We start from the raw sequence: 72089 nt of genomic DNA on the forward strand, positions 1-72089 counted from the left end.
TTCAAAATATCGCGCGTTTCACTACCGGCTCCTGGTGATGACGTGTAACGAGCTCAATGGTTGCCCTCACAAGCACGTGATTTGTGCGTATTAACGCCGGTCCGAATCACTTGGAAATACTTTCGTAAGGTTAGAAACAGACTGAAAAAAGCATTGGTTTTGACAGTGATGGTAGCTGTGTATTTTGACATTGAAAAGGCATATATCAGGATCTATTCAACCAAATATGAAAAATGGCACTCCTCAAGGACGCCTTATTAGACCTCTTGCTTGTTTTTAATATAATAAGTTATTTGTATAGCAAATGAAAAGTTCTTTTGTACCAAAACGTGTAATGAATAAACCTGAAAGAAGAGTAAATTCATATCTGTACAGTAGAATGCAGGAGAAAGTTTCAGCACTCTTCGGCATAAAAAAGAAGAAGTACAATTGTTAGCTTATCTAAAGTAATTGTTGCTTATTAGTATGATTGAACTAAACAGACGCAGCAAACACATTGGTTAATAAAATGGGATTAGATACATTTGTGTTATTTAACATATTATTGCAGGTTTGTGTAATATTCTGAGTTTGAATTTCATTTTGATGAATAATAAATCTTTTTTTTTTTTTTTTTTTTTTTTTTTACGTGAGAAGAACTAATGCATGTTGACATTTAGTCCACAACTACAGTACAATCATGTTCACAGCACACACAATGCCTCCGGAGACTTGTCAGTAAATAAATGGCGTTGCTTTTTTGAAAAAGTATCTCTGATATTTTCCTGTAAATTAAAAAGTAATGCATTACTTTACTAGTTCCCTGAAAAAAAAGTTGTAATGCTTGTAATGCGTTACTCCTAACACTGTATTTAAGGACCTGCTTACAACACCAGAAGCAGCAGCAATGCAGGTGTAGTTTGCAGAAATGCGTATTCTGCGTGAAATTATCTATGGCATACTGGGTAAATTTAAATGGACATAATAAGAATCGTCTGGTTCAAAAAAGTATTAGACACTATAGAAACTAAAACTTTTAAGGGGACAAGTTTTGCATGGAAAGCACAGGAATGAGCAAGAGAAATGAACCATTACAGTAGTAATATCTCCAATACCGCCTTGGTTTTTTGTGAGCCAGAAATTGATTTGACAATACATAACAGAATACAGAAAGGAGAAATTGAAGTTGAAATTAAATATGAAACATTAGAAGACATTAATAATGTCCATTTTTACAGGTATATACAGATGGATCCAAAAACCCAGAGACAGGACGAATAGGTGCAGCATTTTATGTACCAAAATATAATGGTGGAAACAAAGTAAGCATAAATCAGTATATACGGCTGAATTACTCACCATTCAGATGCAACTTAAATGGTATGAAGAGGGGATGGATAACTCAAAAAGGAGTTTTAATATATTCTGATTCAAAGGCATCGATTTTTACGTTTGAAACTTACTAATGGAAATATGTATTATTTTATTAAGAATCAACCAGCTGAGTAGTGTAGTGTAGTTTTATGGGTACCAGCGCAAGTAGGGATACGAGAATATTAATAATATTAATGTAGCAGTCTCTTTAAGATGGGATTAAGGGAAGTCAATGATTAAAACAAGCTTGTATGAGTAAATGGGAAAAAAAAGTTTAGAATGCAATCCAGGGTTTTACGTAAGTAATGATAGACAATTTTTGTATTTTATTGATCTGGTCCTGTTTTTGTTTAGTAATTTCACCCAGGTGAAAATGTCTTGTTTAAAGATGCAAACCGTTTAATGTCTTTTGTGTGTATTATAGCTATTTAATGTTATTACAGCTATTTTTATTGAATTATGGTTATTTTTTATTTATGAACTTCTATTACTCAAACAATTACAAATCACTTTATTGTTTGAAATAGAAAATATTGCTATAGTTCGGAAAAAAAAAACCCTCAATGGTACTAAAAACAATACCAATAATACATACCAAGAAATAAACTATATAAAACACAATACAATAAATTAGAATAAAAATAAACATTCAACAATACATACATTTCCAGATCAGATTTTCCTTCTTTTTCAGGTGTATTACAGTTTTTGTCCCCTAAGCTCAAAGAATGTAAAACAGCTGCAAAGCATTTGTTGAATTAAAAATAAATTAATTTATAAGATGGAGCTGAAACGTTGCCAGAACTTTGAGTCCATTTTAATGGCACATGTTTTATGGTTTCTATTAATTGTTCTGAGCTTTGGCATTTGGCTGAGTTTAAAATGAAAGAGAATAGCTCCCGGCTTTATTCATCTTATTCACTTATAAAATGTTTCAGCACGACCCACTCATTTTTCTCCATCCTCAGTACAGTTTTTTAATACACATGTAAAAGCACGGCCATGACATTACTCCCCTTTAATGGAGCAAAAACGTATTTTTAAGACATTATTACGTAAGTGATTCATTTATCTGTGCTTAAGATCTTTCTTAACTGATAAATTGTGATGCAAAACGACTTAGCTGTTAAAAAACAATGCGGTTTCAGTAATTGAAAACTTATTCTTAAGTGTTTATTGCATGTATATATATTTTACTCTAACCTCAGAATGCCACTAAAACAACAATTTGTAAGCGTGGGAGTTTCCTACAGAATAACAAGGAATTGAGTAACACTTCAAAGGACTGATTAGTGGTAGTTCTTATTCTGGTATTTCATGTGGGTTTCATTTACAGAATCTTTTGTATCAAGACATTTTAACAACCAAATATACAATCAGATAGATTTAGCTGCAGGGATCTTGTAATTACATGGATAAGTGCATAAGTAATTTCACCCAGAACTCACAAATCATGAATATCTAACTGAATGCTTGCCATATTTTAATACGAGAGCATTGGTTCGCACTGGCTAGAGACCAGTTAACCTATAAACTATTGTTTCAGGAAGAGAAAAAAATATATACCACAATAAAGATATAATTGTTTTTATGCTTATCATTACACTAAAGGGGATTTTTTTTTTTTACACAAAAGAAGATATTTTGAAGAATGTGGGTAACCAAGCAGTTTGACGGTATCCACTGACTTGAGAAAATTTAGGGAGCTATCCCTTTAAGCATCTCATCAGCATTCTACAGCATATTTTTCCACTTCCTGTTTTGATGGAATCTCCCCCAAAGCTTCATACATCATTTACTCGAGAGCACTGCCATTTGCAGCTATTGAAAATAAAGCTTTATCACACTCATCTTCACACACGGCTACTAAGACCGCCATTCGCATATCTTACTCCACCAGGCCCAACCATCCCATTTCCTACATTCATCTTGCGAAGCTGAGGCTCATTCACAGATGTGAACAGCACAGTTATGGATGTGTCGAGTTCTCATTCAGCTTCCTCCTCCACATTGCAGCCTTTGTAAGGTAAGAGTATGGACCAGACACATGTTTCAATGGCTGACAGACGTAATGCTACACAAACGCAGACTGTCACCGGTGAAATACTTCAGTTTTAGATGTGTTCTGTACTCAATCCAAACCACTTAAGAAGCCACAGATTTATAACATTATATGGATGTCACCATTTTGGTACATCAAGCAATAAGGACGGACAGATCAAGAGGTCTAAGAAGGGCTCGTATATTAGGTGAATTAGTGAATTACCTTGTCCAAACATTGTCAGAACATGCATCCAATTGATTAGATCCTCAGTCAGTGATATGAACATGCTGACAATGAAATGAAGGTGCATCTGTATTGCACTCTGTTCAGCATTAAACACAGAAGATCAACAGAACAAGTAATGGTGGTCATTAAATAGTTTTATCATAGCTGATAAATGTGTTTTAAAAAAGTCCTACCGAATCCAATGTTTGAAGTTTTGCCACAATGGCTACAGAAGGGGTAATTTAAACCAGAGTAAATGGATTATAAATCTTCAGAGAGCCTTTAAGTACTTTGTTGCAAGACTTTGATAAAGAACAAGCTTTTTAAGACAGGTGGTCTACAGATATTACTTTCAGATAACATGTGATGCTGTACAGATACTCCTCTAAATATGCATATAAACATCCTAATATCTACCATTCGATGCTTTTCCATTAAAACAGAACAAAATATTTCCAGAATCATGAAAAAATAGGCCTAATGCATGAAAAACAAAGGTAGTACTTAATGGTGCAATGAGGTGTTTGGTCAAATTTGGTTGAAATAAGTAAAAATCCAGATTGCAATCAACTATTGTGGTGTGGAGACTCCAAATATACATTTTTATGGACAAACTGTGGAAAACAAAGAGTTGGGACCTCCAACATTGACTTGCAACTTAAAACAGGTGAACAAATGCTGCAGTACGTCACACGCGTTTGCAGAAGAAACGTGTTAAGAGTTTTCTCAGCTCCTGCTGAATGTCATAACACCTTGGAAAATATGCTTCACATATGGATTTGCGCACAGGTGCAAAGTAAGCATTGCAATATGTCCTCACTATGCCCAAAAATGTATGCCAAATCATTTAACATTTGAATTTGCATTTCAATAAATATTTCATTGTAAATATTTAATATTTGTTCATTTGGCAGACGCTTTTATAAAAAGCGACTAAGCTATATATTTGATCAGTATACTATGGAAGCTTGTTTCTGTCAAAAACAACAACAGAAAACAATAATAAATAATACAAATTGGGATTTTTGGTTTTTTGCGGGGGTTTTATTGTTTTTTTGTTAATTGTAAAATATACAATCTACTGACACTTCAAAATAGTTCTCTTTACAATATTTTAAAATATAGAAATAACTTTTGCGTCTGCTTGTCCTGTAAGATCAAAGGAACATTGTCCTCTCGCTTCTTCATGGAAGATGATGCGAATAATAACCTTGACCACATGGTTGTAGGCAACTGAAAACTCATTCCATATGATTATAGAAAATCACATGTTGGCACGTTTATATGTGGCTCTGGTGGAGATAACTCTGAAGATGCTACCATGGAAAATCTTAGTATTGGCTCACACATTTCCTGCAGCATCATGGGAGTCTTTGATTCCTAGCTGTATTAGATCATGTTCGTATGTCTTTTTTACAGGAACTGCGTTTATGGTGGTTTTCTCCACAGGAGGTCTGTGAAGGTATTTCCAGATTCGTTTTTTTTTTGCAGAGATGGTCAGTCAGTCATGGATCCATGAACTCTGGATTTCTAAGTATAAAATTCCTAAATTTCTGGATATGAGTTCATATTTCATGGGGGGAAGGAGCTGGGGAGAAATGCATTTAATCAGATTCATAATCTAAAATATGTGTTCTGCAACACGAATACATGTAACATATAGATAGATAGATAGATAGATAGATAGATAGATGGATAGATATACCATGCTATTCTCTCCATGTGGACTATATTTCTTTTCTTCTCAGACCATTGTGCTCATTCAGCACGAGTCTCATCCCTGCAGAAGAAAACAAAGTTTCAAAACAGTTTCATAACTCTTGCAGAAACATTTTTTTCTCCCTGGCTTCCTGTCTGTCTTAAAATAATGAACCGGTGAAGTATTTCAACACATCAGCATTATAAATCTGATTTTAATGTTGTTGGGTGTGTGGAAAATATATGCTATATAGGTGTAGCATGGGAATAAAGAGTGTTATCATTTCACTGGTATTTTTAGCCAATCACCCGAGTGGGAAATGCTACAGCTGCAGGGTAATGTCATGGCAATACTGATTGTGACGCTTTGGTACATATACTGCATGCTTCATATCTATGTCTTCTCCTACACCTCTGTTATGCCATAAAAATCACTAAACAGCCTAATTGCATCCTCAGTCCATCAAGTCTGTGCTTATTTAAACGGCACTGTCATGCCTCTGATCCGAGGAGTTCACGAGAGCACTGTCTGAGAGGCCTTTTGAAATGCAATCACTTGTGGAAGTGAGATTTCGAGAGTGAGTCTAAGCAAAAGCGGAAATAGTAAAGAGAGTGGGGAGTTTGTTTGCATTCCCACTTTATGTTTATATCCACTGTGGTGTGGTGCCTGACGGCAGGCCCGACTGAAGCCGTGTGAACGGGACACACTGGAACTCCCTGCATTTACCATGACAAATAACAACACGATCATCAATTAAACAGGGCAGTAAACTGGTTCTGACTGAACAAAAACAAAGAGATGTTTGGAAAATGGACCAGTTGTTATGGGAATGAAACAGAAGTTATGTCAAAGAATGCTGGCAACCATTGTACAGGGTGAATATATTCTATTTCATCCATAAAAAGATTAATATTACGATAACACTTTATTTTAATAGTCCATTTTAGAGGTCAAATAGCAGTCATTAGAATATTAGTAGATTTTGATGGGATATTCTACTAACCCTAAACCTACCCCAAACACTATACTCTGAGAGTTAGTAGACATGTAGTTGCAAATTAATGAGAATTAGTTCACATGTAGTTACAAAGTTACTAAAATGTCTAAAGTGGACTACCAAAATAAAGCAACCCGGTCTAATAAAAACACGTACCTTTGTGCAACACGTTTTTACGTACCCTATGGCATGTTTCGGTGCAGTTTAAAAAAGAAATGTCCACTGAGTAGAGCTAAAACACAGGTAAAACACATAATACGTGTCCATAGACTTTTGCTTAAAGTTAATGTTCTGTCATTTTGGAAATGTGCCCATCACCAAATCCAACCCTAAACCTACTTGATAGTGTTAACAAATGCAAAGCTAATATAAAAAGGCATTTGGATGGAACTGTGTCGTTTCAACTTAATTTTACACAGATTTGAACAGTTTTGTTGAGCCATAGATACACGGGATTAGAACCAGAGCTCCTCGCCTCTCAAGTAAGTATGAAAAGAGCCTATGTACATTTGTGTGAAAAGGAATAAAGGTGTTTTTAATGCACTTGTGGTGTAATTGTTGGTACTTATTTCGTGTCTTGCTAAAAAGTGCACCCAAGTGCACGTATATGCTATGAGACCAGGTAGCAACAAAGTGTAACCAATGTTACTGATTCCAATATGCATATTATAAACACTCTAATTTCTAACATCCAAAGCTTTTTAAAATGGATGTTAGTACACAATTAAACCTGCACACAAATGTTTCAATATTTTCTCTTTAGAAATCCCCATAAACAGATGAATATGCATATGAACACCCTAATATTCGATGTCCAAAACTTTTCCACAGAAATGGATGTTGGAGCACTACACCAGACAATTTCACATTTTTAAAACATCAATGTTTTTTCTCGACTTCTTTTTTTATCATGTTCAGGGACAAAACAATTCCCACTAATTGTAGAATCTCCCATAAGCATAGCAACATTGTTCTTTCTGGGAATACAAGTCAGACGTGCTAGTGAACAAGAGTGTTTCCCCCCACATGACCACATCTATGCTTCTACTGACCATTCATCCATCCTCTATCACTCATTCTTTTTCTCTTCCTCCTGGGGCTGTGTATCTTCGGAGTGACTTACGCTCCTGTCTCACTTCATATGGTTATCTGATGACATTCCTAGGTGTCAGAGACACAGTGGATATTCCAACTAGCTTATCAGAACATCACAAGCTCCCAGCGCTGTCTTCCAGCACTGCATGACTGCAGTGTTTCATCATATAGTGCTAGGCCTTATCCACTTTAGAAACATTCAAATACAGTTTTTTTTTTCTTGTGCATTGTCTGTCCTTGTTCACATACCCTTGTGTCATTCCAATCCTATATTTTTTCCTCTATTCCTGGATAAGGACAGAAGGAGTGATGAAATACTCCTTTAATTCTGACTAGAGAAATGCATTCACCACCCTAAAGTATTTTGCAGGGAGAAAGTATATGTATTAAAAAATGAAAACATGAACAGGCCTAACTGTTCAAGTAAACCCGAAGCAGCACAATATCTGTCAAGCCAAGGAGGTCAAAGGTCAAAAGAGGTGTGATCAGAGCAAACAGCAAATAAAATTGATTTACGGCACCTTTTCAGAGTGTACTCTACTATATAAAACTGTCTAAACTTGAGTTACCACCCCTGTGCAATGAACACCCACAAACATCAACAAATACACATTTTCTCACTGTTCTCCCTTCTATGGTCCTCTCTAAGCTCAGGAGCAAATTTTTATGAGCAGCAGGCTAGAAAACTGATTTTCCATTCACATACACACACACACACACACATATATATATATATATATATATATATACACATGTGTATGTGCACACACACACTATATATAGTGTGTGTGTGTGACTTGGCAACAACAGTCCAGTAGTAGAACGAATGTTATCTGTGTTTAAAAAAATATGGGTTAATTAATAAAATTTGGGTTAAATTTGAATTGATTTAATGAATAAAACACTGTTTATTATAACAAAATAACTAATATGTAACAGAGTTAGTCTTGTCCCGATATATTATGTGGGAACCAAACCCGGACCCATGTGGCAATGAGTTTTATATATATATATATATATATATATATATATATATATGTGTGTGTGTGTGTGTGTATATATAATTCAGAGAACTTTGGTAATAAAAATAAATATTTACATGGTCACCTAATTAGCATATAATAATGATTTCCAAAGTTTTAATGCCTAACAAGCAAATAAGAATGTTCTGCGTGGTGTGTGTGAATCCGGCCGGCTGTGCCATGCTCCAGAGTCTTGTGTAAGAGCGCTTCTCGCTGTGCTGAGGGGGCAGTGCTCAGGGAGTGCAAAGCTTATGTTATCAGACTGATGCTGCGTCGAGACCCTCAGATAACAATGCAGCCGCACTCTTCCCTCCCATCAACAAGCCCTGTCTGAATCCAATTAACCACGGGGCACCAGGGTGATGGGGCATGAAGGGTGCGAGCACACAAGCTGACAAACACAAACACACATAGAGCGAAGCATTCAAACTAGGAATAGCCATTTCAGTTATTTTTTCCTACTCGAGTACTCACCAAATAAATCATTTAAGTAATCATTTAAGTTGTTGTTAGATTAATGTATAATGCATAAATCTTTGCATTTTGGTTGACCTTGGTAAACCATGCTGTAAAAAGTTAAACAAAGAAAGAATTAACTGTAGTACCTTTTCAAGTATTCTTCGCAAGTAATTACATCTCACTATTTTGACAATTTTTGCTTTCTAACACAAATTACACAACCTACAAATCACAAATTATGCTTTCTAACCAGTCTAATATGCACATTTTTGCATTCTGCTTGACTTTGGTAAACCATGCTATAAAATTAAATAAAGAAATCAATTTCTTACCTATTCAAGTACTCTTTGTGAGTAATCACATCTCGCCATTTTTTAATATATCGTTGGGAGGCTATGTTTGCGAACACATGTGCCCACTCCATGCTTTACCATGCTGTAAAAAAAGATAAATAAACAATAATCGTCTTATTGTATCCAATTACTCTTTGTAAATAATCACACCTTGCTGTTTAAAAAAACCCACTTTTCTTCGAGACTCTCTAACCAGTCTAATATGCACATCTTTGCACATTTTTCTTTATTTTGCACATATTTCACATACTCTTTATTATGCTGTAAATAAAAAAAGAATAGTCTTATTATTACCTATTCAAATACTGATAAGTTATCGCAGCTCATAAACCACGATGTAAAAAATGAATAAATAAATGGAAAATCATCTTTTTAACATCTTTATATCAATCTTTTTTTTTAGATTTTGTTTGTGGCAAACACACATTAAGCACAGACTAATGTGAAAATCCTTGCGCTCTTCTCAACTTTAGTAAACAATGTTGTAAAAAAAAAATGCATCCCAGTCTGGCTCTATGAGCCATGAGATCTCCCACTGACAAGAATGCATGTGCAGTGATGCATGGCGCCCTCTGTTAGCTTAACGGTTTGTTTTACTCTCAGGTTCACTGACCTCAGCCTGTGAACATATGAGTGTACAGAGCTAAGATGCCTCTCATGCCTGGAGTCCCCCCACTCTCTTTCTCTTTTACTGGTGCCTTAGCGTATTTCCTCATCCGACATGTTTCCATTGTGCTAGATCTTATCTTAACTGACAATCGGACACCAGAGGTTGTGGCATCTGGCTTGCATGTTCTTTCTACGAAGGCTTCTCACAAACCAACCATACGCAAAACAGCGCGATCGGCCATGGCTTTAAATCTGCGTGGTTAATAAATCCTCCCTCTCTGTAATTCATTCTCTGACTTGCCACAAGGGAAGTGAAATTAAGCAGATGCAAGTAGTTTTTCATGGTTAGAGAGCTACTGATTCTGACACCACTCTTCTCTGGAGTGAGTGCTATATCTGGATGAGCCCTTGTCAGCTATGGAGGGCAAAATTCTTTAAAATACCAAGCGAGAAACATCCATTCGATACAGGAACTGAATTAGAACGGCATCAAAACCTTTTCGGCTTTCATCTTACATGTAGCAAAAGGTACAAATATTTTTTTGGACACAGATCGATCGATTGATTGGATATGCAGAGTAATAATTTCATGGTTTCCATTATGTGTCAAGCTAATATCATGGTATATTAATATAGAAATAATTAAGCCCCATACCAAATGGTGAATCTTTATTATTTTTTATTATTAATCAATTTGTTTTATTATTTTATTTATTTTTTAACATTTTTTTTTTTTGCAGTCTAACATTATGTTGGATAAATAAAATAAATAAATGAATGAATAAATACTTAAATAAATAAATATTTTGTGTTATTTCTATAGGAAATATCTGAATCTTAAAACAAAAAATGGTTGGGGGTAGTATTTTTTGTTTTGTTTTGAGGAAAAAAATAAAAGAATAACCCAATTTTTCTGTTCAGCTAGGATGCATTAAATTAATTATATGTGATTTTACATTCTTATGAAATAATTCTATTTTTCTGTACATCAAACAATCCTAAAAAAAAGTAGCATAGTTTCCACAAAAGTATTAAGCAGCATAAGTGCTTTCAATACTGTCAGTAATAACAATATATTAGCATATCGGAACAATTTCTGAAGGATAATGTGGCTCTGAATACTGGAGTAAAATATGCTGATGATTCAAAATGACTGATGCAAACTTTTGGACTGTAGTGTATATATACTTCAAAAACGATGTCCTCCACAGATCTTGTGTGATTTGATTATATGCGTATGTAACATTTACATCTAAATTTTACATTTTGTCACAAGACAAAGACAGCAATATATTTTAATAGATGATAGACAGATGATATTTTTTAATGCATCATATCCGTACATAAGTGAGAATGAGATTTGAGAAATGTAAATATTCCTTAAACAAAGCTTTCACATAGCTTCAGGTAAGTAAACGATGACAGAATTTCCACTTCTGGGTGAACACCTGCCTGTTTCAAATTTCATTAAATGGGGCTTTATTATGTACTAATAAAGATGTATGTTTCATGTATGACGCCGTGTGGTTCTGTACCCAGATTAATAGAGGAGATCCCTGGTGCTCCGTCCCACTGATCCACACTTGTGTCCCCGTGGGGGAAAGGTGATCCCGGGGATTAGGCTGGTGTTGGTTCAGGCTGGTCCGGGAGAGACAGACAGGGGCTGTCACCCTGCCAGAGCCTCGAGTCATTCAGAGGTGAATGCTGCTGGAAAAGAGGATGAGGAGGAGAAAAGGACAGACGTAAGAGGAGGTGAGGGTCACAGAGGTCACAGCAGGGAATTATGGGTGATGAGTAACAGAGAGACCAGATTAATGTGGTCATTAATTCCAGATGGAAATAGGATAGTGACTGTGAGGAGACAGAATAAAATGTTATCACTTCACGCAGTTCGGTAGATTAAATGGGTGACAAGTTACCCCACTCTACCTCTAAATAATGCGCATGCATGCTTGTCTGGGGATATAGATCATGTTTAGTTTCAGCACTTGCCATAAATATACATTACAATTTACATTTTGCCCACATTTTTTAAAAATAGTCTTTCATCATTGGAACTTTTCAGTAGTTAATGGAAGTATGGTAATTCTAGCATTTAAAGTAATTTAAAGATATACGTTACAAAATATATATTATTAAATATTAAAATATTAAGTATGCATGATAGACACTTTTTGTTTTTTTAATGCATTAACTGTTTAAATTAGGTTAAATATTAGTTTTGTTAAGATATTTACAGGCATATAAAAGTTTGTCTATAAAAGTTCAAGTTATACTTAAAATAAATAATAATTTAATCAAAATGTTATTTAAAAATAAATAAAAAATCAAAGAACAATATTAAAGGAGTGCTGATATATGCACTGTTAAATAATAATAAAAAGAAATAACTGGACTGGTAATTTTCTGTTAGGACGTGATCCAGTACTTTGACAGAAACGTTCATAAACCCTACAACACAATAAAATGAAGATCACAATTCAAAAAAACAATTTCAAATATGAAAGGATGAAAGGTTTTTAAAAATCGTTAAAAAAAAAGATTCAGTGTCTTTAAACCTTTGACTGGTAGTGTAAATACAGATCAATATTTGATGATGTTGGCTCTTTGTCAGGTGCATGGCCTATTTTGTTTCAGAAAAGGGCCCCTGTGACCCTACCAGAGGGGGACAGAAGCCATCAGCACTTCTCTGCACTAACAAAGAGCTCCCTTTGCCAAGCCAAATAGGTGTGTGTGGTTGATGTGGTATTACCTCATGCAGAGTCACTTATCTGTCTTCTGCACGATGACCTTGTTCTGACCTACAGAAGTATCTTTTTCACCTGTCTGCACACAAACCGTTGCCATTGGCTATAGTTGCTTTGATTCACGGTTGCTCTTCTGGTCCCGCTGTAGAGCATCCTACAACGAGAGAACCCGTTAGTACAGCAATATTTAGAGACAGACCTGTTTATGATAACAACGCTGGAAAATGTTCTTGACCCTCCGACTCCCTCCTGTGGCCATGTCAGGGTGAAAGATGACTGTCTAATCGGAAAACGTGTTTTTTTTTTTCTCCCCCTCTAAAACACTTTTAAACAGAACACTGAAAATTAGGTTACACTTTAATTTAAGGTGCCCTTGTTACAGTGCAAATATATTTAAGCACAGAGTAATATTGATTAACTACATGGACTTCATATTAGCTTAGGGTTTAGCTTAGTATTACTTGCATGCAATTATGCATAATTTATTGTTATTAAATGTAGTATTAATGCGGTTACTGTTTATAATAGTAAGTTTATGTGATATATGCAACAGCAACACCTTAAAATAAAGTCTTCATTTATTAATGTTACTAAGAGCATATAGGGCAAATAAGAATGAGAAAAAACACACACACACACACACACACACACACACACACACACACACATAAACAATGTATGTATGTATGTATACATGATCATAAAGAGCTTTGAGTGCTATTTAAATGCTTTAGTCATCCAGTTATGCATTCATTTATGTTTATAATTTTAATTATTATAATTATTTTTTGTTAACTATTATTGTTTTTTATTTATTCAGTGTATGACCTTTTGAGAACCAAATGATAACACTAGCTCTAAATTATAACACTAGAGGTGCATAAATCACACACTTAAGCTTCAATTAATTACTATTTAGCAAGAATAGCAAACCTGAGCACATTTCCAACAGCTGCAAGTCCATACCTACAGCAAGTCTTGAGAAGCAACAGTATTTTACAGAGGAAAGGCCATGGTACGTCGTGAGAAAGCATCTTGGAAAGAGAATATGGCTGGAGAATTGGTCAGCGCAGGAGGTCACCCTCAAGGTTCACTGACATACAGAAGCTGAGCGATTGATGCTGATCGGGCCACGGAGCAGGTTGACACCGCTCTCATCCCGAACAAGAGCCGCTGTAACCAGAGTGCTGAGAAACACACGGCCACAAAGACTTGGGGAGTAGTTTGACTAGTGCACTCAAAACAAGAAAGAAAGAAAAAGGGCCCATAAACGTCTGTGGATCCTCTGATGGAGATGTCCTAGGCATGCTTGGATCTTCAAAGGGTGCAGGTGAGAGAGTCATTGTGCTCCCTGACGTCTCACATTACCCTTTTAGCTCCCAGAGGGGGGCAGAACATCAAAGAGGAGGCTTAAAAAGCCTGTCATTGCTCACCTCCACATACCTGCAGTCCGTGGCCAACAGCTGCAACTCAGAGGAAGAGCTCTTAACTGTACTCTGTCAAATCAAACAATGGGGCTCTTCCAAAGGGCTCACCCCTCAGCTGATTGACTGGCATGTATAAGGATGTGAAGGGATCATTTCATTTGGCTGTGACAAATGGATACAGATGCTCCGGGGACGAGCGCAGAGAAGTGGAGCTCATTCAGGGCAGTAACACATTTGCTGGAACACAAACAACTCTATTATTTATCATAAAATCGCAAATATATAGCATTTAATTTGCAATACAGTCAGTAGGTTGAAACACTCATATACTTGAATTAATCATTTAAAAATGTATGTATACACAGTTTTAAAAAAACTTTTATTTTAATATACAGTGTTTATTTATTTCTGCAGTGGCAAAGCTGAATAATTTTTTTTTACATATTCAATGATCCTCAGTTACTTGAATATTTTAGGCAAGCATCAGAAATGTAAACTTTGGGCTGTCAATCGATTAACATTTTTAATCTAATTAATTACATGATGTTTTGATTCATTCATTTAATTCATCACTAAATAAAACTGACTGAGAAAATTTTTGTGTTAAATGAGAAAGGATACAATTTATTACACATAAACATTTAGGGTACAACAGCCTAACATAAACTATGGGACATGAAAGAAGATCTGAGATAAAATCATTACCAACGATCTTGTTCCGCTAAAGAAAGCAAGTCATTCAGGTTTTCTTTTCATTACAAAGAAAGTAAATGATGACAGAAGACATTTTTGGGGTGAAATATGCTTTTAATATGTTGTGTTGTTTATTTATTTATTTATTTCAATTAAACGATCTCTAAATAACTAAATAAATCTGCCAGCAGGTGGCGGCAAATGTCTTTATGAGTCAATCATTCGAACGGTTGATTCATTCAGGAATTAAGTAAACGGCTCTTTTTATGAATGGGTTTTTGAATCATCGGTTCGCACGATTCGTTCAAAAAGCAGATTCATTCAGAAACTAAACACCGCTGTGTTTCTCGGAAACCTGCAAGAGTTCTCCTGTTGTAAGGTAAATTGAAAAACTTTCTCTGGCTGCTCGTGTGATATCGCTTATATGGTATAAATATGAGACATAGAGGGGCATTTGTAACCCAATGTCGTGAAATGTAGTTGTTGTTGAACATCCGACTGCATGAAATGTAAGGTGATGTACTGGTTTGGGGGCTGGGCCAGTGCGTTAACTACGTTGAAAAAATGTGCATTATTTGTTTATAACTAGGCTAATTAATCAAGTTAACGCTAGACCAGCCCTATTAAAATTATTTTAAATAAAATATATTTGTATAAATCTTTTTATATAATGTTTATCTTTTGTTAAACATTGCAAATATATATATAAATGTCCTTATATCGTACAGTAGTGTATTATGGTATTACAAATATTAATCAGGAAAAAAAGTTATCAACAGTGCTATATTTTTTTCCGGCAAATATATATTTAATATTAATATAATAAAAAATAAAAATGTGAAATTAGTTTTTTTCATTCATTATTTTTCTGCAACTGCAAAGTGATCAAAACTTTTTAAAAATAAAAAAAAAGAATTAATAAAATGCAAATACAAATATTGGGAATAAACTGGTACACACTATTAACGTCAAAATTTAATCAGACATGTGCATCGAAATGAGCAAAATCAATCAGTTGGGTTTTGCTTATAATTTTTTGGAAAGAGGTTTTGAAATTTGAAGAAAAAAAAAATGATGGTGTTTTGCACATTGGCTGCTTTTGTGCACTTTGCTACTTTGGAGCAATCTGCCATTTTTTCCAGAAACTTCTGCTCACCAAACCAGTGGCAAAGCTACAAGCACTTTCAGATGTGGCCCACCCAATCAGACGTTGGTAATTTTCCAAATAAATGCAATTTATCAAACAACCATAATAATAAATTACTTATTGCGCTATAGCTTTATATATTTATTTAAAAAACATATTCATCGCTTGTTTTCATGTTCAGTTACTGCATTTCTCTATTTTTCCCTCTTCCTATAGGTGCAAATCACAAGCTTGTCGAATTGATGATAGTCATGAGATGCAATAAAACTTTAACCGCACCCATAACAACAAAAGAAAATACTTTATTGAATACTTTTCTAGTAAGAATTGTGCAAACTCAAGCATTTTTGACGATCGTTTCTGTCCAGTCTGCCCATTTTATAGTGTTTTACCACAGCTTTCGTCAGTTTTTTGTCAGGCAGTAACATCGGGTATACGATCATATTTCTAAATTCAGGCTCTATTACATCGATTCTGGGACCCAACATCACAAGATGATGATATTTTAAGCTGCTTATGTAGCCGAATCTGCATTGTTTTGAAAGAGCCGCCTCAGTCTTCCCTTTGTTTTGCATCCAGCTTGGTGGTTACTTTATAAAACAAAAACTTATATTTAACAAAAAAAAACAAAAAACGCTACAAACGCTTAGGACAGGGGCTGGGCTAGGTCCTAAATTTAAAGCCTGTGCAGGGCTCTGGTGTAAACTTCATTCAGCAAATGTTAGTTAATGCATTTGAAAGTGAGCAATATATTATTTATGTTTGTTACACCTGCAATATTCTTTCTGCAGCATCAAGATTCCCCTAAAACTTAATTTCTGCAGAAACTAAATCTCATATTGAACCCTGTCGTTAAAAATGTCAGATTTCATACCTTTGACGTTTTATGGACTATAGTATAATGTCCAAAATAATAATTGCCACTTTTCTTTATACTCGGTCCAGTAAGCCAAAGCTCGTCCAGCACTCTGAAGTTCAAACCAGAGCTCGAAGATCTCTACTAACAAGCGGAACATCTGTCGATTCGCATTTGGAGCTTTAAAAAAAGACCAACAAGTCAAAGGTGATAAAACGCTTGGAGATGGGTTCGAGCTTAGCGCAGGTGATTAATGTTTTCAATTATGACTCACCGACATTGATAAATAATCATATTTTTGCAAGCTTTAATGGTCCCGTGCTCACACGTCATCTGAAGTAGGTGCTGAAAACGATGCTGAAGTTTCTGCCATGTTTTCAAACTCCTGACATCATTGAGCATTCAACACCCTGCGTTTGATCCTTAGATAGTGTGTGACCGCATTCTTGACCCATTCAGTATAATGCATGATGTACAGTGATTTCAACAGCCCCAATCATACTGTACAGTGCATTGTTTGCAGATTCAGTCATGTGTTCCAGCATTACGTAGTGCTGGGTATTTGCAATTCTGCTGCATTCAAGGTTAATTCATCTGTTCATATTTCAGTCTTGTTAACGGCATCAAGGGAAGTGTATAGTAACCAGACACAGCGCCTGCTTCTTATTACAGGCTAGTCATATTTTCCTTTCCATATCAGCCACACTGTTGTTCTTTGGACATTAAATATTGCTGATATTGCTTTGGAAACAAGAACATAGAACATTTACAAGAACATAAGCTACTTAATGGGAAAGTTTGGTTCTGATAATGGTTCTTATATGTGCATTCTTCTTTGAGAATACCAAATTGAAACACAGAATTTCTGGAAAAAAAAAATCAATTTCTGCGATTTAAATAACTCTTTTGAACCAATTATTTTAAGTGAATCACACGCTTACCAGTGTAGTCAGATTCTAAGGAATCATTTCTTTTTTGTGGATTAAACACATGCAGCTTTTATCTAAATGTGAAACTCTAATAGAAACAGAAAGGGTAATAACTTAACCTCTTTTATTTATTTATTTTTTTTTCCAATCAATGCTATTACTTAATGGGAACAAATTGCAGAACCTGTTAATAGAACCTTTTAATTGAATCAAAAGCATACTGCGCAACCAATGTAGTCAGATTCCCAAATGAATGAGTCTTGTGAACCAGCTCACTTTATTGAATCAAACACATACAGATCACAGAAAATCGGTAACACTTTACACTTTACTTCGCAGAACGAAGTAGATATGTATGTCGACCACAAAACTCTGTTGAAAAAAACCTGCACATGCTGGTTAGGTATGTTTCGAATGCTGGTTTGAACTGGTTTAAGCTGTTTTTTTTGCTGGTTTATGCTGATTCTTTGCTGGTCGGACCATCTTAGGACCAGCACACGACCAGCTAAAGCCCATCTTAAACCAGCAAAGGACTTTTTTGCACAGCCTGTAAAGAGCGTGTGTGATAGGTAAACATGATTTGTATTAATTTCCCTTATGAAAATTAACCATCATATAGTATATATAGCACACACAGTTTTACATGGTTTAAGTGTAGTATCCAATCAACCAAAAAAGGTTGTATTTATAGTAAAGCCATGGCTAATTTTCACAAGAGTTATATCAAATGACGTGCACACTTTTTTGAAGGCCTGTGTGTATAAGTGCTGATGAACGGCTAAAAACGGCCCCTGGACTTCAATGGAAAAGAAACACGTTACTGTAGATACATTATATAACGCTATTAGTTACTTTAACTAGAAGTAATTAAAAAGTGATGCTCCTCACTGCAGTATAGTCTGGTGTGGTGAACAGAAGGCTGTAACCTGTTGTGTAAATATCAGCGCCGTTCCAAGTGTGGCGGGAAAAGCTCTAGATCTTTACAGCTGCATCTGGGGAAGTATGATGAGGTGCTAAGTGTGTCATAAAGGCAGATCAACACTCTCTAAATCAGGTGAGGGCTCTTTCATTCTTTAGCTTTCAAAAACCTTGAGCTAACTGCGGCATAAATAATTATATCGCGTGCACTGATGTTTAACTGCATCGTCAGAGCCAGAGGTGCTGATAAAAATGATTTGCCATTTTTCGCTTCGTGAATTTCTTCTTTCTTCATACGCCAAAGAATAAAGCGAGAGAGAAAAAGCGTGCTACTGCAAAGCTTTTACTGCTCCAAGCGATGCTGTCATAATTACTGATTATTTTCAGTAAATCTAAAAATAATCATCGAACATGATCTTGATATCCTAATGATTTTTGGCCATTTTAATTTTGATTTTTTTGCCATTGCTTCAAAGATACCCATGCGACTTAACACTCGTTTCGGGGACGCAGATTTGTTCATTGTTATTTGTGAAATTTACTAGTAATAACAAAACATTTTCTATAACAATTTTTGAACTTTGTTCACCCAAATGCCAACATAAAACAACACATTAAAATGTTATATATTATATTTTCTTACCTGAAGGTTGTACGAAGAAGGTGAATCAACTAATAATACTATTTACTTCTCTTTAAATTCTTCCACAAAAGTCTGTAAAAAAAACTATTTAAACAACTTTAAATTTCAAAAAATATAAAACTACATAAAAAACAAATTATTATATAAAAAGCAAAAGGCGTTGTGAAATGTTAAACCTCAAATTTCAGCCTGTAAACTTTTTTTTTCTTAAAGAAATGAGATTAGTCAAAACTATTATCAATTATTATAGATTTTATGCAGGCTATAATGGTCTGAACGCAGCAGACAGGCTCGATGAAAATGCTTAAGAATGCATAAACTACCATATGGCAAATGCTGCAGTGAACAGTTCTTTACAAACGTCTTTTGGGTGCAAAGTTCCTGTAAACGTATTCACCAAACCTTGAATAATTTGCCTTCTGTTCATCGTAATCCTGCAAGGAGGAATTTTGAAGGCATTTAAGACCTGAGGATTTAGTACTAAGGGTGTAAAAATCCCTATAAAATAATTGTTTAGAAAATGGAAAATTGGACCTGTTGGATCTTTTCCCCACAGATGAGGAAATAAAGTGCATTACAGGAAGCCAAATTCAATAAAGCAGGGGTTCAATAAGTTTCAAAAGGAAACAGAATGGAAAAGCCTGTGATGTTGTCCCCTGATGGCATAACTCTGCGTGAGTGTGAACAGCACACCCAGAGAAATTAGGTTCGTCTTTCCATCACTATGGTGCTAGCAACCAAGAAACACACACCTTGCCAAGTTAAGCCACATGCTATACTTTTACTGCATTTTTATTTCATTTTTTAAATGTTCCTGATTCATTTGTTTTCCTCCTGTTTTCCTGGAGACAATAAAATAGGACGTCTGACATACCTACGAAAGTCTGGCATGGATTTTCAGAGTAGTCTCAGACTTCTGAAGGCCGTTGTGTGTATACAAGTCTCTCTTCCTGTGGATATGACACATGGAAAACTCGAGATTAAATGCACATTGATTAATGCTTTCTTGATGGTCTAAAGGCTGTATCATGTATATTTCTATGACCATAATCAAAATAAACTTTTGATCTCAGGCCTACAAACATCACGGTCTAGAAATGTTGGTAACAAACATGGAAATGGCACATCAAACCCGTAACTGCGTTCACGAAACCCCCTCAATACAGAACATGCTGTGCTATTTATTGTATCATAAAAAAACGGAACGCTATCACACATTCATTCATGCGAGCAGTTCCATATCTGGCATTAAACCGCATGCAAAAACCACTAATCATTTCCAAATCAAAATAACCCCCGTGAGAGAAACAGATCTGAGTGTAATTTTGTCTTACTGAGCATTTGGTGACCAAGCTGTACTGTTCTGCGGTTCATTTGCAGCTGTAGAGAAAGGGGGAAAAAAGCCTCATGGCAACATTGTTTAGCTACAGTGAACCTAAAACAAGCACAATTAAAACGTGCAATTGTCGACCTTTGCAAGTACATTCATTTTTGTAAATATGATTTACAAAGAACGTTTTAAAATGCGGGGCAACTTCCATCTTACTCTAAGCCTCTATACCAAAATTAAAATTTAACTATATTACTTAAAGGAGTAGTTCAACCAAAAATTGACATTTTGTCATCATTTCCAATCATTTCTGCTCCAAACCTGCATTTCTTTTATGTTGAACATGAAAGAAGATATTTTGAAGAACCCAACAGTTATTAGTCCCCACTGACTTCCATAGGGAAAGAAAGTCAAAGGTCACCGTCAGCTGACTGCTTACCAGCATTCTTTTAAAATATCTTGTTTTATGATCAGCATAAGAAAGAAACTCATACAGGTTTGGAACAACATGAGGGCGAGTAAATGATGACAAATGTTCATTTTTGGGGCGAACTATCCCTTTAAAGTGCCGTGTTTCAATCTGATTAGCTGGAGCTTTTGGTTTGGGGTACAAAATCGTGTTTACAAATCTTCATATCATGTTTCCAGACAAACTAATGGATGATTCACCAAAGTTTAGGAGATTTGTAAAATTATTTAAGAGTTCACACATAGTAAGCACATAAAATGTCATTTTTCTCACCTGTATATATTGCTTTGCTCTCAGAACGGAACAGAAAGTAACTGTTTTTTTTACGTCAATCGAACAAACCCTTTTTCTAAAACTATTACAATTCTGTAAGTGATAAATATTAATAATAGCTAAAAAAACACTCAGATTTACACTACATTACCCAAAATTCCAAGCTGCAACAGGACTGTTCCTTTACTGATGTTCTTCGGATCTAAAACACATCTGGTCTCGTGTGCTCAGCAGGGTTCACAAGGGAAAGGATCTTTCCTAACCTGGGCGCTCTGGGCTGAGTTTAGCCTGTTTAGCTCCTTCACCTGTGGGCCATAGACAGGTGCGACGCCGCCTCAGTCAAGGTGAGCCTCCAGGGGTCATGTTTACCTGCACAAATTTGTCTGCCTCGATAGGGGTGATGGTCTTTGAGGAATCATGGGGGAGAAATCAAGAATTCAGTCTCTTGCGTGTTTCCTGGCCTTGGTTAACGTAGACCCTCATGTACAGTACATTCCACGGCGCAAGTCAGACGTGAGAGGCTGGCGTTGGCGGCTCGACACCCCCAATTACACACCTACACGCTGCAATCACATCCTCTCTGCATGTGTGTGCACTTACGCAAATCACAGAAATTCAAACCTAGTGACCCAGAGAACCAAACGTCCCCCCCTTCCACCCCCGAGTTCTTATAATATATTTTTTACGTTTTTGTTTTTCAGAAAAAAAAAATATTTGTGGTGATTGTTTGATCATAAATGACTATAAATTAAACATTTAGGGGTAGACAGGTTTTTAGAATGTTTTTTGAATGACGTCTCTTACCACCAGGTCTGCATTTATTTGATAAAAAACAAAACAAAAATAAACTGTAAAAAAACCTGTAAAAACAGTACTACTGTGATATATTATTAGAGTTTAAAATAGCTGTTTTCCATATTTATATATATAATAAAATATAACTCATTCATGTGATGCAAAAATCATGTATCACATGATCCTTCAGAAATGGTTCGCATTACATAATTTTGGTTCTCAGTTTATAAATATATTATTGGTGCCTAATTATTAACAATTGTTCTAATTATATAGAAAAACAATTCTTTGCTGCTTAAAACATTTTGTTGAATCTGATACATTTTCAGTATATTTTATATATTTTTAGTATTTTTATTTTGATTTCTATCCCAAAGCTGTATTACATGTTGTAAATAGTGTATATAAATAATTAATAATTAATTTATGTAATATTATATTAACATTTAATTAGTATATTTTAAAGAAAAAAATATAAAAATGTATATTTTAATAAGAAAAAAATATATAAAATAAAATTATATTATTATTATATAAAATTATAGAAGAAGAAGAAGAAGAGAAGAAGAATTAGAAAATTATATATATATATATATATATATATATATATATATATATATATATATATATATATATATATATATATATTTTTTTTTTTTTTTCTTATTAAAATATACTAATTAAATGTTACTTAATTTTGCATGGTTCAACATTTACTAATGAATCTTTAAAAACAGTAAAGAGAACTACCCAAAAGTTTCCAATATGAGACCTCTACCCTACTGTTAAAACTGATCAGACTTGTTTATGCCAATTGGAATGGAAAGAGAAACAAGCAGAGGATGGTGTCATGGTAACCACATTTGCCACTTGGCACCTACGAGTCATTAAAAAGTGGCGGGATGAACCCGTTAGAGGTTCTCCTGATTGAGGATAATTATGTCGGTCTATCGTTAAGCCATTTCCCCGCTAAATTCCCCCACATATGTTTTAGGGACTTTCTACTTGATTAATAAAAGTCAGCAACACATTTTTTTAGTGTTTGTCAATGTTTGTCAACTTCGCCCTCAGAATGGGGTGAAAGGGAAGTTTGTGGCATACCTCTGCAACTCTAGTACTAATAAAAAGCAGTTTGACCGACAGGTTGAAAACAGATTTTTGTTTTTAACAAAATTAGAATGCAAGGCTTATGCAAGTTGTAGGGTCACGCCAGGTCGCGAGGAAACAGACGCGATAAAGGATGATATTCGGTGACAGGCCGGTCAGTGACTCTCGATTTTCACTTTTTCAAAGCATGGCGTGCGTTCTAGACTCGTCTGGGTTTTCTCAAAATGAAGTAAGTCATAATCAAAGTGGGTTTATTGCATCCCAGCCACTCCACTGAAGTGAGAAAAGGTCGGCACAGTAGTGGAATGTCCAGTGGGAGGAAGTGAGATAATCATTTAAGCGGCTGGAATGAATAGACCCTTCCTCGCGGTCAAAACAGAACAGCCCACATTGAAGTAGTAAAGATTTTTTTTTTTGTCATGTATTTATGGAAATGCGTAAAGTTCAAGAGTCATTGACCATTGCTATCACATGTAGAGGCTCCTCTTAGCTTTTAAAGTCAAAGCAACCACTTTTGCACTCAATAGGTCAAGGTTTGCGTTTTTTAGCACTTGCTGATGGATTTTGTGACTACAACATCTGGTTGCAAAATATGACTTACAGCCTTTTATAACATCGAGACATTACTTAATATCCATATTGACAAGATTAATACAAAATGAGCTTTAAAATGAACTTAAAATTAAAATGAATTAAAATGAATTGAAGGTCAGTCATAGACGTAGTTGATGTGGAAATTTAGCACTTGCTCATCAATGGATCCTCTGCAGTGAATGGGTGCCGAGAGCCTGATAAAATCATCACAATATTCCACAAGAAATCCACATAAACTCAGTCCTTCAGTTAATGTTTATGAAGTATAAATCTGCAGGTTTGTAATAACTTTGTAATAAAGTTAGTAAAGTAATAGTTCACTTTACTCACTTAACTTTACTATTACCGGTCCATAATCCATAATAATGCTTACTCCTGTGAAAAAGTACATAATTTTTTGTCTTCTCACATCAAAATTACTAATATCAATTTATTTTGAACCATTTTAGACATTTCTTGATTAGCAAAAAGTGCTTTACGCGTGCAGTTTTGTCCCAGCTCAGATGAAATGACTTGGATATAAGAAGGCTCATGTTTTTGCCAAAACAAATGGTGTAAAGTCTAAATGTCTTGAATTTGTTCCTTACAGACATGCAATTTTTCACTTCACACAACATTAATTGATGGAGACTGGAGTCATGTGGATTATTATTTTTTTTTTTTTTTAGCTGTTTGGACACTCATTCTGATGGCACCCATTCACTGCAGATGATTCATTGACTAGCAAGTTATCTTATGGAAAAAAGAAGATGAGGGACTGACGGAGATCACGAAAAAACACGAGTTACGTAAAATAAGCACACGACAATGCCTTTCAATTTGTGTTCTGTAGGTTGATTCAGGTACAACACAAAACCATAAAGTGTTGATAATCAATGATGTAAGCACATGCAAACCATCTGAACACTCAAAGCTAAAAGCTAAGAATTGTTGATTGTTATTCAGCAACATATTTGTTTTGCCGCCATATGAAGCTAATAAAACGGTCTCAAAGCTTCTCTTAAGACTCTGCGCTGCATGGTGAGAGCGTGTGTGGTTATTGTTTTTTCTGGTTATTAGTTTTATTGGCTGTTCATGAGCACCATTTAAGCGGCACAGCTCATTTGAAAACAAAAGGGAAATGTTGGGAATTAGAGTCAATTTAGATATTTTTAAGCACTTGAAATTGAAAACATCTAACCCTGGCAGAACACTCACACTAGGATAAATAATATCAAAGCACTCTTTGCACTTATTGTTTGAGAGAAACGTCTCCCAGTGTACTCCCAGAGTTGGAGTCATTTCACTAGGAAATAGTGACATTTTCTAAAAACTATATACGAATCCGAATAATCACATTTGTGATGCTTCTCCAGTTTTCTAGGATTTGTTTTTTACCTTGATATTGTAAATATTCACCGCTATTCGAAAGTTTGCGGTCAGTAAGATATGACATGGTTATATTAAGCAGGTACGTATCGTATTTATCAAAAATGGGAAGTGGATTTCGGCCTGTAACAGCTGAAGGACAGTTCTGTGGCTTTTCACTTCATCGTTCCTCTACAGGGGAGAGCTGAGGAATGGAGGAAGCTTATCTGCTTGAGGGAGATGAACAATAATCCATTTCATTACTGCTTGCTCTAAAAAGATTGCCTGAATGGGAATAAACAGAAATGGGAATTGTGCAAGAAAACAAAATCACCATTTACAAAATGTTTGGGATCTGCCTCAGGATTTAATAAAGCAAAAATGAGATCCATCCTAATAGAAACGCATGCGTCTACCAGTGACGGAACATGTTAAATCTCTGCCCAAATCCCTTTAAGATCTCTCCATAGGAGATCTAATTTATGTTGAACTAGACGGCTCTCTTTGAGGTGAGTTTAAGTCTAAGACAGATTCATTAGTCAGATGTCTACCTGACCTGGTATAAACTCTTTAGGGAGTTTAGATAGCAGGCCCAGTGCTCCATCTTTCTCTGCAAATGTACGGTAGGCGCATTACATTAGACTCCTACATCTTTCTACTTCGCAAGCACTCAGAGAAACAAGTATTGCGCTAATCCCTGCCGGCAATTTATCTTCAACGCATATTTGTAACGCTGCGATAAATTCGATAGCGTCTGGGGCCCGCTTTAGAGAGGAGAAAGATAAAAGAAGAGAAGACAACTGATAAAACAAGGGTTTTTATTGCAAAACGATAAAAAAGTTCAATTTCATTAAAAGAAATTAAAAAAACTAATTACATTTAAATAAAAATATAACGTAAACCGTTTGTTTTATTCTTTGTTTTTTGGGGTGGCTTTGGTGTCCTTTCCGTTCTTCTTGGTGAGACCACTGAAGTATTTCTCTCTGAAGGAGTTGTGACCCTGGTATGGGGTGAAGCGAGGGTCAGCAAGGTGCGCTAGTCTGTCCAAATCCTGCAAGAAAGCACATTAAAAAGCTTAAAAAAAAAAATAAAAAAAAATCCTAAGATTTAAGCACATCTTCAGTAGTGGAGAGTAAAAAACTGCTGTTCTAAACTGGATCAGTACTGGATTGTTTTTTTATTGGCAATAACCTATATTCAAGTGAAGCATTTTACATTTTCTGGTAAAAACTAAGTACATACACATTACTGGTCAAACGTTTAAAACAAGTATTTATTATTTAATTAAACCAAATACAGTAAAAACAGTAGTATATACATAATTTATTCCTGTGATTGGAAAACTTAATTTTCAGTATACATTACTCCAGACTTCAGCATCACGTGATCCTTCAGAATCATTGTGATAAGCTGATTTTATTCTACGAAAATGCACAAAATTGATGAAAAGTAATAGTGAAGGTATTTCAAATTATGAAAGTATTATTTTTCAAACGACTTTTGTTAACTGAATCCTTTTGAGCATAAAAGGTTTCTTTCTCTTTTGCCAGGTAGTGAAGGTTTGAAAAGAAAACAAGAAACGGACAGTGTGCTTTTAAATTTTTATGTTTAGATATACTTAAATATTAAAACAAAGGAAGAGACCGTTTTGAACGTTCGTCTGAGCGCAGCACGCTTTTATGCCTTCCCTTCACAAGCTCACAGTCAAGTGCCTAATGACAGACAGCAGAGTGTTAAGTTCCTCAGATTTTCCTGCTCCGAGCAGAGGCCAGGATCTTAAGCAGGACCTGCTGGAGGAGGGCAGGAGGGAAGCACACTAACGAGGTGGCAGGAAGACTGCGAGCTGAAAGTGATGACTCCAGCTCTGAGCCTGCGAACCATCAACGACACCTTCAACAACACACTCCCTTCTGCCAGTCAGCAAGGACTCAGTTCAGGTCACACGCGCCGAGGCCTTAGTTTACAACGCAACTTACGCAACGCAGACCACACAAGCCTCTGGAACAGATCCTATAGTGTCTGTGGTGGCCTAAGTGGGCTGTAATGTCAATTAGGATTATAGGATGAACAAATGAAGATGAACAGCACTGGAAATCTCATGAACGCTGTCAAGGAATGTGCAAGTCATAATTCACTCCAAAAACAGGAACAAAAAGGAAAATACCTTTTTCATGACAATTACGCATACGTCTCTGTTGTGGGTAATGAAAGTTCATATTTCGGTTTTGGGAGTATTTTGACAATAGCAAAAACCTGTGATCGGTAAGTTTTTAAGTAAAAGATTCCAAATAAATGCCCTTTGTTTGAAATGTCTAGTTAAACAATCCAGAGGAAATGTTAAAATGTAAAATACATTAAAACAGAAAGATATATGGATACAAGTATAATTATAAAATGCAATTGGTAACTATAAACCACTTTCATATCTACTTATATCTATTAATCAAAATAAACTAAAGTGCCCCAAGAGTTAACTAAAAGCGTAAACAACACTTAAGTTCATGCGCACACTTCCCCCCCTGAATGTAAACAATGCTGATTACGTCAAATACGTTCATAAGTAATCTCCAAAAAGGCAGAAGATGTAACTCAGGGGAGAAGAAATTATGTTATTTTTGCGCAAAATAAATATTACAGTAGTGTTGCTAAATTGAAGTTTAGCCACTGATCTCACATGGACTGTTTTCTCGATGTATTTATTACATTTCTAGAGCTGGGAACATTTAAGTTGTGTCTGTGTCTATGCAGGTTTTTTAATCAAAAATATTAGAAATGTTCATTTCTGGGTAAACTAACTCTTTGAACGCTGTACACGAAAAGTGTGTGCTCACAAACCTATTCATCAGTCATTACAGGCATGATGAGATGAAAATGAGACGACTGGACGAATCACCACAGATTAGTGTCATGCAAAGGAAAAATTAACCAACTAAGGTATACATTTTTTTTTTTTAACAAAATTAAAGTGTTTTTGAGCCTCGCCTGCATATCAACCTGTTATTGGCGACTCCCGAAACCAAAATATGAACTTTCATCACTCATAAATAGGAACATTTCTTTGTAAGATTTACACAAGAACGCACCAGATCTTTGGTGCAGGGGACATGAGGACACACAGAATCTGTGTGCCAAAATGCAAAATGTAAAGAGAAACAACAGAGCAAGAGAAAGAGAGAGATGGAAACAGAGAGAAAGAGAATGAGACAAGGCAGAAACAGGGCCTCATCTGGACTCAGAGTTGTTTGACAGCAATGGACTAATGCTAGATCTGCTAAGCTCCTAAAAGTCCTGCGTTCTGTTCTAAAAATAAGCTGCACTGGGTAATATTTATCCCATAATGTAACAAGACGTGTTCCTTCTGTTCTCAAACAAAAGCAACAGAACTCTAAACCTAATATTATAATTCATGTGAAGAGCATTGTAGAACAGCCTAACAGAGCCGATCAAGGAAATTAGGATAAACATCCATAAACACTGAGCGACGGACACTATTCAGATGTTTATTTTTAGCTACTGCTGGACACTAGGAGACGTTTTGCAGAGATCTTATCGTATTGACGTATCCAATGCCAAGAGCACATCAGAGCTACTTGAGCTTTGGGAAATGAGCCAGTTTTTCACAGAAGAGACTGATTTAATAGACATTTTTTTTGTCTTTGGGGACTCAAACAAGTTCAGGAGGAATACAAGGACATCTACAGATAACATATACGTTCAAGGTTTGAAGAATAAGTCTGTGGAGACACATGCCAGTCTGGGTAAATATTCGTGCGTGGGTTTCAGGAAAGCTTTTATGGGAACAATTTGGGGTTTTGAAGTGAAGTGGTTGTCAAATCCAAAGATGGATTGTTTTCCATACAATGTGTGATTAAGTCATTAAAGTGGCGTAAAAACAGAGTCAATCACAGCCAGATGGCAGGATTATTTTCAGATTGGCGCCATAAAAGACGTAACAGTATAAAACATGTTCAGGACAGTTCGCGTATATCAAGCTCATCTTTAGACCAAGAGGTCTCCAGTCAAAAAAAAGCCTCACATACCTCAGGCTCCTTGGTCTTCTCCATGGTGATGAGTCTTCGTGACGTGTGGCTGGACAGAGTTTGCTCGCAGTTGCTGATGGGAGTCAAACAGGGGTGAAGAGGCACCATCTCCTCACAGTACCTGCAGACCACAGTACAGTTTCAGATCGGCCAGCTGCACGCTTACCAAACACCCTGATGGTGGTAGGGGATGTCACAACTATCAGCTGCTGTTTCTGAAATTGTGCCACTGCTCTCTTGTGTGTGTCAAGATGCACTGCATAGCAATGGAAAAGAGGCGACACATTAAACTGACATTATTTGTAGATTTTCTGACAATTATTCTCTGGGCAACAGGAAGATCACCAAAACAACCACAGAAGCAGTGCATGAATGCAGTCTATTACGATTACTATATCTTTGCTTTCAATATAAAATATACAGGTAAGGTAAAAATATATAATTCTGAAAAATTAAACATTAAGAACATTCAATTATTTTTAATCAACAGATCCACAAAGTCAAAGTGAACCTTACACTTAGACCTCATCTGTTAATATATATGTGTGATCATTTTAAACTGCAAATCTGCAGCCCTGCCACAACCATAAGAACCCATCTAACCAGAACCGCTGAGAACATCCGAACTATTCGTTGTTCCCAGAGGCAGTGAAGACATTTAGTAGGGACATTAACTCAGCAGGGAGTTGAGCTGGTGGGCTGTTAACATTCAAGCGCTGACAGACGCGTTTGCACGCATCGACTCCCTTCATTTTTCAGACGATTACGTAAATATGGCTAGCGCCTGAAATCGATGAAAAAAAAAAAATCGCTTTCGAGGGCTGCTAGCTCTAGCTGAACCTCATCCACACAAAGCCAGTGATCCGCAAACCATTGCGCACACGCAGTTAGCTGCGTTTCAAACAAATCATAAATTATGTGCCCTCTTTTCAACGGACCTGACAAAGCAAAACAAGGAGGCATACATATTCTCCATCGCACTGTTTACACGGAGCTACTCCTGTCACCTTGGAGAAATGTCTAACAAATGTCAGCTTTCCAGGAAAGGGCCCTCTGGAGAACCCCATCCACAGAAATCACATGACAGAATCACATTTCTGAATATAGGGCAATGAGTCAGAACAGACTAGTACATTATGGGGTACTAATGACTTACAATCCCATGTGGCTCATACTCATCTCTGCCTTCACTTCATGACGTCCGTGTCCCGTAAGAGAGATTATTCTTCTATTTGCAACAATAGGCAGTGGTAACAAAACAATTAACATAAAGGTCAAAGATGTGTCAACTGGATAACTTTTTAGATTCATGTTGATGACTAGATCACCGCGGACATTACTAAAATATGTTGCCATATTTTTCTCTGTCATACCTCATTTGGTTTTGTTTGTAACAAGCGACTCGTTGCGTCACCAGCAATGCTGATGTTTACTATGGAAGAAGTGTTTCATTTGGTCTGGGGCTTTCTCCTCAAGACAAAGTGGATGAATTGGATACTGAGGGCTGTTTCCACTTCTAACTGTTACTAGGGTAATCAGCGTCGAAGTCCCAGATTCCAGCAGCAGTCATCTGCTCCTTTGACACCAAAGTTTATAAACACAAGTGTTGCTATACTAACGCCGGCTCAGAAGATGCGGTCATAAGGCTTCTGACGCCAGCGCCTCCTTGTGGTGATGTCACTCACAACTATACCGGTTTCGGACCCCAACACATTCACAAGATACACTTTTGACCCATCGGCCGGATATACTGGAGTTCAGCTGCGTGTAGCTTCGTTCTGACTCTCTGCTGCACTTAGTGATAAAAAAATTACCCCAATACTTTGAATGGTGCTGTAAATGTTTATGTTTTAACAAGAAGTTTCTTATGCTCGCCAAGGCTGCATTTATTAGATCAAAAATACAGTAAAAACAGAACTTTTGTGAAATAATATTTTAATATATTTTAAGATGTAAATTATTAAAGTGAATTTTAAGTAAAATTCTAATATGCTGATTCCTTTTTCTTATCAATAATTTTATTTACATGTATACACATTTATATAGTTAGATTTTATATTTTATTTGTGTATGTATATATATATATATATATATATATATATATATATACACACACACACACACACATTTAATATATAAACATAACATATACATAGAAATACTTTTATTTTGGATGCAATTAGTTGTGATTAATTGTTTGACAGCACTATTATATTATTATTACGTTATACCTTTTAATTTCTGAATTCTTGCTGAATAAAACATTTAAGATCAGCATTTGTTTGAAACATAAATGTTTTGGAATTTTTAATAACTTTCAAATAATTAAATTAATGTGCACTTGCTGAATAAAAGTTGAATGTAGTGTACAATACAGGTCTTTAATTTCTACCATCATACTAGTATTTTTTTAATATTGTGCAAGACACACCTTGAATTAAAGTTTGAAATTGTACGCTATTAATTGATGTGTTAGATATTATATAAATTAATATAAAAAGAGCTGTGGTGTGTGACTGTATCTGCACAGCCCTACTTGGAAAGCACTTCATTCATGAAATAAATCAAGACAACGCAAGCTAAATTCATTACTGTTGGCATCAGCAATCTTGTGGGATTGAATCCCGTAACTATATGATGGAAAATCTGTCTATAAGTGAGACGGAGATGAGGTAAAGGTGCAGATCAAGCGCTAGGGCCCTTTTTTTAATCACAGCTCTTCCTGGGCCCTGTAATCAGTGGAGAGCATGATCTGTGGACACTGCTGTTTGTGGTCAGTGGGAAATACCCCACGGCTTCACACCTGCTCCTATGCTGGTGCTGACCGCAGGTCAACAAGCCTGAACAGGTTTAACATGCACCGCCTCAACAGGGGGCTTGAGCTACCGATGTGCTTTGAGCGCCTTTCTATAGACATAGGAAGGTACAAGATAGCCCCCTAGTGGCAATTCAGTACATATGATAGAGAAATATGCTGCATCTGATAAAGTTTGTGAATGTTATCGAGCAGCCTAATTACAGATACTTACTCTGGTCTGTAGATTGGAAGCCAATAGACGAGACGTCCACCCAAAACTAAGTGATGAGCCGCAAAATTCAGGAGGTCAGCAAAGATATCACTCAGGTGATACGCCATTGAAACAGGCACGTGACTCTCTCCAGAGCTGCATTAGGAAAGGAAACAAAAAAATATAAATCAAATCAGAATCTTAATAGGGATAGTCCACCAAAAAAAGAGAAAAGAGGTGAAGATATCAGGGAAATCTTTTGAATGTGCAAAAGATTGCCTTGTCCACTTATCTAATGAACAAATTAATTCAGAGTTTTTCTTTTTGTAGCACATTTTTGAAAAGAATGACTAATGTTTTATACACAACATTATTTTTAGTAAAAAAGAAAAAAAACAAACAAGTAAATGATGACAATTTTCATTAAAACCGGGTTAATGCATAAATACATCAAAATCTGATACAGCCTTAAAGACATTATTATTTAATATTATTATCATTATTATTAATAAACACTAATATACAGCCAATATAAGCATGCTAATAAGCAACTAGTAAATAATGAGAATTGTCCCTATACTAAAACTGTTACCAATATTTCTCTCTTGACCACCAAATCAGAATGATTTTTGAAATACAAGCATTTTTTTTTAATTGTTGTAAATTGTAATATTTATTATTTCTCAATACTACTCTTTTGACTAAATTATGGATTTAAAAAAATGCAGGAAAAGCCTTCGAAAGCTAGTTTGACTATACAGTATTGTACCATTTGTTGTGTTAGAGGTGAGGCAAAGGATTACTGGATGACTGGTTCATATCTAAAGAGTGTTTCAAGTGGATCCATTAAAAATGCAGGTGGATAAACGTGATAGGCTTACAAGTCCTCGGGAGGTTTGATGATATCTTTATGAGATCCCGTTCTCCTTGTGGACTCGCGGATGCCATATGGAGCTGCACAAGGGAAAAGAAAAACACTTGAAGCTTCAAAACAACAGTTAATAGTAACAAATAAAAAAATGTGGCTTTAAAAAGTGAAGTGTGTAATTTATGAGCCACTAAACATAATTGAGCAATGTTTACAAACAGCATTCCCACGCAACCGAAAAACCCAGCCAGTGTTTTGGAACAGCTTGTTTTTTAGCTAATCCAACCAGGTGCGCTTTAGTATTTGAATATAAAAGTAAATTGTACACCTTTGAAGACCTGAGATATTTATAGGAACGTACGGTCTGTAACAATGGCATCAAACTGTGCATTTTTTCTCCAAACTGGCTTGGAAGCGTCAGACACCATAACGTCCACGTAGAGACTCTCAGTCCCATACTGCCTCAGGTTCGCTCGGATGTTCTCATCCGGTCCTCTCCATTTCTGATTCTTCCTGCTGGCTTTTCCTGCAATAGTTTTAAATGCTCACAGGTGTGCACTCACTAAAAAAAACCTACTGTGGAAAACTAACGGAGACAATGATTTAAAGGCTTTAAAACAAAAACAAGCAAAAAAACATACCTATTCCATGGATAGTGTTGTAATCTATGTCTGTTCCACATACATAAGCCCCAAAGTGTGAACACGCTACCAGCAGACTACCTGAAAAGTAAGAAAATGATCATTACGGAATTCAAGATAACAACACAAGCAATTTCTGCAATACATCTGACTGTAGATATATCTTTATACACTTTAAAAGTATGGCCTATAAGGATTTCTAGGCAAGCAGAGGGCGTTAGTAAATAAGCACATCTGGCCTGCAGATCTCAGCGCATGTGGTGACAACAGACTTATGATAAAGCCCTGGCAACATCGTGGCACGCTACAAACTCACAATAAGCCACGCTTTGGGAAAGAGACTGAGAGAGAAATGCAGCCCCATGCTGTTTAGTAAGCCAGCAATCCTTCATTTGAATGATGACACTCGAAAGTGTCTTTTCAAAGTCAAAAGGAGGAGGAAAAAGTGGGCCAACTGAGACTGTAAAGTGTGAATTTCTGTGAGACATCGCAACCAAAAAAATATGATATAGAGATCTGCTCCTGCTTCGTGTTAGACACAAATAAGAAACAGAAGATGATGGCACATATCTTCAATCACCCAGACAGGCTGTCAGATGTGATTTCACTCAGAACGAGAAACAAACACAAACACCTGCTTCAGTTTGGCTCAAAATGAAGCGTATAAACTGTTCTGATTAACAACATGCCAAACAAACCCATTTTGCAAGACTAAATGAATTCATTTGTAGAATAAAGTTATCTGACATCATAGACGTGTTGGATGATAAAAATACACACTGACTTTGCTGAATGACTTTTTATATTAAAACTGACTTTTTAATACTAGTTGTCGCAGAACCACCAATATAATGTTCCAAATTCCAAAAGAATGATTAAATTAACACAATTATACTAGTAAAAATAAATAAATGACTGTTCTTTTAAACTTTCCATTCATCAAAACAAATTGAAAACGCATTACAAAAAATAAATCCACAAAAATATTAAGCAGCATAACTGTTTCCAGAGTTGATAATCATAACAAACATTTATTTAGCATCAAATATTAGCACCAGCCTTTCAGAATAATTTCTAAAGACTTGAGTAAGGACTGCTGAAAATTCAGCTTTGGCATCATGAGAATAAATTACACTAATATTACAATAACAAGTAATGATATATTTTTTTTACATTTACAACATTACAGTTGTTTTTTTTTTATTCAGAAAAGACATCTTTTCATAACCAATTGAACATATTATCAACAGGGAATACAACAGCTATTTTACAACAGCTTCAAAAGTGCCTCTTCCAATCAGATATTAGAGTCAAAAATGTATGTCAAGAGACATAAAGGGTTGTATTTAAAAGCCATGTATGCGCTCTGCGCTCCTCACCTGTTCCAACAAAAGGATCGTAAACCAAATCGCCAGCCTTTACTTTGGCATGATTGGCCATAATGAAGGAAAGGCCAGCGTCCATACTAGTGTTCCCAATGAAATGTCTCTTCTTCACGCTGTACGAGCGAATCAATTCTCTCTGACCATCTGCAATCTGAAGAGAAAACAGTTAATACATTAGGTCACCTTTTACATCAAAGACATCAATCAACTTTTACTTTCTAGGCCAGAAATCAAGCAATTCACAAATCCATATAGTAGACATGGCTTGTTCGTCTTCAAAGACTTCTGAAACGTTATATCCATGGAAAAAGCTGCTTACCCATCTCCCAAAGTATATATGAAAAGGCTCCTCTGGGATGTCATTAGGATCAGAGCCATAATCCTCCAACAAACAGAAAATATGTTCTGGATCCTTTAGATTGACAGTCCCTTCAAATGGCAAGAAGTCTAAAGCCTGTGGCAAAAAAAAATGCTATTTTTATATATACACATATGATTTTCACTGTCCATAACAGAAGACATTCAAACAAGCAGTTAGCGCTATTGATAAACGAACAACAATTAAGGATGGCATTCTACAGAATCAGGCATTCAAAATGCACAAAGATGCAAATAAAGCTAAATACTTACATCAATCTTTTTGATTCTGTCCTTAAACACTAATGTTTTGTTAAAAGTGTAGACATTGATCTTGTAAGTCGAATTTTGTTGTAGATATGGAGCCTGTGGAGAAGTCATAAAAGAGACTTTATTGAGAGTTTATTCAGAAATGCATTCTGTAAATCACATTGTATTTATTAAGAGGGGAACGTGAACAAACCATGTTTTCTGCTGGATACGCCAACAAGGACGTCCTAAGCTTGTCTGTTGTTGTTCCATGACCCCAAAGTTCAAAAGCAGACCTTGAAATTTTACATAAATGCAATTCAATAATTATTCATTTTTTGTTTTTGTTCTTGTTCAATGAAGGCTTTACAGTAAAATATTTTGTTTCTTAATGTTAATTAACAACCTAACAATGAGTAAAAGGCATATATAATTTAACATCCTATATTAATCCTTAAAACTACATTTCTCCACTGTTAATTTCAATTCACAGTGCATTAACTAATGTTAGCTAACTTTTCCTTATGAAATTGTAAATGCTGTTAATAGCATTAAGATTCATACATATTGTAGAAACATTGTTCATTGCTGGTTCACGTTAACTCATGTAATTAACCAATATAAACAACTGAAACCTTATTGTAAGATGACACCCGTGGTTACATGAAATATTCATACACTATTCATAATAGTTTTGCCATCTTGAGCATTGCACATGTAATGTAAGTGTAATAATGTGCTAAAACTTACTTTCCACAAACCGTTCTGGACATGACACTCTGTACATCGTCTTCTGATAAGCCATTCAGTTGCCAAAATGGAGACTTGGCAAAAAAATTTGAGTTAGAAAATAAATAACATAACAATTACTTACAGCAATTAAGTGAAAAACAATTTAGGATTACATTTTCGCTGAATGTCTCTGGTGTATCAAACGGACGGTTTCTTAGAGCCAGCAACGCTTTTATTTCCTGTAACAAAAAATCAAAAAGTGATACATGAATATCTACCAAACACAATTCGATCTTAGTTTTAAATTAAAATGATTTACTCTACAATACTGAATTGAATTGTAATGAGCCCACTAATTTAAAATACAATCTGACAAATTAATTCTAGCATTTTGACACGAAGGTCTTATTGAACTGAAAGTTTACAGATTGTACCGGTAATCTAAAATCGACGTTATCATGTGCAAGATGAAGTAAATATTGTCTGCACGCTCGACTACAGTGGAGAGCCATGTTTGTGTGCTACACTCAACATCATCCGCTGAGTACACCGTGCAAGCAACAACAGTTCCTATTTGGCATCCCCGTACGTAAATCGCCTAAGCGAAAGTTTTGTGAAAGGATTAGACATTTGTGCTTTTTTTACCTGTTTTAACCACTGCAACATATACCTCAGAGTTAAATTAAGTAAATTCCTTTGGGGTCGGAACAATTGTGTGCTCGTGAAAGCCGGTTGATTTTTTTCTTATGGTTTTATGTAGTGCTTTTTGTGAAAAGATTTCGTGTCACCTGATGTTATCCTTTAATCTTATCTGCGCTCTCATTAACTTCTTAAGAAGCTAAAATCTTCCCTGTCATTGGTTCATCGTCTCGTACAGGGACGTGATTCTCGTGCTCTGATTGGTTGGTTCGCACGTCAATCACTCTCGACAGAGGTCAGAAAAGTATCTACTGCTCAACTTGTAATGTATCCACTTTCATCGCCGTTACAGCATGACAACCATCCTCAAGAAGCCAAACAAAGGCGGTAAGGTTTTATTATAGAACACCTAATGTGCAGTGCATATATTTTGATGTCAAATAAATCTTTGTAAAGTTGATCACATCGTTAAACTATGCTGATCGATTGTCACTAATAATCTTGTAAGCTACAATGTTCTGTTCATCGATTTATATACAGTATAGTTGTGTATGTGTACTGTATACAGTGTCGTTTCATGCAGACTTTGCCACCTATAGAGACCTGAACTGACAATAATGTCCCAATTCTTCTATATTTGGAGAATTAAATATAATTGAGAATAAATTCAATTTAAATGGAAGTGAGTTTTATGAAAATTGAACTGTAGCCTACTTCAAATATGAAGAATTATTCAAATAATAAAATTAAAAGAAACCATATTACCTGCCGTTTTAATAATTTAATAAACATAATGATTACATTTTTGAATATGGGATATTTCCCATAATACTGATACATTGTTGGACATAAAAACCTATAAAAATGTGAATTCAAATTATAAGCTACATTTTTCCAGATATTCCTGATCGTTATAATTTTTCCTAGTAAGCATTATTTTCCCCAAAGTCTTCAAAATTTGCGCCAAGCATAAACAGCGTGGGACCTTAAATACACAAATACACGAAAGATATTTATTTTCGCCCCGTTTTATAATCAGTGTTTTCTTAGTATTGTTATTATGTAGTTTATAGCAGAATTATTATTAGACTTTTATTTTTTATTTAGTATAATTTATGCGCTTCTTTTTAAAAAAATATTTTAGTTTTTATTTCCAGTTGGTAACTGTAGTGCTTTTTTCTTATTATATTATTATATCGCATTACCTTCTTTTTATTTCAATTTATGACATTTGTTTTGTAATTTTCGTTTTAGTTAACAATAACCCGCAACATTTTTTTCCCTACAATCTATCTATATGATATAGTTAAGTGCCCCGACTTGTATTGATTACATGGGGTCAGTCTTACTTGTAGACTTCATGAAGCTTTAAGTTATTTAAAGGCCGTACGACATGCAATCTTCTCACTTGTAGCTTGTGTTGTGCCAACAGTGAAGCATGCTGAAAACTAGAGCCTTCCTGTGAGCCAAAGGTCACCATGGAGACAGAAGCAGCACCTGCGCAGCCTAATGACGACAGGGCGGAGACCTGCACCGTATCCGTCAAGGGTCTGACAGAAAACTGGCAGAAATGGTCCAACGACCGCTGCGAGTATCAGAAACAAAATCCCTTTAGCAACGGCAAGCTGATTCCACCGCAGATCCAGCGAGGACAGGAGGGCTACGGCAGGCCTTTAGAGGGCTCCAAAACCGAGCAGAGAGGAAAAGACGCCCACTCTCACATCAGCAGAGAGGTCACCGAGCTCTGCCAGGTCATCAGGGAGATCGGAGAGAGCGGGGGTGAGAGCAGGGTGTGTGTGCGGTTCGGGAGGCTGTTTGAGAGATACGTCACCATCTCTAATAAACTGGTGGGAGTTCTGCTGCGAGCACGCAAGCAAGGGCTGGTGCACTTTGAAGGAGAGATGCTGTGGCAGGGAAGAGATGATGAAGTGCTCATCACCTTGTTGCAGTGATGGACACCATGTGCCTGTCTGTCCAACATTGCTTTATAGACATCCGTTTTACTTGAACGTGAGTTAGGAGTCAGTTGTCGGCCAAAGAAACTTATGCTAATGAGATTTAAACTGAGCGTATTGAATTCAAATGTAGCAATGTTGTATACTGTTATTTTTTTTTCCCCCCAAGTATCACCAAAAAAGAATTTAAAAAAATTACAATTACAAACAAAATTCGAAACGGTCTGGTTTATCATTGGTCAAAATGACAGGTAGCCCCACCCCCTCCCATACCATCTCTTAAGTCGGTGTTGCTTTTAGGTGCTGCTAAAAATACTTTTTACGTGTTCGTGCTTTAAAACATCTTAAACTAGTCTGAAAAAGGTTTGCTGTTCTTAGTTGGGTCTACTAACCTAGTTAGGCTGGTCTGTTTACTGGTTTTAGAGGTACTTTAAAGAAATCTAAAATTAATAATTTGCTCAGGCCATCCAAAATGTAGATATCGCTTCTTCAGCGGAACACATTTGAAGAAATGCAGTGTTACATCACTTCCTCGCTAATGAGTCCTTGGCAGTGAATGGGTGCTGTCAGGGAGAATTGATGGACCGGAGTCGTGTTGATTACTTGTGAGTTATTGTGATGCTTTTGTCTGTCATTTTGACGGCACCCATTCACTGTAGAGGATACATTAGTGAGCAAATAATGTGATGTTAATGGCCTATAGGTAAGAAAAAAATAATTTTTCAGTGAACTTTTTAATTAAGCAGTTTTTTTACAACCTACAAAATGACTTTATTCTGCTATTATTATCTCTGCACAATGATTTATCCTCAGAAATTACACTCATTTACCTTTAAGTGAACAATAACAGTGCAACATTTTAGTCTTATTCTCAAACCATAATCACATTAATATGCCATCACTTTGATGCACAGTGTTAGGGCACACATTGTTTTCCTGTTAAAACCTTTCAAAAACATGTTTTTTGTAATGGAGTAATTTTCTCATATGATGAATCATTTGCAAGAAAAGTATTACTTAGAAAATACGTCAACTTTTCTGTATTCAGTTGCATTGAATGTATTCTAAATGTAATTAGTATAAAAATGGATGTACAGTGATAATCACGTGATAGTCTTGAAGCACAAAGACTATTAAAAAGCAGATAACATATGCAGGTTATTATATTATTATTTCTTTACATGCTTATGCATATCACACAACTTTACACCTCTCAATAATACATCTGAGGCAATACAGTACAATCTATGCCATGGCATAAACAGAGTTAAAACTTAATTTAGTTTCATATAAAGGACAAAAGGCATAGCTGCTCGTTCATCAGTGTTGCAGAACAGAATAACAAATACATATATTCTGATGCCAAAATCATTCAGCCAGTGAGGTTAAAGGTCAAAGCTAATTATTGAGAGTAATTACCATTTTTAGCTCATTCATATTTAAAAACTCTTTGTCTCAGCCCTGTATCCTTAAAAATCATATTACTTTAGTAAAACTGGAAGAATCCCAACTGTTCTTTGTAAAAGATTAATGATTCTGTCAAATTTATCAATGTCATTACTATTCAGCATGCTTTTTTTTTTTTCGCCCCCAAAGCAATTGAAAAGCAGCTGCAGTGTTTTTTTAGCTTCAAATTTGATTAGCACGTCTGGCTGACGATATAACTAACAGAAAACACAGCATTATGAGTATTACAACCTTGAGGCACATGTCTGTGACCTTTTGTCATCACAAACATATTGACTAGGACTGTTATTATGAGGAACGCGGCTCTGGGCGTCTCAAACACGAATGTATTTTGAGTTCCTCTAGCTTCCTGTTCGTTTAGCTCATAGAGTTCAGCCTTTGGAGCAACTGGTCGGCCTGCAAAATAAAGACATGCAAGGGTGAGCTACGCTTTTGCACACTCCAAAGCAAAGGGGAGTCGAAAACCCTACGATTTAACACATGAGGACATCGCTTTATAGTAGCAGAAGTGGTAAGACTGCGACATTTCTCCACGCTTATCCATCCGAGCTGTCAAAAACAAAAAAGGTTTTCATTCCCCTGCCACTGTAGCCTGTCCATTTTAATTTAATACAATTTGCTCGTTCCAATTACGCGACAAAAGGTCTCATTCAACAGACGTAATAACTGGCAACGTCTCAGAAAACATTTTGTTTGTTAACGCATCAATAACCCGCTCCAAGGGAATGCGATTATTAGTTTTGTTGGGTGTAATTCAGCTGTGAACTAAATTACAGCGAATAGTGGATTGCATTGATGGTTTATTCATTCGATTGCTTACCGTTACGAACCAGTACGAGTTTAGCCTGTAGATCAAGCGGGACATGAAGCCCATTTGACTGACTGGTGCGAGAACATGGAGATGCAGATGTGTGACGGAGCAGAATGGAGGCCAGTGGAAGCCAAACCTTAGGAATATAATTGGAACGTGATGCATCAGAACATAACTCACGATGCTGTGCATGCTTCATAAACAAGGACTTGATTTTCGTGTAAGCGGCAGATGTTTTTCATTACCGAACATCATTTAAATCGGTCACGTCGCTCTTCTGAAGTATCTCTTTCCCCGTCTCCACCAACTTCTCCACTGCAAACCACAAAAATAGATTTTACACGGATGACTCCTCAGTAAAGCATGTTATGTGTAACTAAGCTGGGAAGTCTGACTACTTGCACGCGTTAAATGAGACTAATTTTTTCAGATTGTTATGCTACTGTCAGAAACGGCTAAACGTTTACACCGGTCTTGAAGAACTCACAGCGTGTTTACCTAATGCTACATGCTCTTTGCCGAGAGATTTACAATTGCCCACATGTTTACTTGGTACAACCAGATAGTGATGAGGAGCTCCAGGGTGGATGTCTCTGAAACAGGACACGGTTTCATCCTGAAAAACAGGGTTTTATTTCATAGAAATGGGTAAATAAAAATAACACCAACTGCAATTGTATTCAATCTGTGTTATAGCTATTGTGCTTCATTTATTTTCGCAATTATTCAGCACTAATTGTTTGTAGATACATTTAGATGCAATAAATAACGTTTAGACTTATAATGTTCCTATTGCAAAACATAATTAAAATTTATTTTCCAAAATAAACAAGATAATTTTTCTAAATACGCATATTACTCCATTTTTGATGCCGAGTATCACCCTTTTTATTAAAACAAAATTATTTAATTCAAAAACTAACTTGACGAGATTTTGCATAGGAAAAACTATTATAAACACCCGGGACACGTCGGAATTTCACTTCTATAAGAAAATACTGATTTCATGAAACACGTAACGATATTGTTAGGTGTATTGTGTTTTTAGCCTCTTCATCGTTATCGTCTTTCGCGGATCGTATAATATCTTAAATAAAGCACTGGCAGCGCACTCACGTTATGCAGGAGCTCGGTTCCCATTTCGCCCTTCACTATTTTACAGAAAATGCATTTCTTGTCGTATCCATCGTCGGTCTGGCTCGCTGTACTGATCTCAGGTGTCGGTGTGTTCACGGCGGCTGCCATCTTCAAAACGTGAAGTCGGCGCTAATTACATCATCACAAACACGAGCTTCCCGTCATTTCAACATATAAGTCCTCTGAGTCTGGTATAGAAAAGCCGGGTTTGACGATCCCTTTGTGAGAGAACCCGAGGTAAAATATACGCGTGTACATATTTTCATTTTTAAAGCGTCAAAATAATGCATGATATTATTAGGACAAGTTGATAATAAATGACTGAATTTTATGTCCTATGTGTTAATTGCTTTATTTATATATATTACAAAACGTTTTATTATCATTATTTTTTTTTTTTTATTTATATATTTGTTATATATATATATATATTTTATTTATTTATTTTTTTAAATCTAATATAACGTACAAAATATACTATTTAATTCAAGGTAAAATGACAGTGGCAGAGCATCCGAAAAACATTTTTTTAATGTATTTTTAATGTATAAGAAATTAAAGATTTATAAAAATGTTTTTTTTTTAAATCAAATAAAATGATAAACTAAAACTACTGGCATGTGTTTGTCATCTTGCTGTAACATTTTCCATGATATAATGTTGATTAAACCCTATATTTAACATGCAATATTTCATGTTACTTAATTTATAAGTTCATATGTTTAATCACATTTATTTCTATTATGAAATTCTGAAGAAACAGAGTCACACTTCTAATGTAATTTCACGCTCATAAGATGTCTGCTCAAAATCTGATTATAAGAATATTTTCCATTCAGCGGGGTGAAATATTACACATTTCTAAGCTTCTAGTAATTTAGGGTACTTCTTCACGATATTGTCAAAACCAAGAGATACTTATTCTTTGTTTCACCATTATTTTGCTTAAATGGTAAATAAATATAATCATCCCATGACCTTTCTTGTTCTTGTATTTAGTATAAACACGACACTAAAACCTAAAATATTAGTCCCACCAAAAAGAAGAAGAAATGAATAAAGCGTCCAAATTTTAGAAGTCAAATTAATTTCTATAGTAACTAACAATACAGATTTAATGCTAATTAAAATATGTATCACGGTTTATTAGCAACGTGGTAGCTATTTCACCCTACTTGTAGCCCTTAAACTAAAACGAGCTTTGTACGTTTTTAGTGACCCCTATAGTGTGGGTCACGACCCCTGGGTCAGGAACCGCCATTTTAAATGATACGTATTCAAGCCCCTTTCGCATTTGATTATTTGAGCATTTCCATCAGCAGCGAACAAGACACAGCTTTTTACCTCCTATATCTAAAGAATACTGTTGTATTGCGTGCAAGCAGCCAGCGCAGCAGATTTTAAGCAAAATCTCCCCGCAGAATCACTCAGACGGAGCTCCCGACCGGTTAAAGGTTACTAATCAAGAGAGGCAGAAAGGATAAGTGAGTGACAACACACTATGTTAAACTGCTCTGTTTAGCGGGTCAACCGAGCAATTAATCCCGAGCACTCCAATATGTCAGGATGCCACATTTACCGCCTTAATGTATGCAAATGATGTCATTAAAATGCATGTTCATGTTTAGTCTCTAAATTAAGAGCTCATTTGCACTCCCAACAATCCAGAGATTCATTATTACAAATTACAAAAATAATAATGACTCAAGACATCAAATTTACTCTCCTTGTACACCCTCCCCTGTTTATATTATGAATGTGAAAATAATTTATGTGACAATCAGCAATTTGCAGCCACTGTATTGGAGGTTGTCGGCTGGCCAAAGCTATTATGTTATCTCTTGTTCTGCGGCTCCATATGATAAATAATGTGCCAGAACATGACTGTATGCAATTACAGTCTGCTGTGGTATTGTAGAAATGCAAAGGATTGTAAAAAAAAAAAAAAAAAAAAAGGGGGAGAGAGAGAGGACTAGCGAATGTGGGACATAGAAGATGATCGTGATGCGAATGGAAAATACAAACGCCTTAGAAATAACTGGGAAAATATGAAGTTAAGCGCTGCAACAAACAACGGATCTCATGCGTCTCTAAATGATTCATGACCAAAATATCAACTCCAGCATTGAGGAAGTCAATGTTTTGTCCTGAAGAGGTTGTAGAATTATTCATGAGGCATCGGCTTTGTAAATAGATCCTGTTGATTAAAATGGAGGAAGTTGGGGGGTGGCGACAAATGCAACTCATGAATCTCTGGAGAGAGAGAGAGAGAGCTACATGAAGGGAAAATATTCAGCTTCTTTAATCATGTTCTGCCCTACTTCCAACTTCCTCTTTCATTCCATACATCCCGCTGAGACGATTGCCATTGCCACTGGTCACCGTCACACTTGGCTTTATGAAACTGAAATTAGCCTGTGTATTTTTATGAAATTAAATGGCCATGCCTTTACAGAAAACACGGTTCAGAAGTTAATCAGCTTTTTTTTCTGCTGATATTTAAAGTGAATTGATGCTGCAAACTTTTATTCTCGTAATATGACACATTGCAAACGGGTGGTGTAAGCAATCGGTTTATTTTACCTTTGCTGAAATAAACTAATTTAATTGACTAACTTTCACAATTTTTTTATTTAAACGTAGCTAAAATAAATAGTTTGCAACCCCTTTCCTCATAAAAAAAAGAAATAAATCATTCCTTTTCAGTGTATGGTTGAAAAGTTTTGGGTTAGTAAGATTTTTGTTTTTATATTTTTTAAAAGAAATTAACAGTATTAGGACGGATTAAGTTCATAAAAAAATGTAGAAAACATTTATAAAGTTACTAAATGTTACTAAAGGCCGCTTTAGCTGTTTAACCGCTTAAACTGTAATTTTAATAAGTAATTGTGATAATATTTCATTATATTACTGCTGATTAAATGAATCCAGTATTGGTGAGCATATTATATTCAGAACTACACTGCAAAAACAAACAGGGTCGTATTTTATTTCGAGCTGACTTTCAGCTCTAATTGGTACTGCAATTCCAAAAAAACCAAAAAAAACTCTTAAAACTCAACTCAAAATATTTTTTTGCAAGAATACAATTCTTTATTCTTGTGGTGCCATCAGCCAATTAGCGAAGTCAGGATGTCATTTTCCTGTGGCTCTAGAGTTGTTATGCAGAACTAAAAAGCCCATTAAGAAAGATCCAGAATCACTTGCTTCCAGGTGATCATGCACCATCTGAGCAACTGCTAACACGACACTTTCCCCGGGTATCATTCTGATAGCTCCACTGTGTTTTTAATTCAATTACCAAATGAACAAATAGCTTATTTACTGTAGTCCCAGTGCATCGACCTGACACGTAAAGGTTGAGTTAGGTCAGTATTTCCACATTCTACCAGCAGGAGGCAGTGTTATGACAATCTTCATCACAGCCTTTGAAGTGTGAACAGTGTTAGACTCTCTGTTTCATCATGTTCGTTCCTTTCAAACATCTGCACTTCTAATTCTCTTCTTCAAGTATTTGTGTCAGATAAACCATGCTAGATGCACTGTACCAGACCCACAGCCGAGGTCACAACGTACTTCTGAGCAGCATTCATAGCAGCGCATCGTGGAAGTAGATATTAACGCATGAGTCGTATTTATGTATCTCGTATATTAATACACTGCTGATGGTAAATTTTTGCAAGCAGTCTCATCAGTGTCTACTTATCCAGACGTATCGTGGAAATGTTAGCGTAACTAAAGAGAGCAGGTACCGTGAAACTCTCTGTTTACTCAGCTGTCTGTCACTCTCTAGACATTCTCTCCTTCATTCTTGTACCTTTCTGCACAGTCCATTTACTGTGGGTTTGCAACGCACCTGGTGTTCATTTCCCTCTCTCCCGCCCTTCAGATCCAGCGTTTTCCCTCGAATCAGGGGGTGTTTTGGTAGTTTTGGTTCGGTTCAAACAAACTGTGGTGCAATTTTTCGGTTAGTGCGGTTCATTTGAATAAACATGAACGCCGCCATTCGACAGCCAAGACCACTTCTTCGACTTCGAATGTGTTCGCACTTGTAGTTCAGTTCGCTTGTTTGTTGTGGTCTGGGCCAAAACAGAAAATGATATGTTTGGTTTTGGTTCAGCATTCACACTGTCATATTTGACCTCTGACTTAAAGATGCAAAACAAAAGGCAACGGTCACAACTTTTCTGATGTATATAGTTAAACCTTGAGAACATCCAAAATAATGTGTGCTGAGCTAAATGCGCTCTCTGGATGAGTGTCCATATGTAGATGGTTTTTTTTTTTTTTTTTACCAACACTGAAGAGCTTATAAAATGTGTACAATGAGTTTATTTAATGATACCATAAACTCACTGTTGAATCTAACACTGAACTCCTTACGTAATGTGCATCTATGGAGACTAAATGTTCAATATTTAGTTTTCTTTACATAAAAAGTATTCTCATAGCTTCATAATATAACGATTGAACCACTAATGGCAGTCTTTCATACTTTTCTGCACCTTGACTGTGGTGATGGTTTGACAGTCAATGGGACAGTCGCGGTTTTCGTCATAAATTTCTTAAATTGCATTCCGAAGATTAACTAAGGTTTTACAGGTTTGAAACGACATGGGGGTAAGACAAAACTTTCATTTTGGGGCGGAGTAACCCTTTAAACCTTGTCTGCGAAACCAGGAGTAAATGTAATAAGAGTTGTGACTGTTTTTTTATGCCTTGTGTGTTTAAGTTTAGAGTTAGTCCTCTAAACCAAAATAACCCAAAGAACAAACTATAAGCGTAAACATACCCTTAATCACTGCCTCACAGAATTGAAATATAGCCATTTATAGGGTATGGATTTCAGTCACATGGCCAGATATCAGCCTTACTTATCATGCATGACTGTATTTTCATTCGCAAAGGGCAATCTATCATAATACGACAGGAGATTGACAGAATACAACTTTTCTGTGCCGAAAGCCCCATGTGATTTCACAGCACAGAAAGAGAACGATACCAAACCCTTAAAACTGAAAAACTTAAAAAGTAGAACTGTATCTTGAATGTGAAAATATAATTCCATTATAGCAGCAAACAGAAAATTAATGCATAATATTAACCTGAAGTTATTCCAACAATATTGTGATGAGAGAAAAGCCTCTTATCTAGAGTTGTAATTAAAAACTGTTACTCTTTCCCAGTTTTATTGGGATTTCTTCATGAAATACGAGCACTACAGAAGAAATTTCTGTTTTCATTGTACATAAAGCCAGTCTTACCTAAATTCAATGGGGCAGTTGTAAGAATGTTTTTATGAACGATTTACACATAATTTCTTCTCCTAAAACATTTTAATGCAACACAATTGAAAATGTGAGTTTGCTGCTTTAAATTCAGATGCCTTAAAATTACAACCTGCAGAGATGAGTTTATTATGCGTTTCGACCACTTTGAATTTAATTAGATGTAGAAAAACTGTGAAACTTGAGTAGAAATTGTGACAAATTAAATGGATGCAGACAAAAATGTTTTGTTTTGTGAGTAATATCCAGGGTTCAGGATGATACAGAGTCATATCGTGCCTCACAAACCTTAGATGAAAATAAATTGAACACATACGCACTGATTATGTCTGCTGTATGAAGACCGATGAGCATGTTTATATGCAAAGCAGTTTGTTCAATAACTTTTGGTTATACTGTGGGATCGCACAGAGTAAAATTAGTTTTCCAAGTTCACAGGCTGTGGAACAGCACCAAGAATGATGAAGGACGTACAGAGTGCTGCTTCTCTTCACACTGTTCAAGGTTATCACACATCACAGTGAAATTCTCACATTCTCAATCAAAGTGAATCCCCTTGAAATAGACCTGGACCATTCTTACACCAAGCTAACGGTGCCAGACCTGGATCACACACACAAGACATCTGCTGCCACTTAGAGGGGCAGCACTACTAGAACTTGACATAAAACCACAGAACACAACCTTTAGCAACAGAACGTCAAGGTGAAATATGAATAGTAAGCTGTTTTAATTAAATAATGTGACATATTTATGGGTAAAACAGAGCATTTATTAAGAAAAACGCAAGGTGGGGCTTGATTTTAATCAATAGGAACATATTGGATGTTGAAAAGTGTTAACCTTAATGAGGTCCTGCCTTTCTGTGGTCATTAAAAATCTCAGATCCAAAATTCACCCATTGGCCTCTGTCTATCATGGCCTCCTAACCAACCATCTATATCTGCTTCATCACTCAATCTCCACTTCAGCAATAAGCTGGTGTATGGTATTCTGGTGCAATATGGCTGCCGTTGCATCATCCAGGTGGATGCTTCGCACTTTAAAGAGCTCGGAGTATCTAGAAAAGTGTATAAAATGTAACAAATTAATTAACTGATACTGAAAACTAAAAATCATTAGCTGATGGGTAACCAAAGTGTCAAAACAGGGCAGTTTTTATATATTTAAACTTAGCACTGGAATGCTTCGGTCTCACTGTCACATGATCTTGGACTAATTAAATAAAATAATAAATAATTAAATAAATAAAACTAATTTTACTCTGTGCGATACACAATTAATATTTCTTATTATCAATGTTGTAAACATCTGTGCTGCTCAGTATTTTTTTCGGTGACAATAAACTAAAAGTAAAAAAACTGCATTTATTTGAAATAAAATAAACTTTCGTAATAGAATAATCTAATATGTTGTTTACTTTTAATCGGCTTTGTTGCATCCTTGTTGAATAAAAGTATTAATAAAAAAGTAACAAGTGATCAAGCTTGACTAAAAAAAACTATCATTACAAACTATTATATTGCTGTAGGGACTGTAATTTTTTAAAGATACACGCAGGAAGCTTCATACTTTCCTCTCTCCTTCTCTCTGTTTTTCAGCTGTAAAATCAGCTAATGGCTCTAGCAGTTGTGTCTGCACAGGATGGCTGTGAAAACACCTTAATTGTTACAATAACAAGAAACCTGAGGACGGTGGGGAAATCCGCCATGTTGAAAACCGAGCTCGGTTCAGCCGTTCGTATCGGCGTTGCCAATCGCTTGAGGAAACGAAGGCTTATTTGAAGACTACTCATGCTTTTTTGTATTACAGCTTCACCACGAGTAATAAAAAAAAACTGACATGTTGTGTCGGAACAGGCAGAGCCGGAGGAAGTCGTATGTCTCGACTGCTAATTGCTGCAGAGGGCTGTCAGTGAGGTCTGTATGATCGTTATTGGTGCTCTGGGCTGAAGGCTGTGTACTGCTCCTGTGGGCCGGGGCATTCCATCCTCTTGCTTTGTTTTTGCTGAGCCAATTAGCGAGCGTGATAACATCTGGTGCAAGAGGACAATGCGACTCCGTTCACATCCCCTAAGTGAGTGTCTCTCCCTGAAGCAGCGAGGGCTTGAGCAGGCATGCTGGGAAACTGGAGAAGGAATAGCATATGGCCCCAGCTACTCTGATACAGCTGAATGACTTTCTCTTTTGCTCGGGCACTCTCGCTCGCTCTCCAGTTCTCTCACCCGCACTCTTTACCTCTTCCTATCTCTGAACGCGCACACACGCACTTCACAGAAACGCACACAGCCTGACTAAACAGGATTACTGGGAGATTTGAAAGGGGCACGGAGAGATGATGGAGGATATAGCAAAGATCAGATTGAAATGCTCTTTAGTTTTACGAATGCGGGAGGACATGGTTTTAACGGAACCAAATGCTCGGTGTGGTGTTTAACCGAACTCTCGGTGAGGATAGATGTTTCAAAAGAAGCTTGTTTCTGCCACTGGAGGAAAAATTGAAATAAAAGGCAATTGTGATTTTATATCTCATAACTCTGAGCTAGAAGACAGAATATAGGGACATAAACAGACAGAGGAATAAACTCACGATGGAGAGATAAAACCTAAACTAAAAAATTAATTGCAATATATAAACTCACAACTTCTAAAAAGTCTATTTTATAATTAAAATCGCCACAGACACCCTAGAAAAAAAGTGTGAATTGAGAGATGGAAACTCTCAAAATCGCAAGAATCAGAATTCTGAAAATTATACTGCACTGCTGCGTAAAAAGGGAAAAAAATGCTACAAAAAATGCAATGGTTACATTTTATTTTGAACGAATCAGCGAATGATACAAAGACAGTAACTTGATTCCGAATGAATCAGTGCATTTGAACAAATAAAATAAAGATTTTTAAGAAAGTTATTAAATTTCACTTGGCGCCACCTACTGATGCATGTCTGTAGGGAAGTTTCCACATTGCAAATGGATGCAAGCATTTAAGTGCTGTTGGAATGTAGATCAAAATTTGAGTACTGCTGTTGGCGCTGTAATGAAATATATCTTTGTTTATTGATTTTTGGAATCTTTAAATTAAAAAAAAATATATATATTAAAAGTACAGCTGCATGATATATATACATATATATATATATATATATATATATATATATATATATATATATATATATATATATATATATATATATATATATATACACCAACGGCAAGCATTGACTTTGCAATGCCAGACTTTAATTTGCATTCAGCGGCTGCACTGAAAACGAGCGGGTATGAATTTGAAATATGAGTGACTCCGCTCGGTTATTTGCGTAATTATAGCATAGAGAAGCTTTGCCCTGATTAGACCTCAGGCTCTCTTCCCTACAAACTCGCTGCCTGTCTTTTCTCTGTTATCAATTTGTCGGAGCAGAGTGGCGTTAAACATGCGCAGCTAGCTGGGTAATTTGATCAGATCGGTAATTTAGGAATCAATCACAAATTGGATGAAAAAGGTAAACCGTTACCCATGTGACGTGACCGCTGTCGATGTGCTGTTTCAGTCACTCACGGTTGAGTGAACAAATCGTTCTTTAAACGACACTGCACAAGCTGAAAACTGTTAAAGAGCCATATTGAAGTATCCGATGGGATTCTACGCACTGAACACTACACTACTAATCAAAAGTTTGGACACACTTGAGTGAATTCATATTTCTTATAATGTTAAAAACCTCATGCTTAAATGTGTTACATTTATTTTCTAGACAAATATAAATTGCGGATACATGGAAAAAAATTGCTCGGAAATAGCAAGAAATTAACACTTTACATTTACAAACTTTACATTTTACGTTTACGCCTAGTTGATTATTAGCATGCATTTTGCTAAAATATTAGCCATTTGCTTTTAATGTTTTATTCTAAATGACCTTATTCTACATCCCTAATGCTCCCCAGTACTTAACTACCTTACAAACTATTCATAAGCAACACATTAAAAAATTAAGGGATTTTAAGGTCATAGTTAATAGTTAACAAATGTTACATATTCTAAGGTGTTACCTAATTAATAAATAAAATATTATTTAAAATTATCGTTTGGATTAAATAATCAAATAATGAACGTAAATAATTAGATGTAATTTAAAAAACCTTTTGAGGGGTTAAAAAGGGGGTTTTGCTGGGTTGATGTATTTCCTGTTGAAACAGGAAGTTTGGGTGGGACATACCAGAGGCTACTCATTTTTCCCATAAATAGCCAATAAGTTTTAGTTACGTAACATTCATGAACCATGATTTGATATTTTGTAGTATTAGAGGGTGGGAGATTCTCATTATAGGGAGCATTTCAAATCTGTCATAACAAGAGTTACTTGAGTGTATAATGAGAACATTTTTAGTAGAAAATTATCATATAGATGGCTTCAGAGCTATAATAAGCATGGACTAAAATCTACAAAACTTCAAAATCTAAAATGCCCAGTGTAAGCACAGCTGTGACCTAAAAGAAGAAGCCAAAATCTAAGATCGTTATGAGCTATTTAACATTTTTTGGTCATTGCATACTTCCCAATCCTTACATTTGTGTTATATTATAATTCTGATGACTTCGATATTATTCTAAAATATGTAAAAGAGTAAGATAAATATAGAATAAAGATGAATTATGTGTGGCCAAATATTTGACTGTTCTAAGTTCTTAAGCACTGAGGCAGTAATATCATGCATTTCAGATTCATAATATAATCTCCCAGACGCTCATATTCTGAAATTTCTTCCATGTATTGCCATACCTCACTAATGCCTCATGGGATTGTCAGCCATTTGTTATCTCCTAGAATTCACACTGACTAGTGGGCTTTCCATGGGAAATGATCCAGCAGTGCAAAGAAAAGACGTGAATAGCATAGCTTGAAAGCTAATTAGGCTGTATAACACTCGCTAATTTGTAGGTAATGTAAAGAAAAGGTCATGCCCGTTCATAAGAAATGTACAGCTCAAATGCAGAATCTCTGCAGGGTGGATGAAGGTCACATTCTCTTCCCGCTGTTCGCAAACCTTCATCGGGCGATCGCTTCTTTACTTCTGCTAAATGCTAAAAGAAAATTGTGCGCTTGACTTCGGCAGGCTGCCTGACCATATGGCCGCATTCATCATGTATCAGCGCTCATTAAAAGAGCCGTCATTAGGCACTGGTGCTCGGCTGGGTGCAGCTGCCCACACCTGACAACCCCCCTGATTCTCTCACCTGAAATCTGCTGCATAACCAGTCTGCTGTTCAGTCAGGCCACACTGTGTCTACTGCATAACCAACCATACAGACACACACAGTCACCCTGAACTGGGATCAGTTGCTGCACTAAGTGCTCAGATAACAGCTAAATTAGCATCACAGGGTAAAACCGCCAGTGCAGCGTAACGTGAGCTAATAATGGTTGGTACCTGACGTTTGGAGGTATAATGATCTAGGAATGATCACTATCGTGCCCTTGACACTTAACCTCTGGTTTCTCCTATAAATTGTGTACTGTAAAAAGATTTGACATAACGGTAATGTTTTTTTAACTAAAGCGGAGTTGTTAGGTTTTGCAAGCCTGTGGAAAATAGTCCCCAGCTCCCTGTGCTAGCAAGAGGGTCTGGCTGTTTTCAGGCACGGCGTGATATCACTGCGCCTGCTGTGGCCATGGTGCGGCAGCAAACTTCCTTGATTATTACGCAGGAATGAGAGTATAGTTCCTAATCATATCGGCCTACCAAAATGCAACTTTTTTATTTTCCGCTATTCTTAGTACACAATATAACTACAGAAGAGTCAAGCTTTAAATAGAAAAAATATCAAAAGTCTTTGGTCATTTTTGAACGCGATGCTACTGATCTATTTGGATTCTTTGATCTATGCTAAGCTATGCTAAAAGTGCTATCGCCAGACCAGGAGATCAGCTGAATGGATTCAAAAACGATAAAACTCTCAAGCTTATTAACTGAAATGAGCCAAATATATATATATACACACACACACATTATACACTCACATATATTTAGATACAACAGTTATTTTTGATCCTTGAATATCTATCTATCTATCTATCTATCTATCTATCTATATATATATATATATATATATATATATATATATATATATATATATATATATATATATGCAAAATTACAGATTTTTCTTGTTTGTCAAAAACATTAGAATATTAAGTAAAGGTCATGTTCCATGAAGACGTAATTTTTTATTAGTAATATGCTTTGCTAAGAACTTTAATTTGGACATTTCCAGATTTTCAAATGGTTGTATCTTAATTATACCAAATGACAAATATCAATGGTATAACAACAAATGTCAAAAGCTTGTTTATTTAGCTTTCAGATGATGTACAGTATAAATCTCAGTTTGGAGAAATGTATATATAATATAGTATGGGAGTAATGGTACATGTATTCATACAAAATATGTAAAACTACATTAAAACACATTGAGAGCACAGAGTTGTTTGGAAATATTGCGAGCTCTGTGAATCATGTGAGATCAAAGCATGTCGCAGCTCTGTTGTATTCTGATTGGTTGTTAGGGCATTGCTAAATGGTAGCTTACTGTCCCAACCCAGATCTGCCTGTATACAACAGAACGGAGAATAATGGCTCCAGTGTCTCATCAAAATGCCTGGATAACATGCATCATACAGTAGGAAATAGTAAGCCACGGATTGTGATTCACTACAGACTAGGCTTTAGGCAAGTTGCTTCTTGAAACGTATTTTCCTAGGTCACCTGACGCTTCCCAGAGAGAGAGAGATATAACATAGGGGCCAAACCTAAAGCTAATCTCAAGAATGTATCAGATGTCACAGCTCTGCTTGTTTAGTCTCGTCCATCTCCAGCCCACATTGTTGAACTTGTGCGGTTCTCTGCATCCCACATACCACTCAAGAGCCTCAGACGGAGAGCGAGCGCTAACATACGGCACGTTAAATGTCTTCAGCACCAGAGCCTTGTCCCAGATGGCTGCTGGAGTATTGTTTGATTTTCCTTATCATCAGAATGTTAACACGCATCAGTCTCACCCAACTCTTGGCATCGAATGAAGCTTGAAAGTGGATTTTCCCATCCATACAGCAAACCATTATAACAGACTGACATGTGAGGTGTTTATAGTTGTACAGTCTCACCTGGTATTTGAATCTTCCTTTTCTTTTAAGTCTATTACGCTTACTAAGGCTGCACTTATTTGTTTTTAAAATAAAAAAAAATTGTGAAATATTATTAACATTTAAAGTAACAGTTATCTATTTTTATACATTTTTAAATGTAATTCCTGCGATACAGCATCAACAGTCATTAATTCAGAAATCATTCTAATTTGCTGTTTTGGTGCTCAAAAATCATTTGTTATCTGTATAAACAAAGAAAATAGTTGTGCTGTCTCTGTTCTCTGTTTTGGTTTGTGAATCCCGCCCACTGCCAGTTTACCCAACCCTGGGTTGCCAGTTGGCAGAAAACAAGCGTATTTCATTTCATTAATCATCATGTGCATTCATTCCTAATGGTGTTGTCAATCTGGCAACCTGCATGTGCGTCAATTCTGAGGAGGATGGGCTGGATAAAAAAACCCCTCTCCAATAATTTTGGCTGCAGTACCTAGTTCAACCTCTAGTTGTCAAACCTACATACAGCACCTTTAAAATTAAGTGTGACCGAATTTCTCTCTCTCTTTCTCACTCCAATAGACCGAAGAATAACCTGTCTGTCTGTATGTCTGTTTGGTTAACATACGTAAAGGAAAACCTTCAAATGATCTGTCTACCATGTCTGGAACCTGAAGGTGTGAAGACAATGCTTCATTATTCATCTTGAGCAAACTCTCTGTAGGTGCATAAGCAGTATTCATGAAGTGCTACCAATAGCCCTTCATACATGCAATGCAGTATGCTTATCATAAGTTTACTGCAGCGAGTCTCCATAACAACAAAGTGGTGCGAAATGCAAATGTTGTGATCGAAGAGAGTCCAGTTATCACTCATGTTTTTCCATAAATTAACAAGAAAGCATCAGCATCCTTAAGTAAGTTCATTAATCAAGGACTCGCTAATCAGCTACAAGAAGTAATGAGGTAAATTAAGCAAAACATGCAGAGCGGCTGGGATTTTCTCCAAAGCAGCTTGAGAATCAGTGCTAAAACACTGAACAGCTTATTATAAACATCTTCAGATTCTTCAACAGAGCTCTTCCCCATCCTGAGCCTCTCAGACTACAATGACGTGGTGTGTTATTTTACGACATGAGCTAATTGTCTCAGGGACTTGTCTTGGCAGTACCTTCAGGCTTGTGATTGAGCTGAGGGCCCTGGTATTCTTTAATGAAGACTTATGAGGGAAGCGATAGCTGTTGGCTGCCGAGAGGAGGTAGATTTTGGGCTGGAGCCTGAAGCCAAGGCTGGTCCGTGTCTGTCCGTAGTGTGCTGTTTTCTGGCAGCATCCATATAACAGAACTCCAGACATGTGTTGTTATCTGTTGAGGAGAAATATGTAATGAAGGTATGTACAATAACGCGGTGGTGATGCTCTGATCAAATCTCAGCGGCAGCATAGTATCGTCAAGCGAGTATCTGCAGAAAAAAAAAATGCTAAGGATTATGAGTTTTTTTCCAAATGTAAAATTAAACTTTTACAAATTAATCTTAGAACGCAATGTTCATTTTAAGGAGACTCAAGGGAATTAGATTACACCTTAATAATATTAAAAGAATAATTCACTTAAAAAAAGAAGTATGCAACCAACTTAGACAATTTAGAAAATGTTGATCATATCACATCGTTTTGTCATATGCATCAAAATATACAGACATATTTGTTTTGGAAAACAGTTTCAGTGCTTTCACATATTTCTTTCCTGAATCAAACAAGTCTGATGGAGCTCTTTGTGTGGAATATTTGTGGATTATTGTGATGTTTTTATCAGCTGTTTGAATTCTGACGGCGCCAATTAATTGAGCAATTATAGAATAATTGTGACATAATAGAATAATAATAATAATAAAGAAAACTTATTCAACATTCCAGTCAAGATCAAAAAGACAATTAAGTTGTCAAACATGCAAACATGTCAACCTACTATTATTATTATTATTATTATTATTGTTTTGTTAACAGTAGTTGGCTATAAATAGACTAGAGATTGATGGCATTTTATATTCATTTTGGAACTGATGGGTGCCTGCTGAAGGTAAAACAGATCATTGTGTTTGTAACATCCACCACATTTTCTCACAAAGCTGTCATGATTTAACCCAGATGAGTGCAAATGATTGTGGAACCTGAAAGGCTCAAGTTCTCACGCACACATTTATGAACAAACACACACCTTGACAGGCACACAGAGGGAGACTTCTCAAAAAGTTCATCGCCACTCAATATCTTTGAGAAATGAAACCCTAACAAAACTTTCTCTCCTTTACAATGCATCGCTTTAAGCTGAATGACACTCCACATTATTTTAAAATAGAACCCACGAATGCATGAAGCGGTTTAAACGAAACCTGGCAATAACTCATACCCACCGAAATGCATGGCAGATTCATATCATACATTTTAAAGGATTTTGAGCTCTTTGGGGATTTTAAAATGTTTGGCAAGTCATCAAGAAATCTTTATTTGGAGAACGATCTGGAGAAATTTATCATGACATCACTTGCTCACCAATAGATCCTCTGCGGTGAAAGGGTGCAGTCAGTATGAGAGTCAATAAACAAAGAAAACATAACAATCCACAAGTAATCCACAAAACTCACAAAAAAAAAAAAAAGTGAAAAGCTGCATGTCTGTAATAAACAAAATCCTACTAAATACATTAGAGAACTATATTGTTTAAATATATACAGGGTATATATGTATATAGTAGAACAATGTTTTAAGGCATTGTGGGAGATTCTGTTTTTTTCAATTTCTCTTTTTCTTGAGAGTGCTGTAGTCTGTAATTAAGACATCAAAGACAGATGTGGGTAAGACACAGACCACATGGTGGCAAATCAGACAGGAATTGTGGTGAAGCATTTTTTTTAGAGGGGAGTGATCTTTCAAGTGACAGTATGATCGGAAAGAAAGTAGAGAGATAAATGGAAGGGGACTCCCAAGACCAAAGCTGTGATTGGGACAAATTAGTTTGGATTCTGAGGACCAGCTGCAGGGGTCTCTTTCACACTCGCACTCCCACACACACACACACGCGCGCGCGCTCTCACACATATGGAACAAAATTGCTGAGAGCTGCTGCTGCTGAAAAGGCAAGCGGAGCAGGAAGCTGGTCTATGAGGCGAGAGATTGTGGCAGAGATTGTGTATTATTCAGGTTTTGATTGTGACATCTGCGGCGATGGTGACTTAATCTTTGCTGCTCTTCGCTTCAGAATCTCTGGCTGCTCAACGCCTTTTCAAAGTTGCGTTAGATCCCATCTGAAGAGAACAAAATGTGACAGCTGCTCACCCCCCTTCCTTTCCCATGGAGAGTCTGTTGCACGATGGAACGAAACAGAGGTAAGGAGGAGAGATGGAGAGTCAATCTAATTAACTTACTCCTGATCGCTCATTGTGTTACACTTAGGGGAGACGCCTGCTTCGCATTTGCAAAGTATGTTTCCTTCAACCCCTCTGCTCTTTTTTTTAACCTCTTTACTTTTTCTCGTGTTTCCCTCTGGCTTGACTTTTCACTCTCCTGAACCTCTCTCTCTTACGCTTTTCTCTATGGCCTTCCGGTTCTTAGATGTATAAGTGTGAGAAAATGAACCTTAATGAGAATTTCATTCTCTGCTCCTTGACGACTGTGCATTAATTATGGGGCATTTTCTGTAACATCAACGTCCACCTTTGGGAAATTCGAACTTATTCATTCAGCTGCGGCATAACATTATTCTCTGTTCTCTGCCTCTTATAAAAAAAGGATGTGCAGGGGCCAACAAGTTCTAGAGCTCCGCCATCCTCAATGAAATTAATTACCGCTGCTCATGGGCATGGAATCCAATTTACATTTTCACATAACTTATGTCATTAAGTTTTCTTCCCAGCTTGCCGTCGTGTCATTGCACAAATATCTATTATGAAAGAGCTGTTGTGCAAATTAATGGAGAAAATGAAGAAACCCAGAGGACACCGAGCTTTCCCTATAGGATACTGTCTGGGAGGTGCACTAAGTGTTACATTTAAATCATGTTATCTGTAAGAAATAGTGTGCAGTCAGGTGTTCTATATTGATACCTCAAAACATATATATATATATATATATATATATATATATATATATATATATATATATATATATATATATGTGTGTGTGTGTGTGTGTGTGTGTGTGTTTGTGTGTGTGTGTTTGTGTGTGTGTTGCAATTATTTTAGGATCCTAAAACATCCAATGTACGAAAGAACACCTCTTGAGTTTGTACGTTACTGAGAGTACTGTATGTTACAAACCACATCAAAGTAGTGCCAGTCTGTATCCAAACTATTCCCTACATTACTCCACTAACATAGTCCACTAAATTAATGAAAATAAGGGAGAGTCAGTAAAAATGAACATAGAAATTAATTTGGCATTTACAGCAAAACCCTTTCATCCCAATATGCATACTATTCATCCTAAATTGTACATTATAGTTTAGAATAGCTGTCACATAAGCATAGCATAATAAAAAAATAAACTAATAACAAAAAGTTCTTTGTATGAAAGACCCATGACTGGCAGATACACGTGCTACTTGTTCTCCAAAATGGCATTGTTTAAGTTTAACAATTAAGTAGTGTAAATTTAATTATGATAATGGCAGCTGTGATTGGCAGCCAGGTTTGCACTGACAAACTGCATGTAACTACAACTGCTACACACTCAAAAGAATTTCATTCACAAAAATAGCACACTGTTTTATGCATAAAATAAGTAGGTAAATTTGGATGCAGAACATGCACTCTCTGGAGCAGAGGTTCTCAATTCCGGTCCTCGTGTAACACCTCTTTGCATTTATTGTATTTCCCTCTTATTTAACACAGCTGATTTAGATACCAGCTTGTAAGAGGAGAGCTCCATGGATGAACTGTGTTCCGACCGATCCCTACGTAGTGTTCTTTTCTCCCTACTCCCTAAGCCCCCAAAATCCGTTGAAGTTTACTTCACTTTCGGGAACATTCATTCACGGATCTGCACTTCACCATGACCTTCAACGTTTTCACCCACAGACAAAACTGCGACATAAATACAAATCTAATATAAAGACAAAACACCTCTGTAAATACAATTTAAATTCAAGTTTATCACAGTTTAATGCCCTTCGAATGGAACATATGGAATATACGCTCCCCTGAAATCATGGTGGAATATCCTGTGAAGTCCACTTCACAGGGCACTAGCGTTGAAAGAAAATAAGTGTCTGAAGTGATAAGAGATACACAAAAAATGTGTAGAGCGGTGCTATGCAAGAGCTGGGTTTGATAAGCACCGCTCTATAGGCTAGTTAATTGTACACACGTTATTGAGGTGCATTGTGAGTTCATTCTACAATTTAGAAATATATAATAAATATAAATATAACACATGCAGTACATTCACGTTTTATATACTAATCAGTTTCGCTACAAAGCTGAGAGAAACTCAATGGGATGTTGGCCGTTTTCCTATAGAAAAACAAAAATGTCACGGTTAAGTGGTCACTTTCTTTATTCAAATCTAATTGCGCTGGGCTCAGCTGCCGTGTACCAGTCATTTTTAAACATTTTAAAATGGCAGTTCTCAGGATTTCCTTGGCCACCTACTTTGATAATTGCTTGTTACACAATATATCCACTTTATTGGAAATCACTTTGGTGCAAAAGTGTCTGCAAATATAAATGCATTCAGAGTGCAGTTTGTCTCTTTGTGAGCATCTGGAGAACCAGTGGATAAAACGGATGCTTCGCCCTTCTTCTACTCCGATAAAGGACTTCAGTGTTTAAGCACTCCATCTCAAGGACTTCACGAAGAAGATAACATACTGTTGTTTGTGTTTATTGTCAGTCTAAAAGTGGGCGAAAGCTCTGATGAAAAAGCCTCAGGCGTTCTTTCAAAACAAACTAAACAATAAATAAACTCTCTTTATGTCTTTGACAGTGCTATTGTTTCGTATGCCAAAGCTGTGTTAAACTGAAAGATGTCAGCCAGACAAAAAGAATGAGAATGTTCCCTGTTGATTGTCAGCTCATGGAAGGTCTCTGGTCTAGAAGAGAGAGGTGTCTTAGCCATCTAATTGAGAAAAATTGCAGACCGGCAGCCTTTTCAAAATCACTTAGACATCGGATATAATTGTGAAGTTCATTCTTTCACAAGTCTCTCTAGTTCTGCACACATAAATACAATAGCGCGAGCCGGGCCGTACTTGGAAACCTTGATTGCAATTAACGTAGAGAAGTTGCTTGGGGAAGAGAAGAATCAAATCACTTTTTTTAATCTCCTTTTGCTAAGAGGCAGTGGGCAGGTTGAAGGGGCTGCCTTAACACGAGGGATGTTTCAGAAGGCTTTCACATCCAAAACGGTGCATGCGATTTGAAAACAGGGTTACAGTTAAGAAATCAGGTTTTTTTTTGCAGGTTAGCATGGTAAATGCCATTACTACACCTTTAGGCTGCAAAAGGCATGAGCTCTATTAAATGACATTCAAAAGTAGCATGATTTCTGGTGATTTTTTTTTTTTTGGAAAAAATGTTTCAGTAGGCATTATACCAATTTTTGAATATGCGTCTTTAAGAAAAAAAATAGAGAAATATAAGAACAAATATACAGGTAAAGAATGAATTCTAAAAAGTGTGATTTAACATATTTGAATATATCATAAACCAGTATATATGATATTGCAAAAAGTGTTAAAACAACTAATAAAGGTTATAGGGTTAGGTTCTTTTTTTAATAAAGCTAAATTGAAATGAATTTTTGTGAATAAAAAAATCAGTTATTTTACATAGTAATCTTTTGTGCCATTATAAATGACTTCATTGGCACTTTACATTAATTTAATGTGTCATTTAGCGTTTTTTATTTGTTAAATTTTTTGCTTAATATATGTGTATATTTATTATGTATATATAAATACGAACGCATGTACATATATATTTATGAAAAATATGGTATGTTTATATAGAAAATATTCTATATATAATATCAAATATAAGAATATAAATATATACATGCAAATACTTACTGTATTTACAATATTTACTGTATGTGTGTGTATTTATATATACATATTAAATATACACAGCACGCATACATATATTATGTAAACAAAAACTTTTATTTTGGATGCAATTAATCAATTGACAGCAATATTTTTTATTATTATTTATTTATTTGGTAAAACTTTATTTTGATGGTCAGTTATGAACATTCTGTTGAAAACTAACATTCATTAGAGTATAAGTGTTGGGTTATTATCTGCTAACTGACTATAGGTTTTCAAGAGCTTATTCTCTAATTAAAATTAGTTGACATGTAGGTGCAAAGTTACTGATTGTCAACGTTTAGAATGGGCCAACAAAATAAAGTAAAACTTTTTTTTGTCAATATCATTTTGAAATAATAATAATAATAATATATTCTAATAAAAGATCTTGCAAAGATGTCACAGCCAGCATATTCAGAAAATATACCATCCCTCTACTTCATGAAGACTTTGTAATCCTGGGAGCTAAAGACACAAAAATGGAATGTTAATAACACAAAAAAAGTGCGTAAATAACTTAAAATGCATCTAAATTATACTATAATATTTTGTATATAATATATTCAACTTCATGGATTGTATTTTGTTTTTATTGCTCCATGTGCAATGAAATCAGGTCTATGCTTGGGTCCAAAAATGTGGACTATTAGATGTGGAAATATTTCACTCTTCTCTGAAAAATGCACCTGTGGTTTCAGCATTTGGCAGGAGCAGAGCCAGATGCTGTGCATGCGAATTTATGATGTAGGACGAATCACGTGGCCCACTTTGAAAAACTCCATCTGTGTCTTTAAAAGCGTGAGAAAGCCACGCCACTTCTGTTCCCCTTTCACCACAAAAGTTCAAGCTTTGTACCGGACTCTGTAGTTCACGAGTTCAGCGGTTATATTTAGGGACTGATTTCAGCCCTGCTTTATCTGCCCGTCTGCCTGTGGATCTTAAACTCTGAGTTTTGTTCCTTTCTACGTTCCCATATTTCCATGAAGGAGTTTTGATTGGTCACACGCTTACACACATGCTGGTGGCAAGGCCAACTCTACACATTTCACTTGTTAATAAGAGACAGCGTACAAAGTGGAAAATGTGAACCGTGTCTGACTGTGGCACGTCCAGCCATTACGTCTGCGCTCAGACGCCGCTAACCCTCTCTGGCTGTTGCACACCCTGCAAAAAAAAATAAGCTAGTAGAAACACAAGCAACATGTTGGCCGCGATGTTCAGGCAAAACTGATCTTCAAAGTTTCTGCAAGAAAATAAGCCTTGGATATAATGGCTTCCTGCTCTCACATCCTTAATCACCTGCTATAGCTATATAAGTTCGCCTCTGACGTTACTTCTGATCCAGCTGGCTAATACAAACGTCTTCAGCTTTCCTTCGCGCTCTCATCTCTCCTCCCCCCTCACTCTCCTCTGGGTTCGTGTCACAGTGATGGATTTAACCCAAATAAACTCATTTATCTTTCAATTAGTGCCAGCCCCATAATATGGTGTGGATTATGAAGTAATCCAGGCGCTGAGCTCTGTGAGGAGGAGCGGAGCGCACCTATTCAAACACTGTCGTGAAAACCGCCCCAAACGCAGACAACGCAGCCAAACGCGCGCGTCATCGCTGGTGCTTTCATGGAGCGTTTCCTCTGGCTGATTCGAAATTTGACTATTATCATTATTTTGATTTATTTTCTTGGCTGTGGGTGAGTAATGCGGTCAGGGGGTGGCAGGGTGCGAGTTTCAACTCCAAATGTTCAGGTACTGGGCCCGCTGAGCCCGGCTATTAATCCCAGCCATCTGTAGAGGAAAAAAAAAAGGCCAGTGTCACACGTGTGTGGTCTTTCTGGGTGTTATGTTCACTTGTAAATGCTCAGTATAACTGAAATGTAAATGTTTCCAAAACAAAAGATTAATAAGAAAGTTCTTTTATGTCGAGTCAGTTTCATGTAAGACTAATACCTGGAAAGAGCTATCTGTTAGTGTTCCCATTCATCTTCATGGCAGTTGTTCGGCTGGTGCAGGAGCCCCTGAAAGTATGTGATTAGTGTTGATATTGCTTTTATACAGCAGCTCATTGAACAAAAAGTCAATATTGAGAAACCCACTTCTGCTGCCTCTACCTACATTTTTGCAAAATGTACTTATACTGTGCAGTTGATATGAACACTAGTGTGAGTAAAACACTGACACATCTTTTTGTAACGATATAGTTATACATTTTTATGTCGTATAAATTAGCTCCATAGGTCTGGCATTTCTTGGTAAACTTGCTTGGTAGTTCACCTGGTAAGACTGTGCTTTTGATGAAAGACACTTCAGTATATGTCCACTGAAACACAACTCACTATAAAAGAGCTGAGACTGCTGTGATATGTACAAAACCAACACAATAAAACATTGTCACATTATTCCGAATATGCTTTTAGTGTTACTCACTGGACAAATTAAAAAAATGTTGTGAAATATGCACCATAATATCAATATAACTTGCCAAAGGCACTTTTTTCAAGCCTGGGTTGCTGTTTAAGTCACTTTGTGTGTTATTGTTCTGCAAATGGAATAAGAAAAAGGGTATTACAAAACTGGAACAAGATTACTGTAGTCAGAAGAGAGGATCTCTTAGGGGACGTATTAGAAACATCCCTGCAGTGGTGTTTACTAGTTTTTGTAATTTAATATGAGGATAAAATGATACAAAGTACAGTACATTTTTAAAAAGCAAAAATATAACAACATTTTGCAAGAATTATAACCGTATTATTGCGTAAATTCCTCAAAACAATCAAAAGTTCCAAACAAAGTCCTAAATGAATTATAGCACTGCAGTAACTCTCCTCAATGTGTTTTTGAGCCAACCAGTTTAGTAAATGATTCAGTCAGAAAGACGTCGAACGTTCCATTCCTGAATGAATCATTGTGTTTAAACGAATCGGTTGAATGACTCATCGATTCCTTTAAAAAGAAAGTTACTTGCTGCCACCTTGAGGTGCAACAATGCAACACGCAGGAAACCAAACAGACACGAGGAGCGAGAGATTTCAACACTTCGAACACCTCGATAGATCAAACTTAACTACAGGAACTAAAGTTCGTATATTTAAACATAATCTACTATGTTTCTATATTCGAACCGTTATGGTTGTAACACTGCATGCTCACAAATCGCCCTCTCGTGATTCCCATAACGTAGAGGACAAAAAACAACACTTTGTATAACCATATTCTTTAACAAATTAATATTAAAATGAATATAGCAATTATGGACTGCCACGCAAAGTTAGTGTCCAGAATGAGCACACGACTCGTACTTTAAAGGGAAAATTCCGTTCGACACCTCGCAAAAACCTCTAATGAATTTGAATGAGGACTCTATTTGTTTTCCATGTTTTATTTATTTTCTCGCTTTTCCCAGTAAATTAAATCGACCTCACCAATGCCCATATTAATCCTGAGTAATACATCGCCCTGCCATTCTGATTATGTTCGTGTTGCAGAGCTGTTCGTTATTGATTTCCCCCTCCCTTTTTTCCTCTCCTCCTCTTTTCTTTTAACCTCCCCTCCCCGTCCTTCCTTGTTTAAAACTTTAAAGGAGTAGTTCACCCCCCGCAAAAAATCATTATTTCGTCATCTCTCATCATGTTTTAACAAATCCGTATTGTATTTATTTGTATATATCTATTTTTTAATTCCACTGAACAAAAAGGCGATTTTCTAGGAATATTCTGTCACAAAAGCATCATAAAGAAGCTATATGATATCAAATATATATATATATATATATATATATATATATTTGTATATATATATATATATATATATATATATATATATATATATATATATATATATATATATATATATATATATATATATATATATATATATATATATATATATATATATATATATATATATACAAACGTATATCGTTTACAAACGAAATAATTTATTTTATAAACAAATATGTTGGAGGATTTTGATCCATTTTGAACTGATGGCACCCGTAAGTGAAGTAAATTTCTCCAAATCTTTACAGATGAAGAAACGAACTTGTAACTAAATCTTTAGATTTCGGTTTCATGGTAAGCTGTCCCTTTAAAAGGATGCAAAACCTTTCAAGATCTTTTAAAAGCTCCATTTATGACATTGACTTTGAGAAGAGCGCTCAAGAAATTATTAAAACGCTCTCCTTGTACGCGGGTTTAGAATAACATGAGGTTGAGTAAATTATGATAGAATATTCATTATTGGGTAAACTATTGCTTTAAGGCGTCGCTGTCATTTTGTGCTCTTAGCCTGAATCCTATTAGAGTCTTCTGGTGGGTGGCGCACAGGTCTTTAAGAGAGACTGACAAGAGCTGCAATACAGGGTGACTGTGACCTTTTAGACTGTGCCCTCCTCTTCTGCCGGTCTCACAGCCTCCCATTTAATGGTCTCCACTTTCCTCTGACCTGTGGCTTTACTTTGACGTTTTTCATATTGGTTCATTACACCGAGTCTGCAGGAGTGTTATTTTCCCCTTGCCCTGCATAACTCAAATACCTGACTCTCATCCGAGTGGGCTGGAGATCCTTGTGGCAAAGATAGCACTTGTTTGGCAGAGCGAACTCAAAATACACCAGTCTCCCTGCAGTTTTTTTTTTTCCTGATAGTGAGATCATAGTATCTCTAAGACATGGCCTTTCAGCTGTGGTCAAAAAGTAAAGCCTCCACCCTCTGTCAGCGCGATGGGAGTGAATGCGATATTTAGACAAATGCTGGCAATGCTTTTAAGTGGATCAGATTAGTTTGAAAAGTCTGCGTAAAAGTCACAGAGAAGGAATTTGGAAGGAATCAACTGCAGCGCTGCTCATATTTGCCTGATCATTTTGTTCCAGAACATTCTCTGAAATATCTACGGAGAGGTTTTCTTGAGAATTCATGTATTTATAGTAAGGCTGTGAATTCCATGCTACTTTAGTTATTATTAATAATGATATAAATAATTGTGAAAATACTCATATGCATTAATCATTCCTAAGCCACTGTTTATACACAAACACACACACACACACACTGTGTAGAATACGTAAAAAGGATGAATCATTTAATGATATATATATATATATATATATATATATATATATATATATATATATATATATATGATTACTGAATATTTGATATGCCACAGTGAAGTGATTTTTTTCTAATCAATTCACATTTGTAGTTTATAGTTTATAGTCGTGTCTGAAGTTTATAGTCCTTGTTCATTCCAAATAAGTGAATGGGACTTTCGGGAAAGTCTGGAATGTTCCGGGCAACTGCTCCATGAAATAAAAAAGACTAGAATGTGTAATATGTGTTGAATCACATTTGACGCAAAGAGCAGGTTGGAGCCGCTGTTGTCCTACAGCGCTGATGATTCACTATAGCGTGCTTTTGGCTGTCGCTCTCACCATGTGACTGTGAATTTTCCTGATAATGACAAGACAGAAAAGTATGTGAGCACAGAGAGCATTACAACTTGAATTTGAATGATACAATCTAGCGTTTTTCAGATTGAGCAATGTATTATGGAGAAAGGACAGGGAAAGAATTATATGGATTTACTTGCTATTTGTATCAGTTTGGTCAGGCTTTGAAGAGCTTGGTGCGTTGCTTTTAGATAGATCAAAGCTGAGGAAAAAAAGAGCAGAAGGACATAAACTGTGAAGGGCAACACAATGTGAGGAGAATAAAGACTGCGCCAGTAAAATTCATCCTCAAGGATAGTGTCGCTATAGAGAAACCGGGACAGATAGATGCGCCTGTATAGAGTCCTTCATTGTGCTCTGACGCACTTTATTAAATGTCCTGCACAGCATGTAACAATAACAAAACATATTGCAGTTCAAGTTTCTGAAGCATTTTATTAGTAATATGAATGCTCAAACCAGGTTTGTTAGCGCCACATTATTAGTACTAGTAACATTTCAACTTCTGAAAGCAACTCAGCCCATATATTTTTGCTGTGAGCATGAATTGCTTTATTACTTTTAGCAATAGCAAATGAACAATTTTTTTCCAGACAATAACACAGGCATAAAATCCTAAAGGGAGAACCAAGCCATTTTCTAAAATCAAACCGTCATAAAAACGTAAAGGTGGGCTTCTTTTACTCAAGCTTTTAAGAAAAGGTATTTTGAGTTCATTTCGTTTCGTATTTTAATTTATTTTTGGTGAATAAATGAATGAATGAAATAAAGAATGAAATAATACATTAAATTAGTATTCATTTTAAATTTTCATTCTTCTTAGTTAACACTTCTTAGTTTTGTTGAACTATACAAGTCTCAAGTGCATCAATGCCTGTAAGCATGCACTGTAATTCAAGAGGACTTTTTGCAAGAAAATAATTTGATGTTTAATTAAGTGTTACTGACCATCTAGAATTATTTGCGAAATTTACTAGCAAAGTTATTTCTTCACCAAATTTTTTTTTTTTCAGCGTGTGCAGTTATTCGTGGGAAATCAACACTGGAGTTGGGTCATTTCATGCTGCGTGACTCTTCAGGAAATGAGTAAGGCGTCGCACATTCACTCTTTCATGGAAAGCCAAAAAGGCTCTGTGCAGCAGGGAAATTTCGGGAAGACAATATGCAGAAAGACACAGGGTAAAAGATGATTCACCCTGAGGAATTTAGAGCCACCGCAACACTGACCAAGACGGAGAAAGTAACTGAGGGGGAGAACAAGTGAAGAAGATGAAAGGATAAACGAAATCTTCCCACAATTCCACAATTGTCATTTTAACCAGGCCAATCCCCCTGGAGGCATTTTACTTACTGTAGGGCAGGGCAAGACTGTGACCTTTGTAACGCCACAGTTCCTGGATCACATACAGCCCTGACATCACATCCTTCATCTTTCAGCCAGCATGCCAGATCTGTAACCACCCTCCATTAGTCCCCCTTGGGTGCGTGTACATGACAGCAATTTTCCTCAGAGTCAATAAATCAATATGAGCTCTATGCACGATTCGTGCGACTCTTCGAGGAATGCTTTTCATTCCACGGTTGCAAAGAAACAGCTAACACATAGGCTGTCTAAATTCCTGTACATTCATAGCATGTACACAATTGGATAAAAAAACAAACTTCTCAACCTTTGATGAATTACATTCTTTAGGTATATAGGAGTAAATACATTCCTAGATATACTACACCCACCCTTGACCTTCAACAAGTCAACAATCGGGTGACAAATAAACCACAAGAAACAGCTTTCTTGGTACATATACTTGAAAAAAGGAGCTGCTTGCCTTTTTTTCAATGTCAAAATATTGTAGAATGTTATTCTGTTAAAGCAGGTCTACAGTGACCCCACAAGAGAACTAGCTTTTAGAAGTGTATTTTTATAGATTTTATATTTTTTATTATATTTACAAATTGTAAATATAGGACTGTTAATTTATTCTTAATATTTTTCGCATTTTAGTTATTCAGTAAACATGAAACTCTACAAAAATAATAAATTAATTTAAAAAATGTAGCAAAATTCTTTTTTTCCATATTGTTTTTTATTAATTTTATAACATCAAGAATTATCAAGAAAGTATCAGAATTCTTTTTAAAAAATCTGATACTTACATTAATAATAATAAATATGTCAGCAGATTAGAAAGGATTCTGAAGGATCATGTGACACTGAAAACTGGAGTAATGGCTGCTCAAAATTCAGCTTTGCCGCAATCATAGGAATAAATTACATGATAAATAAATAATAATAAACAAACTTAACCTCAGATCTTCAAAATGTATTGCATTTTAATTTGAACTTTCTTAAGGCTTTATTTTTTCACAAATAAGAAATTTGCTTGAAATATTTAAGGCAGTATATTTAACTATGAGTTCATAAAATGTATTTTTACAGTGATGGAATATGGTGCAAAATATTACTGACTGGTTTCTAGTTTTCAATACTGAAGCTTAAAGACTCTTTTAAAGTATTTTTTACACGTCTATCAACCAGCTTACATTATTATGGTGACAAATCATAAGAATTTACAACTAAACCAAACGTTGATTTACAAGATGTAAGATTTTCAGTAGAAATACAGCACTGGCCCAAAAGGACAAGTGACAGCTTTGTTCTTTAAAATATAATGTCAACAACTGGAATATGATCAGCATATGAATCATGATTAGCTCAGACCTTTGTGTTTGGTCCGAGTTAATTGTGGCTCTCTATAATAATGTCTGACATTTACGACCAACTCCCAAAACATTTTGTGGAAACGTGCTGCCCTCTGAGGCGTAAAAGTGCATCTCCCTTCCCTTTGCAGATAAAACTTCCTGTCGGGCTTGATACAGAAGCCGTTGTGGATGGCTCTGTAAATAACTTCACCCAGTGGCTTTACCGACGTCCAGTAGTGAGAGAATACTTGATTTGTTTGAGGCTCTGCCAATATTAACAGAGAATAATCTAGGCCCAAATACAGTTAGCGGAAATTGGCCAGCCCAACAGGAAGCAGGGGAAGAGGAGTTGCCTTACCCTGCGGAAGGCCTGTTGACTCTTCTGGCAGCGGGACTGTGTCTGCTAAAAACCCTGCAGGTCATGGAACAGTGTGTGTTACTATGAAGCGTGACACAGTGTTGAGGGAGGTTTTTTTTTTTTAACTGAAGCCTGCAAAGCTACAAGCCACTCGTAAGTTGGAGTAAACTACAGTCGAACAAGTAGCTATGCTAAAAATCAGCTACTGAATCTATTCACTTCAACAGTAGAAATAAATATCATTTAATTAATTAATCAACAACATTATGTGCATGTATCTATTTATCTAACTGATAAAATGCATAACATTATTGAAAAGATCATCTTAATCCAGCAAAGAACCAGCACAAAACACAAAATGACCAGCTTAAACCATCTCAAACCAGTATCCCAGCTTCAAAACATACCTAATCAGCATATGCTGTTTCTTTCAAAAGGGCAATGGGCTACTAGGTCATCTTTAGATAGCATTAAACTTAAACAGATTTCACATATAATATAAGACTACAAAACCACTCGAATAAGTCAAAATGTAATGGCATTCAAGCAATTAACTGATAATGTCATTGCCTTTTCATGGACTCAATGACCTAGTGAATCATTTTTGAACCGCTTCATTAATACGAACCGCTGCACCGAACTGATTCAGTAAAATGAATCAGAGTCGCTGCTCCTCAACACTGGAGGACAACGCCGCAGACTTACTGACAATGGATAGAGCGTGTGGGTCTGTCCCTTTGACTGCTCATACTTCAAAGTAATGATCATGTTTATGTCTCAATGTGCTCGGAGCTCGTTCCATTTATAAAGCGCAAATTAGTCAGGGAGAATAGGGAGTGGCGGGAAAGTGCTGACTAATGCGGCAGGCAGCCCGTCCAAACTCTCTGAGTGACTGAACGACCTTGTGTCGGTCAGGAAGAGACCCCTCCAGCGCACCGGCAGACAGGTGATCTGTCAGCCTCGTGCCAGGGCAGAGCGGGAGGAGAGACGCGGCAGACGCTGGAGGACACGCTCTCACACATGTGCTCCTCGCTGCGGTTTAATCTGTCACACAAGGACAGTGGTCCTCTAATTCATCATGTGTTTTATTTTGCACGGCGCTTAAATCTCTCCCGGTTGCGGCGGGGAAGAAGAGGAGAAGCCGAAACTGCTTAACGAGTGAAAAATGGGTTCGACGCGTGTTCATCCTGCGGCAGGTCTCGAGTTTTAATCTGAGCGTGGTGGTAGCAGCTCAAGTTTGACTTCAGGTTGAACTTTCAGATTAATCCACAAAACCGTTTATTATTTAAATGTGTGAAAGGGATTTTAGGGGACTGTGAGTGAAACATTACTCTTAATGATGTCCCGAAATGCGGTTACATTATTTATCCCTGCAGTGGAGCTGTCGGTTCAAATTTATCGCGAAACTTCAACAAAGGCAGCAGGGGCAAATCTGCAGTCTCATCTGGGAGCTTGATCTGTGTATTTGGAACCAAATATGGTGGACAAGAAGACACAGGCTGTCTGTGTTACTCAGGATTGCATCAGACTCTTTGATGCTGATGTCATGTGTTTTCATATCAATTTCTATCGCAGTATAAAAGAGAACATTACCTCCACTTACAAGCATTGTTTAGATTAGGAAATGAATATGTTGCTTTCAGCTTTATCCTGT

The 72089-nt window shown here is 36.2% G+C and overlaps 4 protein-coding genes across 4 annotated transcripts in view; 1 reads left to right on the forward strand and 3 right to left on the reverse strand.

The window, feature by feature from the left end:
* cenpw (centromere protein W) overlaps nt 1-42 on the reverse strand; it is an 8246-nt gene extending 8204 nt beyond the window's left edge. Inside the window, exon 1 of the mRNA XM_043261465.1 lies at nt 1-42. This exon is cut by the window's left edge and continues 165 nt beyond it. The gene's annotated coding sequence lies outside the window, so the exon portion shown is untranslated.
* Nucleotides 43-25935: 25893 nt separating this feature from the next.
* trmt11 (tRNA methyltransferase 11 homolog) lies at nt 25936-36950 on the reverse strand. The gene is made up of 13 exons (XM_043260042.1): nt 36846-36950; nt 36585-36650; nt 36430-36503; nt 35894-35975; nt 35704-35796; nt 35393-35527; nt 35068-35224; nt 33689-33769; nt 33409-33573; nt 33061-33133; nt 32201-32335; nt 29172-29292; nt 25936-26182 (listed from the first exon to the last, which is right to left on the reverse strand). Exons 1-13 carry the CDS (start codon nt 36921-36923, stop codon nt 26042-26044), a joined length of 1401 nt encoding a protein of 466 aa, XP_043115977.1. The 5' UTR covers nt 36924-36950; the 3' UTR covers nt 25936-26041.
* Nucleotides 36951-37346: 396 nt separating this feature from the next.
* si:dkey-29b11.3 (actin-binding Rho-activating protein-like) lies at nt 37347-39898 on the forward strand. Its single transcript, XM_043260131.1, has 2 exons — nt 37347-37437; nt 38483-39898. Exon 2 carries the CDS (start codon nt 38529-38531, stop codon nt 39000-39002), a length of 474 nt encoding a protein of 157 aa, XP_043116066.1. The 5' UTR covers nt 37347-37437; nt 38483-38528; the 3' UTR covers nt 39003-39898.
* A 259-nt stretch (nt 39899-40157) lies between these two features.
* Nucleotides 40158-42559, reverse strand: hint3 (histidine triad nucleotide binding protein 3). The gene is made up of 5 exons (XM_043260130.1): nt 42400-42559; nt 41782-41899; nt 41529-41598; nt 41293-41419; nt 40158-40868 (listed from the first exon to the last, which is right to left on the reverse strand). The coding sequence occupies exons 1-5, from the start codon at nt 42526-42528 to the stop codon at nt 40830-40832; spliced, it is 483 nt and encodes a 160-aa protein (XP_043116065.1). The 5' UTR covers nt 42529-42559; the 3' UTR covers nt 40158-40829.
* Nucleotides 42560-72089: the final 29530 nt, after the last annotated feature.

The sequence above is a fragment of the Puntigrus tetrazona genome, chromosome 16 (assembly GCF_018831695.1).
Source record: "Puntigrus tetrazona isolate hp1 chromosome 16, ASM1883169v1, whole genome shotgun sequence".
Taxonomy (NCBI): domain Eukaryota; kingdom Metazoa; phylum Chordata; class Actinopteri; order Cypriniformes; family Cyprinidae; genus Puntigrus; species Puntigrus tetrazona.

Bases quoted from the DNA above. Each gene is read 5' to 3' on its own strand.
- trmt11 (XM_043260042.1), bottom strand. From the start codon at position 36,923: ATGGCTCTCCACTGTAGTCGAGCGTGCAGACAATATTTACTTCATCTT. The intron at 35,528-35,703 runs GTAAGTATTTAG...TTTTTGCCACAG, and splicing joins ACAGAATCAAAAAGATTGAT to GCTTTAGACTTCTTGCCATT. The intron at 33,574-33,688 runs GTATGTTTTTTT...AAACTATTGCAG, and splicing joins CAACACTATCCATGGAATAG to GAAAAGCCAGCAGGAAGAAT.
- si:dkey-29b11.3 (XM_043260131.1), top strand. From the start codon at position 38,529: ATGGAGACAGAAGCAGCACCTGCGCAGCCTAATGACGACAGGGCGGAG.
- hint3 (XM_043260130.1), bottom strand. From the start codon at position 42,528: ATGGCAGCCGCCGTGAACACACCGACACCTGAGATCAGTACAGCGAGC. The intron at 41,900-42,399 runs GTGAGTGCGCTG...CCTGTTTTTCAG, and splicing joins GAACCGAGCTCCTGCATAAC to GATGAAACCGTGTCCTGTTT. The intron at 40,869-41,292 runs GTAAGCAATCGA...TTTATTTTGCAG, and splicing joins ACTCGTACTGGTTCGTAACG to GCCGACCAGTTGCTCCAAAG.